The sequence below is a fragment of the Rhineura floridana genome, chromosome 6 (genome assembly GCF_030035675.1).
Source record: "Rhineura floridana isolate rRhiFlo1 chromosome 6, rRhiFlo1.hap2, whole genome shotgun sequence".
Taxonomy (NCBI): Eukaryota; Metazoa; Chordata; class Lepidosauria; order Squamata; family Rhineuridae; genus Rhineura; species Rhineura floridana.
In genome coordinates, this window is record NC_084485.1 from 35,839,013 (window position 1) to 35,910,180 (window position 71,168).

Sequence of the window (71,168 nt, forward strand, 5' to 3'; positions counted from 1 at the left end):
TTTTACCCTGCCCTTCAGCCCCTCCCCAAAGGCTTACAATGATAGGACAGTCTGCTGTCCCTGAATAATTTTGAGTTCCATAGGAAAGGCTGTATTTTGTAATCTGGATGTCAAGGGCCAGCTTAAAGATCACCCCCACAGGGAGTGGCTCAGGGGTTATGTGCCCTGTCACCTGTGCAGCTGTGGGTAAGCTGCATAGTCCCAAGGAGCCCAGTTGCCCCCCAGTTGGCAGTTGCAGACAAGGAAGGAGCTGGCATGTGCAGCTGTGGCAAGCTGAGCAGGCCCTAGCCAGCTGGGGAGGACTAGCCTCGGAGGCAATGGTAAACCCCCTCTGAATGCCACTTATCATGAAAACCCTATTCATAGGGTAACCATAAGTTGGGATCAACTTGAAGGCAGTCCATTTCCATTTCATACTTACCTGGGAGTAAAACCTATTAAACTCAATGAGGCTTACTTCTGACTAGACATGTATAGGGTTCTGTATATCGGTTTTCTATCATCTCCAGTCTGTGAAGACCAGTTTCCTCTGTGTGTATAAGTGTAAAGGAGAGAACAGTGTTCATCTGCATTGACATTGCCACGTAGCAAATAAAGGGCAGATGGCTTTCTTTTCTTAATGAACCTGGTTTGATGTAAGCACTGGAGGGGTTGCTCCCAGAAAGTGTTTCTGCAACAGCTACTTTTACTGCAGTGACCATCAGCAAGCTCAAATGTTTCATTCATCACTGCTAAATTTTGTCCAGGATGATGGTGGAACTAGAAAGTGGTGGTAGCCTTGCCCAGCCAACTTAGTTAGCTATATTTATTTCTCACCTTTTCTCCAAGGAGCTCAAGGTGGCATATGTGGTTCTCCTCCCCCCACATTTTTATCCTCACAACAACCCTGTGAGGTAGTTAGGCTGAGAGACTGTGACTGGCCCAAGGTCACCCAGCAAGCTGCATGGCTGAGTGGGGATTTGAACCCTGGTCTCCCAGGTCCAAGTCCAACACTCTAACCGCTATGACACACTGGCTCTCAATTTGCAGTTTGATTTTAAAGAAAAAGGAGACATGGCATTTCACAGTGTAACTGATGGCACAAGGATTTTTAAGAGCAGCAGAAGATATGGTAGAAACAGAATGCTAAGCAGTGTTATACTCCAGAAGCTCCTCTGCTTCAAAATCTCTGATCTTGGAGGGTATGCCTGGATGGAATCAGGAGGTCTTCCTGTTTCTCTTCTCTTAAAGCCAAACTCAGTGGGTGAGCCATATTTGTTAATCCCCATGTCCCAACCCCACCATGGCTGCATATGCATCATACATTTAAAGCATGTTTAAAGCACATGACTTCCCTAAAGAATCCTCGGAACTATAGTTTGTTAAGAGTTCTGGGAATTGTAGCTCTGTGGGAGTAAACCACAGCCCTCAGGATTCTTTGGGGGAAGTATTATGCTTTAAATTTGTGGTTTGTACGCTGCCAGGTCAGGGGTGGCCAATCAGTTTTTATACAACAAAAGGTGTGCAAAGTTATGGGAGCAGAACTGGATTCCGCTACATGAAGCAAGTATAGTGATGGCCACCAACTTGGATGGCTTTAAAAGAGGGTTAGACAAATTAATGATGGCGGATAAAGCTACCAATGGCTACTAGCCATGATAGCTGCATGTACTACCACCAGTGTCAGAAACATTATACCTCTATGGTGTCCTTGGCCCCCCTCACCGGAATTCTAAATGCAGTCGTGTAGTGGCAAATTCAGAAGTGCAGGGCCCCTTCATGATAGTCACAGCAACACCCCTCCCCCCCTTTTCGTTGTTGCTAATTGAGAGTGATATCCTTGTTAATGCTTCCTCCCACAACAACAGTCATCCCTAGGAGCCAATACAGTAGGGCCCCACTCATACAGCGGGTTACATCCCGGACCCCCACTGTAAAGCGAAAACCACTGTAAAGCGGAACCCATTGACTAACATTGACCAAAATGGTGCCCGAAGGCAAAAAAAAGCCGTAAAAGCGGAACAAGCGCTGTAAGAGCGGGGCCTTTCTGCAATTGACAACCGCTGCATTAGTGGAACGCTGTAAAGCAAAGCGCTGTAAAGCGGGGCCCTACTGTAACCATGAAAGGGGAGAGTGTTAGCAACTGAAAAAAGTCTCCTCAGTGGCTAACTCACCTCCTTTCAATCTGATTGGCTCTAGTCAGCAGGAAAGGACAAGGAAGCATGTTAGCAGACTTCTCTGTAGCTAACATCATGCTGATTGGCTTGTAGGATGCTGGAGACATAAGGCCCTACTGGGACCCTGCTCCCAAAAATGTAAAGGGCCTAAGGCCCCCTGAGACCACCATTAAATGTAATGGTGGGTGGAGTGGGAACTTGCCAATGCTCTGTAGTAACAATTCATAGACTTTCTCCCCCTGCCCCTTAAAATTTCTGTGGACACTTTTGCCTCTGAATACAGCGGCTAGGGATCACAAGTGGGGAGAGTGCTGTTGCACTCGGGTCCTGCTTGTCGGCTTCCCAGGGGCATCTGCTTGGCCACTGTGAAAACAGGATGCTGGACTAGATGGGCATTTGGTCTGATCCAGCAGGACTCTCCTTATGTTTGCAAGCCTTTTGTCTCATAGCCGCTCTGACACCGGGGATGAGCCAGGCTGGGGAGAAAAGCAATGGAAGCCACAACGGGCAAGGAAGAAAAGGAGGGAAGGGTTCTGTTCCCCTGACTTCTTGTGCCTTTTGTGATTTAAAGTCGGCCTCCTGGTCCTGTTTTTAGACTTGGATGGGGCAGACACATGAATAAACAAACATGGCTGCTCTCTCCACATCTCACCGGCCTGCAGCAGGCAGTGGCCATAGGGACTTTGTAGCTGTGCAGGATACTCTATGTGAGACTGTCACCAATCTGCCCCCCCATGCCAATTTAGCAGACAGAAATGAGGGAGGAACTAGCAGAATAGATGCTTTATATGAGAAAGGTTCTAGTTTAACTGGTGTTGTCTCTAGTTAAAGGGATCAGGCAGCAGGTGATGAGAAGACCTCTTTTGAAGACCCTGGAGAACCGCTGCCAGTCAGAGTAGACAATACTGGACTGGATGGGCAAACAGTTTGACTGGGTATAAAGCAGCCTCATCTGTTTGTTGCAAATTAAGCAGATGGGAGTTGGAGAGCGGCAAGGGCTACAAGCTATTGAGATGGAGGCTAGTTGTAGCATGTGGCCTAGCTAGCACGGACACCAGGGATAGGAAATTGGTTCTGGCCATGGATCTGGACTCCCCCAACCCCTGTGGGCCACTTTGACAGCGGGGCATGGGCCGCCCCCCTGTCAATCACCAGGTGATGGCAGGTTCCTCAACTTCAAGGGAGAAACTAGGAGCACCTTTGCAGTCACAGTGTGAAGTCAACATTTCAAAGGCTTGAAAGTCAGCCGCCTTCTTTTATATCTTTTCATTCACGCTGTACCTGCAAAGGAAGATGGGAAGGCTTGGTGGGTCTGATTAGGCCCATGTGCTGAAGGTTCCTCACCACTGATTTGCACTATGCTAGAGTTTTGGGGAAACTAACGTGGATCTTAGAACAACAGTGGTCCATTAATGGAGCTGGAACATTTCACTGCCAAATTGCAAGGGATCATTCCCAACGCATTCAAACATTTCCCTCAGTTTTAGAAGCAGTGACAGCACTTACTTTATTCTTGCATCACTCCTAAGGAAATGAGGGGAAATGATTGGTTTTCAGGAAAAAAAGAATGGACAGTACACATAGATTCCTTATAAATATATGTAGAAAACAGTGCATGAGTTCCTTCTTACAGGTGCTCAGATCCTGCTTGAAGGCTTCCCATAGACATCTGGCTGGCAGCTGTGAGAAAAAGATGCTGGTCTAGATGGGCCTGAGGCCTGATCCAACAGGGTTCTTCTGCTCTTATTTAGCCCTGAGTTTCCATCCACCAGCTTTGGGTCAGAGCTGAAGCCACAATCCAACATAGCACAGTTGACCTTACCTTTCTTGTGTGATCATTTGTCCAAATACACCTTTACATACCAGTCAAAACAGTGTGTAGCCTGATTAGCATAGTACCACAGCAACGCCAATAAATGTTTAAGGGGGATTATTTCAGAGATGAAATGTATCCATATGAATTTGGTTCTCTGGGAAAACCCATCGCTGATGGCTTCTAAGAGTTCAGGCTGCTCTTTTTAGAACAGAAGATATTAAGAAACTAAGTTGTCATCTAGTGACTACATAAAATGAAAGGATGCTTTCTTAAGGGATGACTGTGTAGATGTCAGAGGAGGTCAGCACAACAGTTTGACTTACCAAAGCACATCCAAATCAGCAGGCCAAGAAGGGGAAAGCAGGGCTGCCATTTTGCTTGGGCTACCAACTATCCCCACTGAAATGAACAGTTTAGCAGTTAAAGCTGAGATTCATGTGCAACCTCACGTGGGCAAGATCAAATTGGAATACTTGCCAAACTTGCTACAGACAATCCAGATTACTGGAAAAGCTAGAGGCTAGGAAATGCTGTGAATTTTTTTCCATATTGATAACATAACCAATCATTCACTAAACAAACAAAAACACCATTTATCAAAGGTCTGGAAAGAATAGATGTACATTTGGACAGAATTTGCAGAGCTGCTCCCTTTATAAATTAAGCCAAGTGACCATCAGAGTGATGCTTAACAGAGAAATTATTGGAATCTGTGTGGAGCTGAAATTCTGGGAATCATTGGAGGTGCAGAGGTCAAAAAGGTTGCCTTGGAATTTGATTTTCCTAGATTCCTTTTTCAACATCTCCCAAACAGACACTGCCTCCTTCCGGCACTCCCAAAGGGCAGCCATGGCACAAATGTGAAACTCCTCCCAATATCTGCAGCAGGAGAAAAAAATGAGATTTAGTTCCTTTCCATGAAACAAAGCAAAGAAGTCAGTTAAGACATCACCTAGCTATAAAGAGGAACATACACCATGGAACGTCAGCACGGTACCTGTGTCTGCCAGTGGGTCCGCCAGCACATACTGTAAATATCCCCTCAAAAATCCACAATGCTCAAGAGACTGACTGCTCTTTTTGGTCAGTTCCTGTTTGCTTTGGTTTAGCCTCTGATACACACCACAGCCATTTTGTGTTATATCACACACCCCATGGTAGCTGTCTTGTGACTGGCAGTCATGGCATGTTCTAAAAATTCCAAATGTGCCCACTGGTTCAAAACGTTTGGCAACCCCTGACATACACCCTGGCCCTGATTTGTTTCTTTGTGTGATAATGACCAGAGCAGGGCTGGGTACAACCTTTTCAGGGTGATTCTGTCCACCTCAAAGAAGAAGAGAATCCAAGTCTAGAATACTTTAATTCTAGAAAGAAGAAAAACATCTGTGATATTCTCACATAACTACAAGAAATATGAATTCATTATTACTGGGCTGGATTTATTCCTACAGGAATAGGTCCTTCCGACAGGCAGTCCTTCCTGAATAACCCCTATGGAGTACCTAACACTTTGCTTTTGTGTGTATGAATGCAGCCTAAAAAAGCATAAATGTAGGGGGCCATCTACACTATACATTTACACCACTTTAAACAATCATGTCCCCCCCCAAGGAATCCTGGGAACTCTAGTTAGTTGAAGGTACTGAGAGTTGTTAGGAGACCCCTATTCCCCTCACAGAGCTACAGTTACCAGAGTTCCTTGGGAAGAGGGATTGATTGTTAAGCCACTCTAGGAATTGTATCTCTGAGATGTGAATAGGTGTCTCCACTCTCCTCATACCTCTCAGTACGATTCTTTAGGGGAAGCCATGGTTGTTTGAAGTGGTATAATACTGCTTTAAATGAATAGTGCAGATGGGGCTTAGGATGGATGCCCAAAGCAACCCAATGCCCAGGACACCTAAGCAGTTTTCATGCAAGGCAGGATCCTCCAAGGAGGCTGATCAATCTCAGGAGTGAGGAACCTTGCACCTGGAGCCAATAGTGGCCCTCCAAGCCTCTTTATCTGGCTCTTGGGACGCGCCCCATGCCACACCTTCTTCCGAGCCACAGTTCCTACTGGCCTTGATTCACATCCCCCTTGAGTGTTTTTGCCTGGCAGGAACGTCTCCGTGAGCTCTGATAATGCCTCTTGTTTACCTGGATGGAGGATCAAGAGGAGTGTTTGAGAGAGAGAGAGTGCGTGTGCGTGCGCAACCAACTCCCTCTACAAAGGTAAAGTTACATTCATTGTTCCTCCCGCTGATGCCCACCCAAATAGGGTGCAAGCTATGTTGCTAGGTAATCAATTCCAGTTCTTCAAGTGAATGAACTGATCCCAAACAAAACAGCATGAGCTATAGGGTGTTTTGGGGGGTGGGGGGGAATAGAATATGGACAGAGTCCCAATAATATTCCCTGGCTTGGTGATTTATAGCTGCAGTGTGAAAGTGAATTGTATCCTTTTGCTGGCATTTTTCTTTCTAGAAATGTTTGATTATAATGTTACAGTGGGCCACTCCAGACATCGTTTTTATTGTGCATTCATTCTGATTTGTGTTCATGAGCAGCTATACATGATCATGCTTTCAATACTATTTGTGCCTGCAAAAGTTTTGGGGTGGACATACTGTTTCACTTCCAATTGGCACATATCCTGCAGCTTGTGGCTGAAATCCTGTAACTTTTTTAACACAAATGTTCCCGTTTATTTTTTGTCCGGCTTCTTTTGTGCTAGACAGCAATAATGCAGTAAGACTGGGGAAGCTTCACAGAATAACCAATAAGATCATATTGAGAGAGGTTACTGCCAAACAAGGTAAACACATTCTGGCTTATAGCAAGCCTTGCTCCTGAAACCTGCAACAACATAACTGGGCAGTGGGGGGGGGAGCAATTTAGGCAGGGAGCAGTTACAAATTATCTGACTTCAAACAAAGGAAAGAAGAATGAGGCCTGAAGGCTGAAGTGTCTGCTTTGACTGGCATTTTTGATTTTTTTTTATTTCTCTTCTGTCTCTCAGCTGGGTAATCACAATTCCCAGCATGCCTCAGTTTTTGCAGCCTCCATCTGTTCAGAAAGACAGGCCACAGTCACGTGACCTGTCAGTGTTAAGCTCTGGGGGAATGTTGCACAAGTAAAAACCAAACCACAACAAATGCAAGCAATTTCATAGTAGGCTGCTTTCTGAGACATCAGTTATTCTGATCTTCATATCTGTCACAGACTGGCTTTTTCTCACTAGCTGACAGAACCATGTAACAGAAACATCCCGGGGAAACCTGTCTTGTTTCAGTTACACGATGGCGGAAAAAACCCCCAGTGAATATCCAGACTGATCATAGCCCAACAGAATAATAGTGCCTGCCTGTATATATTCTGCATTTTAAAAAAAATAAACCTATCTGTGCATCAGCAAAAGGTAAATTTAGTGGTTCATATAAAGGATGCCATTTAGGTAGACTTGCACATGCTCACATCGTTTGCTTCATTTATTCTGCTTCTCTGATTCATGAGAAAGGGGCAAAGATCTGGGTGGTCAGGTTACTGGAGCTTTGCCTACTGGGGAAACTAGAAAACTTGTCTCCCCAGCAGCTTCTGATATTTCAACCTCTGTGGTGAACACATTTTCAGACCCATTTACATAATCTTAAGGGCTAGAAACTTTAATGAAAGCTGAGCTTGTAGGTGCTGAATTGGTTGTTCAGTACTAAATTCCACATGTGCATAGAGCGAGCACACAAAATCTCTAAATATACGTATACAGTCCTTATCAGATCCATCCCCTAATTCTTAAAATATGATTGACACAGTGTAGGCTGGATGTGCTTAATGTACTGATTTGCTGTACAAAAAAATTGATAGCTTTTTGATACAATTGTGTATGTTTTTAAACTTGATTGTAAGTCATCTAGAGACTGCCCTTTGTGAGGTTACTAAGGCTGCAGTCCTAACTATTTCGACTCATTCAGTGGGGCTTGTAAGTGGGATTAGGATAACAGTTCAACAAATTACAATCATCATCATGAGAGCCCCAACCTGCAGTCTGAAGTGGTAAAGCCCAGACAAAGGTTTACATTGCTACACGGCTGAGAACTAATCCCAAGAGACTGAGCAAAAGGGAGGGGAACAGAGTTCTTGGGGATCACTCCCAGGGACAATGAAAGCTGCCCTTTGAGTACACCAGGGAGAGTTGGCAAGTGAAGTTTAAAAACAGCAGCAAGAACTTGGTACGTGGCTGAGCTTGACTGCAGTGATTGAGAAAGTAACTGCAAAGAGAAAGTCCCCAGTTTGACTCTCACCTTTGCCATGGCTCTAGGTGGCTCTAGGTGGCTCTAGGAGGCAAACCACACCATCACAGCCTCTGTCGCCTCCACTTGGAATATGAGGGGCTTGCTTTTCAGAGTTGTTCTAAGAAGGGGAAGGGCCATAGCTCAGTGGTAGGGCATCTGAGGTCCCATCCAACATCTCTACGTAGGGCTGGGAAAGACTCCTGCCTAAAACCTTGGAGAGCTGCTTCCAGTCAGTGTAGACAATATTGAGCTAGACGAATCAATGGTCCAACTTGATATAAGGCAGGGCACTTCCTATGTTCCTAATTACAGCTAAACAGTATGCATGAAGCACTTTGAACTCTTGAAACTGCTATATAAATGGTGATTATTATTAATTATTCTACCTAAGGCTCAAATTCCAGTTCAAAAGATGCCCTTAGAAGTCATCTTCCCTTCATTTTCCCTCCTTCAAGAGTTCCTTGCCTCCTCCTTTGTTAACCCTTCCCCCCCCAATCCTGCAATATGTCTTTGCTCCCTCTCTGATCTGGCATGTCCTTTGCTAGGTCCTTGTTCTTATTTATAGTTGTTTCTGCCTTTCTAATCTCTTAGGGGCCCGGCTGGTTTATGCTTCACCAGAGCTTCTGGCTTTTCTTTGATTGCTTCCACATTTCCTAATTTCTCCCTTGGCCTTTTCAATCCAACATATGCACACCTGGAACTTTCAACGGCATCCATTTATCTCCACAAACTCTTTATCTCATCTGTCTGCCTTCCTCACTTTTAATCAGGCCCTCTACCCAGTCATGATCCAGGCTGAGCTGCAGCGATAGCCCAACGCTTTGCTGCTTGATTGCCTTCCCCTCCATCCTGATTTGATTACGAGTAAACAAATGGCTGTGTATCCACCTCAACCTTGAGCCTCTCACTGTGAAGCTGCCCCAAATCAGTGCATGTTACTGATTCTGATTGCTATCCGTAGTTATTACATCAGTGCAAAGCACTTGATACCCTCTGGTTGCATCCTCCCAGCAATGCAAAGTGAGCAGCTCCGAGCTCCCATTTTACAGATAAGGAACTGAGGACCAAGCTATACTCTCCTCATTGCCCCCATGCCATTATCCCAAGTTAAATTTTCCCTCGTCATTGAAGCTGCTCTGATCTGCAGAGGGAAAATAGATAGATATCATATGGGTATCCGTCTTTCCTCCCCTCTGCAGCTAATAGCATCTTCAGGGGGAAATTAAGGTGGGAAAATGGTGCAAAGGAAAGTGTTGCCTCCCTCATCCTCTTTCCAGTGTGTGGCTTTGGTCGGTGGTGGCTGGTGGCTCCATGTCAGTAGGGCAGTGGAATCCATTCCAGTGGGCAGTGGAATCTGCTGGAACACCTTGGACAGCTCCTCAAAAGTTTGGACTAAACCCTGGAGTGGATTCCACTGCCCCACTGACAGAGAGCCACCAGCCACAACTGGCTCTGATCCTAATCTCCCCTCTGCCCACAGCTGCTTTTAAGCAAAGAACAAGACACTGGAAGATCCAATCATGCCATGTCAAGTTTGGACCCAGCATTTAAAGATGGTGATACAGGCCCAACACCACCAAGACTGAGTAGGTAAGTCAAGCCAGATCTCCCAGGCCCAAGGCTGCATTCACACAAACAATGGCCTGCATGTTACCTACTCCTATAGGAGGTATGTAGGAGGATGAAGGATGTCCATCCTGCCATCACTCCCTATTTTTTCCTCACAAAAGGCACTGTATTCAGTGACACCCTCTCCTACCTAGGGATGCCTCTAGACTGTCACTATTTTGCAGATATCATAAATGTAGCAATTAAAGTGCTCTGTTGCCCTAGCACAACAAATCCACTTTAAAAAAGAAACAGACATTGGGGTTAGGAAAGTGACTGGGAAATGCACTGAAAAATGTGGAAGAAATGAACAATTAATATATCAACACCAAGAAAGCAAATCAGGAGGAATGCAGGATCAATGCTCATTGTCATATAACACCCCACACCATCCCGGGCAAGCAACTCAGAACAAATGCTCAGCAAGACCCGATATAATCTAATCTCCATGTCAGCAAATCGGGATGAATGCTGAACAAACAGGTCCTCTGGAGCAGCCCTAGACAAAATAGTATTTCCACCTGTGATGGACAGACGTACCCTGAGAAGAAGCGGGCCTTAGTTTCATGATGCTCATCTGAATAAACAATTCAGAGAATACAAGTAAATACTCCTCATTAAAAAGGAATCTGGAGTTCTGCATTCCTGCTTTGCATTGCAGCTCTTCTGTCAGGCTCAGTTCATATATTGCCTTCATTTGGCACCACAAGGCTGCACTCCCCAAGATAATTATATCTATTTTTTTTAAAAAAATGTAAGCCACCTTGAGGAACAGAACTTTCTCTCTGGGCAACCTATTTAATTTGTAGCCCCATACTTTCCTGCCCTTGTTGTGTAGAGAACAATGGGTTCAATCAATAGAGTGGTTGAGGGGGAAGAATATCAGGGCCCCCAAATATTGTGCATGCCACCAGCCCCACTTTTCCTGAAAAGAGGCAGCGGGAAACACAATGAGAAACTTCTTAGAATGGAGGGGGGCAGGGGAGAAAGAACCAGAATTTATTGGACAGGGATGGGGAAAGAAGGGAAGAAACAAGATGAGTGCACATTTTTAAAGACAGGTTTTAAGTAGCACAATAAGAGGGATGAAGTCCAGTAACTGAGTTAGGCAGAGGGGAGAATTCAGGGTGCTTCCAGCCAAACTGTCTATTGAGCATTCATTCTGATTTGTTTGTAAGAAGATATACTGAGGTTGTGTCAAGCAGGTGTTACCTGGGAGACCAGGGTTCGAATCCCCACACAGCCATGAAGCTCACTGGGTGACCTTGGGCCAGTCACTGCCTCTCAGCCTCAGAGGAAGGCAATGGTAAACCACCTCTGAATACCGCTTACCATGAAAACCCTATTCATAGGGTCGCCGTAAGTTGGAATCGACTTGAAGGCAGTCCATTTCCATTTTTTTAGGAACATACAAAGCTGCCTTATACCGAGTCAAACCATTGGCCTATCTAGTTCAGTATTGTCTACACTGATTGGCCGTGGCTTTCCAGGGTTTCAGGCAGTCTCTCCTAGTCCTACCTGGAAATGCCAGGGATTGAACCTGGAACCTTCTGCAAGCAAGGCACAGGGCCAGCCCCATACCACTGCAGGCCTTTGGGCGCCAGACCGCCATACTCCCACACCTACATGCCTGCACACACTTTAATATACCCAGTCGTGCTACCTCTTGCATCACTGCGTCAGTGTGCATGCCTGCCATCACCCAAGATGGCAGCAGGGACGTCAACACACACACCCTGCCATCTTGAGTGATGGCAGACATGTGCACTGATGTGTTGCCGCCTCCACCGCCATCTTGGGTGATGGAAGACAAGCGACAATGCAAAAGGTGGCATGACAGGGTGTATTTAATTGTGTGCCAGCTGCATGCACTTGCAGGGGTAATGTTGCCATCCCTATTCCATGATCCATGTCACCATCTGGTTGCGCCCTGTGACCCAATGCTGACAGGGATTGCTGAGCAGGAGCTCTACCCTTCCAGCTGCAAGGGCCCTTGACCAGTGCCCAACCTGGCTGCCTACTGGTGCCAGTCCTGGCAAGGCAGGTGCTGTACCACCGAGCTATGACCTTTCGTTATCTTAAAAAGTCAGAACCTTTTGGGAAGCATTTTTTTGTGCAAATGCTCCAAATCACCTTTAATTGTGCAACTTGAGTTTTCCAGTACACATGATTAAATCCCATCCAAAAATAGCCAGAGCTTGGAAGATTACTTTTAAAAAGTACTAAATTACAGTTACAGTTACATGGCCCAAAAAAGTAGTACAGTAAGGCCCCGCTTATACGGCGGGTTAGGGACCAGGCCCCCGCCGTAAAGCGGAAATTGCCGTAAAGTGGGACCCATAGACTATAATGGGGCCGTCGCACGAAAATGATGCAAAAATGTCGTAAAATGTCATAAAATCGCTAAATCGGCTTTAAAAGGGGGAATTTCCCACTGCCGCATTAGTGGAACGCCAGAATGCGAATCACCAGTAAACAGGGCCCTACTGTAATTACCGTTACAATTACAATTGCTCTGAAAGTAACTGATTACTTTACTTTCCCTCCAAAGTAATCACTACAATTACATTTCAGTTGTTTTTAAAAAAAGACACCTACAAGGTGCTGGCCTTGGCTGCTGCACATCTAAGTAGCCTAAAACAACATTAAAAATAAACAAGCACATACAGAGGTAGTAGAATAATTGTTTTTATTCATAAGATAGCAATGGTGGTCTCTCTGCTGGTAAGGGTGGTGGGGAGGGAGGCTGAGGCCACTACTCAGATGTTTGCACGTCAAACCAAGTGCAACCCCCCCCCAGCCAGCAAGCATAATCTCTCCCACTTAATCATCTCCAGGACCCTGCCCTGCCACCAGCTAAGGGACACTCACTCAAGCAAACATTTTCCCAAGATGCAAAAAAGTTAAAATACTGCAAATGCAGCACAGTAGCCAGGGAGGGTGGTGGAGGCCACTTTGTGTGCCAACACATGTCATCTTTCACCTCCACAGTTCTTTATCCCCATTCTGCTGTTGCCTCCTTCTCCTCCTTTATCCATGTTCTTGACCTCCGGATCCTTTCCCCCTCCATTCTTCACCACCACTATCCATTTTTTTAAATAATTGTTTTCTCCACTCCACCCCATCTCACTCTTTGCCTCCTCCCTCATTGCCTCCTACCCACCCACAGAGCATGAGGGAAGAGCAATGCTGTACAGAAGCCCAGTTTGAGGCACATGATTTTCATCCACAAATCAGAGGAGCAGAAGACTTCCCCTGCTCCCCCCCCCAAGTAATACCCAAAAGTAATTCTGGGAACGTTACAATTACTCCACCAAAGTAGTAAAATTACTCCTAGTTCTATTACAATCAAAATGTAAAGGAATTACCCACTCGTTACTCAAAAAAGTAATGAATTGCAAGTAATTTGTTACTTGTAACTAGTTACTTCCAAGCTCTGAAAATAGCAACCCTCTGGAAGTGCTCTCAAAGCCAGAGTTTTAGACAGGATTCTCTCTAGCCCTAGTTGGAGATGCCAGGGACATTCCACATGCAAAACAGTTGCTGTATCACTGAGCTACGGTGATTCCCCCTCAATGTGCAGAAAAATACACTCCCTGTCTGTGGGCAGTCTCACTTTGCTGCCCTACTGTTTGACATGGGGTCACCCACTTTTATTGGGAGAGATCTCTGTTTGGTGTATTTAGAAAATATGACACCTGAGCATTTGAACCAAAATTCACCGAGGAGACCTGGGTGGGGGAATTAGCATTGGATCTAGATGCAAGATATATCAGTGACAGATGCATATATTGTTGGAATATATGGGGTTCAACTCCAACTTGGGTTGAGGCTGCATGGGGTTAAAAAAAGGGTAGCTAGAGAGGAGACCTCTTGGTTGCTAGGCTATACATGTCCTTTGATCTCCTGCTGTCTCTTTCTTCCTGCTAGACTGATATGCAGAGGATGTTGATCCCAGTTCCTTCCCTCCTTCCCAGTCTTCTTCTTTCTCTTGAGAGGGGAGCAGACATATTCCTTTGTCTCTTCCTCTCCTTCAAAGCATGAAGGGCAAGCACTGGGCTCAGTGTTTGCTTCTCCAACTTAGCTACTTAGCTAGATATAGGACTCTTTTCTTATCAAGCATGTACTTCCAGAATAAAGTAGTTATTTCTTATTTTAAAGCTTAAAGTCTCTGTCTGACTAATTTGCAGGGAATGTATAATCTTTAGCAAGGATTCAAACACACACACATAAGCTTGCTCAGAACTCTCCATTCCCAGCATCGCGACTCTCCGACATATATACAGGTGTCCCATGCATGCTATTCAGAAGCCACAGAGTGTACTGCTCACCCACAGACAGTACGCAGTCCTTGCACTTGGCTCTTTTCCTCTTCCTCCTCCTCCACTTCGTAACTGGCCATGTTTTCTCCTAGCTTTAAGATGCAGTCAGAGAAATTTTGGTAAATATTTTCACACTGAATTTCTGCAGTCAGTGACCTGAGCAGATACCCTGTAAATGGAATGGGGAGTCATGTCACTTTCTGATGCAAAGGCATCCTCATCAGAGAGCCAGGCTCTGTTAAACAAGGATCCTGCACCCCTAAAGGCTTGTAGCTATTTAATTGGCATCATACAGTGATGCATACACACCATCCATTTAAAGCATGTTTCCCCATAGAATCCTGGAAGCTGTACTTTGTTAAGGGTGCTGGGAACTATAGTTCTGTATGAGGTAACCTACAGTTCCCAGGATTCTTTGGTGTGGTGTGTAGCAAGGACCCGGGTTCAAGCTGAGGATGTGGACCATCTCTCAGAGCTTAACCTACCTCACAGGGGTGTAGTGATGATAACATGGGAGAGAGGGAACCATGCAAATTGCCCCCTGGGGAAAAAAGACAATGCAAACATGTGTTTAAGAAGTATTTACAGTGAAAGGTGAAATTGGCTCGTCCTAAATTTCGTTCCCTGCATTTGCAGAGCCTTACCAATTGCGTTTAATACGTGAAGCATACGTTGTGACGTTTCCTCTGGAGTTGCTGCAAGGAATTTAAACATGCATATAGCTGCAGGCTGTCCGTTTCCCCAACCCCCCACCCCCAGCTCCTGTACCTTTAACACTCGCCTGAGCTGCAAACACTTAGCCGGGGAAAATTTTCCCCGTCATTTCTTCTCTATGCGGGGGGGGTAGGGTGGGGGGACGCCTTTATGTAATTTCTGCCTGTTAGGCTGCTGTTCAGGACACAGGAGCCCCGCCTGGAAAAAGAGCTGGCATCCCTATTAGGGCAGACGGGTTTCTCGTCCCCTCCACCGCTGGTCAAACCAGATCGAGCGGGGGTCGTGTTAAACATCAGCAAACTTTTTTATTATTTATTTAAGGAGGTTAAAATACATAAGGAGGTAACTAACTAGTAGAAGATCGTGAGCCTCCGTCGCCTTGCGAGGGGGCACATCTCCGGGACAAAGAGAGAAGACTTTCGACCCGGGAACATATATCTCCAGTCCGGGTTGCTCCGGAGGGCGCTCCCTAGGCGGGGAAGACGTCTCCGAGGCTTGGACTTACCCAGCGTGACCAACAACAGCGCCGTACCCAGTCGCTGTCCCATAGCCGCCGCCTTCTGCCCTGCTCAGGGGCTCCGGCTGCGGTACATCCCCGGCATCAACAGCACGCCTTCTTCAGCCGGCCCATTGCTTCCTCCACCAACCCGCTTAGGACACAAGATGCCTGTTTTGGCTTCCTCCCCCAGTGGCTTCTTCTCGGTGCTCCCGATGAGTAGGTCAAGGCAGGCGACCCGCGGGGTAATTTCGAGGGAGAAGCTCCGCCGGCTCAGCCGCCCGGCAGCGCAACTTGGAACCGTTCAGTTCTCTCCTCCAATCCCCTCCCGGCGGGAAGAGTTTGCTCAGCCCATCTGGAGAGGTCACTTGCTTCCCGGAGCCCAGACACACACAGACACAGACACAGACACAGACACAAGAGAAAGGTGGTTTATTCCAAGAAGGATCAACCAGGGCTACTGGGTAGAGCATCCCCCTCCCCATGCTTTTGTGCAGCAGATATGTGAGGGACCACAGAAGGAGAGTTTGAAAAGCTTCGGATGGGGAAGGAGCTCTCTTGGTCTGGATGTGAACAAAGCAAATCCGGTGAAGGTTTGCTCTAGTGCGTTGAGTCCAGCGGGGTTTACACAGTAGGGTAGTGGCAAATTCAGATGGTCACAGCCATGCCTCCTTTCCACTTTCCCTTGTGTGTCATGCTCTCCCTGTCCTGTTCCAAGCCCACACTCCACTACAACAGATGCCCCATGAGTCAATCAGCATGAAAGGGGAAGCTGTGTGTTAGCCACTGAGAAGAGTCTTCTTGGTGGCTGTCTCAGCTCCTTTCACTCTCATCAGCTGCAATCAGCAGGAAAGACAAGAACACTTACCAATGGCTGGCATGCTCCCTTTCATGCTGATTGGCTCATTCATAGAGATCTGGCTGGGACCCTGCTCCCAAAACAGTAATGAGTCTACGACCCCCTGCAACCCTGGACAACTACACCCCTGAGTTTACATCCAAATAACTGTGTGCATAGCAGTGCAGCCTGAAGCATTTAAAGTGGGAATCTGGAGGAGAGTCTAATCCAGACTATTACACCTTCATACACTTTGGCCAATAACATCTGAAGGGGTGCAGATTCCCCAACCCAGAAATGTACCCTAGCTGGTTGAATAAACTGACACTTTCTTTTTCACATGCTAGAAGACCTATTCTGAGAGAAGTCAAAGCAAAAGGTCTCTGTTTATCTTTGAGACAGAGGGTGCAAGGCTAACTAGTTTTAGGAACTTGAAACTGAATCATTAGCTCAGTCTTGCCTAACCTGTGCCCTCCAGATGTTTTGTACTACAAGTTCCATCAGCTCCAGCCAGCATCTGGAGGGCCCCTGGTTGTCTACTTATGGAAACTTGCCTGTGAAACTGATGCAATGGCAAGCCCTACTTCAGAATATTGAGAAGTCCTTTGGATGGCACTGATGACCAGATATAACTTTGGGGTCTGGGTGTAACAAAAGCTCAAGCTTACAAATATATGTCCATTTTCTATTATTTAACCCCTAACTTTCAAACTCTTTGTGACTGGATCCTTATCATGCATCCAAACTTGAAAAGCAGTCACTTTCAAGATTGTAAGTAAGAACGTTGGCCTCTGCTCCTATGCCTTTAACAGTACCTTGATCTGTGAAATTAGAAAGTGATCATGCTGAACTCTATGCATCAAAAAGAACCAGCTGCTGTTAAAGGTGCAAGAGCATGCTAGGCTACTGTGATGTTTGTTCTTTTTTTCCTTGCTAGCTGGCAGCCCTATTCTGAGAGTGTTTTTGCAGGAGGTGCTTAAAATCACACTTAGCTTCTCCGGTGCTATTTTTATCACATGCAAGTGATGCTGATGTAGGAGAGATATCAATTGTACATTCCAGCGAAAGCATACTTTACAATCACATTGCACAAGGCAGTTGTGCAAAAAGCACTTTAGCTTCTGATGGGTAAATATCCTAAAATGCTAGACAATTTTGGAAGTCCAATGTTGTTGGAGACTTTGGACATTTTTATCATAGCCATTTATTGATGAATAATATACACATTGAGCTTGGTATAAAGTAATATCAGTTTCACAATACCACAGCTGCAAAACTCAGACTTGAGCCTATTTTACTGGCTATTTTGCAACAATCAAGTGCTTCTCCAGCCCATACTTGAGCACCTAGGGTGAGTTTTCTAACTCAGTAGCCACCAGCTATCAATGCTAATGGAAGAAAATATATTCTAGCCCTCAAAAGCCATTTAGATTATCATGAGCTAAGTGACCACCAACTGACAATAAACTTGGGACTAGGTTATCTGAAGGATCACCTTTCATATAAACCTGCCCAACTTTTAAGACCTCCGGGAGAGGCTTTTTTCCTCTGTTCTGCCAACATCTGGAAGAGTGTTTGCAAAGGACTTGAGAGAGGGCCTTTTTGGCGGCTGCAACCAGTCTCTGGAATTCCTAAGGAATTTATTTCCTCTCTAGTGACCTAGTTCTGACAAGTAAATACCCTTTTATTTAGACAGACGTTTGACCTGTCAGACTGATCTGTTTTATCTGTTCCTGCTCTTGCTGTTTTTAACTGGCTATTTTGAGTGATCTGTGTTTTTTACCTGTTTTTTTATTTTATATTATTATTATTATTATTTTAAGCTCAGAAACAGCCTTCATTATTCTGTATGTAACCAGTTTCAGATGGCTTCAGTTGTTTCATCACTGCATTTTTTTTATTTCTTTGATAGGAATAGTGATTAATTATTTAAAGTAAAAAAGTTTCTAGAACTCTTTGCCAAGTAGCTTATCTTGAAAATACGAAAAAGTTTGTCTTTAGATAAATGAGGAAAAGGAAAGAAAGTCTGGATATATTGCATAAAAACAGCATAAACAAAAAAGTGTATAAAACAAACAATATATCCCATACCTGTTTGTTTTATACAGTAGGGCCCCACTTTACGGCACTTCACTTTACAGCGATTCGCTAAAACAGCAGTCTCAATTAGACACAATTAGACTAAAGCCCTACTCATACGGCGCTTGTTCTGCTTTTACAGCGGTTTTTGGGCATTGTGCGCCATTCTATTCAATGGGTTCTGCTTTACAGCGGTTTTCGCTTTACAGCAGGGGTCCGGAACGTAACCCGCCGTATGAGTGGGGCCCTACTGTACACCATTTCATTTAATTGTGCATATATACAGTTACAGCTAACAACAGATGCATCCTGTATTTTATGGGAGTGTTTTACACTGTATTTTTTCTTATTTGTTGATGCACCTTGGCCTCTGTCATATGGAAAGGTGAAATTTAAATAATAGATAAGCATTATCAAGCAGTCAAGAATTCAAAGTAAATAAAAAGTAGCGATCTCTTTACTTGGCATAGCACTATATAACATTTGTATGGTGTAAAAGTTTTGTGCCACCTGCTGGCTTTTTCTTCGTAGTCCAGCAAGTAACCCAGTCACTGTTTGGATAGAGTGATGGTTACTGGTGGTAGTATAGTATTCTCTGAATTAGTCCTATGATCAGTATACCTTTTGTAGGTGGCATGGGTACTAAAAATGCAATATTCACAAGGACATAGGGGTTTAGAATTCCATCAGGGCCGGTCCTTCTAAAGCTAAGCAGATAATATGAGTGTCATGAATAGCCAATTGTTTGCTATTTATTATTATTAATTTTTTACTCCCAGGGAAAGTCACGTGTAGGATTTCCTGCCTCAGGTGTCAATAACTTGGCCATCCATGGATACTTTACACCTTGAGTCAGCAGCAGAGGGAGGCATTATTTGCCATCCTGCCTCAGTCAGCGATACTAAAAATATATATCCCATAATCTATACCCTGAAAAAATGTGTCCTACAGGCCAAGATCTAAAGGGTAGTTTAAGTTCATGTGAGGGGTCTGCAGTTGTCTGGTGAGATTTTTGACTTTGAACAGTTGACCCCACGGTATGTCACAAGTTGCTTTTGAAATGCCCTTTAATTTCAAAAGCATGCCAACTATGCAACCTGTTGTGGGTGTGTTGTTTGAGAAAACCAAATATAAAGAACCCTTAGGCTCACACAATTTTTTTAAAAAATTGCATTAGCTAAAAATGTCCTCCATGTTTACAGAACAATTCATATCACTGAATCTGTTGTGGATAGCAACCATAGCATCTAACACAAAATAAATTAGAAAGGTGAACTTTAGCCATGATGTAGGCATTTTACTTTAAACAGCCTACATAATTTGATATGATCGAATAATAAAGAGGTACATTTTAGAGAGAATAGTCTTTCAATCCCAAACCAGCCGTATGTGATTATTTTGAGGAACATTAAATATTAACCTGCAAAAAATTGACTCATCATATATCCAGCCATCACAATAGGTGTTTGCAATCCCATGTATGTCTACTCAGATGTTAGTGCTATTGAGTTTAATAGGTTTAATAGGTTTCACACCAGGTAAAATGTGCACACAATTGCAGCCTAACTCCCTCTATCCACTTACCTGGGAGTAAGTACTATTGAATTCAATGGGACTTCATTCAGAGCAGACATGTAAGGTGTATTTTGGAATGGCTGGCAACCCATTGACAGTGATCATTGGAATGCCCTCAGAGAAAAGGGGCTTGATTTTCCCCAGGACAATTTCCATGTTCAGAGTACACTACAGCACTCCAGAAAAAGTTAAGGTACAGACATGAAAACAATGTTATAAAAAATATCAAAGATTTAATGTATACAAACAAACAGTATGAAATCCTTGTAGGTGTTCTCATGTAATAACGCAAAATAGGCCAGAAACATTTTGAAAATAACTCAATGCCCATGCACAGTGAGAAACAAAATATATGATGTGGTCAAAGGAATATCAATATCAACATGAAGGGCAACTTATAAACAAAGGTCAATATGCATAACCTAATGCCCATGAAAATACAAAACGTGTAACAAAGCCAAACGCGTTTCGACAAGAAAGTCTTCTTCAGTGGCCTTGAGAATGGATATACACTACAAAGGGCAAGAAATAAAAGAAAACATTAGCTGCTCATGGTGAATTTCTCCAAGTAAAAAATATTGTATAACTAATATAACAAATGTCATGAAACCACTTACTTTTATATTTTGTATGCTGAGATATGGACTGATATGTGGATTGTATGTTAAATCAATGATTCTGTATAAAAATAATAATTTGAATTAAATAACAAATTCATCCAATAAAAAATCCCAAATTTAATAAAATAATTTTGTAAATAAATATAAAACATGATACATACCCTTTCTGTCTGTCTCTCAATTCTAAAGACATATTTAAAAAATTTTCCACATGACTTATCCCGGAGGTGGTGTTGTATTTAAATACCTAATCGGCTGAGTCATTGTGTGAAAACAATTTCTGTAAATGTAACTCAGCTGTGGAGACTACTCCTACAGCCACTCAGTGCATAACATATCTCAGCAGAATTTGCTTGATTATTTTACATTAACCCTTAGGGGGTTATTAGAGGCACTTCACCATGGGGAAACTATAAACCACCTGTATGCCAAGAGAAAGTTTGCAAAGGTATGAATTATGAATTAATATACACAAATTCCAGAATGCAGATCACAAAGATACTTAACAGAAAGTTATTGACACAGAGACCCAAAGGACTTTTTGTTTCAAGGGAGCCCAAAGTACTTTTTGTTATAACAAGGGGGTCCAATTTAAATCTTCATTTAGTCCATTTGGCATAGTCTTTACAGAATGTATCCAGAAGAGTTCAGAACATAAGAAAAAAACTACAAAAGTATCAAGAAATAATACCACAAAATATCACAAAACAGGCTGAAATCTCAAATCAATCTAGTCTGCAATATTACTGATTTATTCATTACATTTATATACCACTATTCCTCCAAAGAGCTCCAAGTGGCATACATGGTTCTCCTCCTCCCCATTTTATCTGTGCAACAACCCTGTGTGGTAAGTTGGGCTGAGAGAAAGAGAGTGATTGGCCCAAGATCACAACTTTTAAAGGTGCAGAAGACCTCTTGGAGGCTGGGCCTGGCAACCAAGAGGTCTTCTGTATCTTTAAAAGTTGTGCAGTGGGAAGGGAGAATTCCAGCTTGTGGTTTTTCTCATTACAGAGTTGCAAGAACACCTGCACTTGGCTGACTTTCTCTTCTCCTAAAGATACAGGATCAGTCTCAGGCCATGAACCTGGCAACCCTACTGTGAATCAAGAAGTGTTGTAAGGTGAACTAGCCTCTAGTCTCTTGCAAGATAAATGTGACTTAACAAATGTCCTAAATCTTTCCACTTACACATCTCCTATTAATGCTGGCATGGGTGGACAGACACACATAGGTGGAAAAGAAATGTCCTACTTATCCTGGTCTTCAGATACTGAGTCAAATTCTACTTTTTCACCAGTTGTGCAATGAGATCCTTTCACATATGTCATTGATCCGCAGAACTCCCATTAGCTGAATCACTCTGAAGTATCTCACATCACTTAATGCCAGTGTGACTAACATATGAAAAGATGGCCCCAGGTCTGTGATAGGTACCTTGCCCCTTTAATAGGCCTTCTTGGGCACTGATGGATAGCTTCTGCAAAACAGCACCAGACAGCTGGGTCTAGCCACCATGTTAATTTCCCAACAATGCCTTGATATAGTGTTGCTCTGGGGCATTGTGGTAAATTTAAGTGGCAACTAGTTTGGTGCTCTCAGAACACTGGGCAGAATCTTTTTGTAGAGAAGACTACAGTAATGGCCTTATTTATTATTATTAATAATATTAATATTAACTGCTTTGCTATATTGCTGTGCAAACTGGGGGAAAGCTGTAATGTTCATGTTTGCAAATTAAATTCATCTGCTTCCTTTCCACATCCCTTCCCTGCCCCACACACACGCTTTATTTCAAGCCAAAGACAAGTTTTGTGTCTGAAGGATGCTCAATATCCGCTTTATTGTAGGAATATGAGTCAACATGCAATAGATCTATGTCTTCAAGGCTCCTCTCACTATCTTCAGGACATCTGAAATTAGCGTCATTCCAGTCATTCCAGGTTCTTAAAAGACAAGATGCAGCAAGCATTTTTAAATGTAAGAACTTCCAACTTAGTATTCCAAAATACTACTATTACTGCTGCTATATTATTGTTATCTTCTACTATTACTAATAGTATTTAATAGGTTTAGGCCTCTTGAAGTCTTCCTTTTCACTTTGGAAATTAAAACTGATCCCTCCCCCATCCAGGGCCCCGGAAGATGCTCTTTCCACCCTGCTTGAGCCTACAGAACATCCCAATTTTCAGTCCAACTATCACCTTGCAGCAGGGTTATCCACCCAAATCTTTCCATTTATCCCATGCAAAAGAACCTGCAGGAATACTGTGCTAAAATACCAGAGCTTGCAAGTAATTACTTGTAATTCATTACTTTTTTGCAGAATGAGTGGGTAATTCCTTTACATTTTGATTGTAATAGAAAGAGGAGTAATTTTATTACTTTTGAGGAGTATTTGTAATGTTTCCAGCATTACTTTTGGGCATTACTTGGGATGGGGAGCAGGGGAAGTCTTCTGCTCCTCTGATTTGTGCATGAAAGTAATGTGCCTCAAACTAGGCTTCTGTGCAGCATCACTCTTCCCTCGTGCTCTGTGGATGGCTAGGAGGCAACGAGGGAGGAGGTGGAGAGCGAGATGGGGTGCAGTGGAGAAAACAATCGTTTAAAAAAATAGATGGTGGTGGTGGAGAATAGAGTGGAGGGAAAAAGGAGCCGGAGGGCAAGAATATGGATAAAGACAGAGAAGGAGGCAGCAGCAAAATGGAGATAAAGAACTGTGGAAGTGAAAGATGACTCTGTGTGTGTGTGTGTGAATACTGTATCTGCACTTGGCACACAAAGTGACCTCCGCCGCCCTCCCCAGCTGCTTTGCTGCATTTGCAGTGTTTTAACGTTTTTGCATCTCATGTTTGCTTGCTTGGGTGGGTATCCCTTAGTTGGTGGCAGGGCAGGGTCCGGGAGATGGTTGAGTGAGAGAGATTATGCTTGCTGGCTGAGTGGGGGGGGTGGCACTTGGTTTGATGTGCAGAGATCTGAGCAGTGGCCTATGCCTCCCGCCCCGCTGCCCTTACCAGTGGAGAGACCACCTATTTTATGTCAAAAAGATTTCTTCTACTACCTCTGTGTCTGTGTGTTTATTTTTAATGTTGCTTTAGGTGACTTAGGTGTGCAGCAGTCAAGGCCAGCACCTTGTATGCACTCTAGTTTTTTTAAAAGTAATGTAAGTATAATTGTAGTGATTACTTTTGAGTAATGATAATCAATTACTTTCAGAACAATTGTAATGGTAAATTTATTCCTTTTGGGGGCCGTGTAACAGTAATTGTAATTTATTCCTTTTTAAAAGTAATCTTCCAAGCTCTGTAAAATACTGTCTAAAATGCAGTTGGGATGCCCTTATGCTATATGTGTAAGAGAACTCTCATTTCCTATTGCCAATATGGTTCAGGAACACTGTTTACTAGAAATGAGAACAACACGCGGTTCAAGGAGACAGCCAATGGATTTCCTGCTTGGCCTTGTTGCCTAAACTTGCCTACCCTTGATTGACCTAGTGGAACAGTATAGCAGTGGGGGAATACAAGGGAGGACAGCTGTGGGATTTTTTTTCAGAGTAGGAGTGATGATGCCATCTGCCAGAGCACTGGGGTAATTGATAGACCCTCCTTTCTCTGGCAAGTGAAAGAGATGATAATAGGACTTCCAATTTTGTGACAGATTAGCATAGAAAAATCAGAGAATGAGGGAAATTATCAAGCAGAAGCTGGATACTTCTTTTCTTTGATGGGATTTCTACCTCAGGCTAGCAGTTTAAATGGTAACAATTATTTGCAAAACAGTTTCAGTTTCTAATTAAAAGCTAAAGACTGCATTTCATCTGGCTGAAGATCCTTTCTTAAAGCTCAGTGTATTTTACAAGTTGAGCCTATGCTTTCAGAAATACTCAATAATGAGTTCAATGGCCCTTAATCCCAGGAAAATATGCATGGGATTGCGCTCTTGCTCAATAGTGTAGTGGCAAATTTAGAAGTGCAGGATCCCTTCATGATAGCCATGCCCCTCCCTCTTTTTTTGCTGCTGGGTTGAGAATGAGATTGTTAATGCCTTCTCCCACAACAACAGATGTCCCTAGGAACCAATAAGCACAGAAGAGGAGAGTGTTAGCTACTGAAACGAGTCTTCTCAGTGGCTGACTCACCTCCTTTCACTCTGATTGGCTCCAATCAGCAGGAAAGGACAAGGAAGCATGTTAGAAGACCCTTCTCAGTGGCTAACACACTCCCCTTTTGTGTAGATTTGCTCATAGGATGCAGGAGACATAGGGCCCTGCTTGGACCCTGTTCCCCCAAAAAAGATGTCTAAGACCCCCTGAGACCCTGGATGACTACATCACTGCTCATGCTGATTCTAACAAATGCATAAATATATTTTTGGACTCTCCTTGGCTTTTGGAGGCTTTCATTATGAACTCCTGCATTTCAAAATTCATCACTACACCACTGGCTGTTGATTAACCTAAATCCTCTACTGGATTAAACCTAGTCTGCCAGCCAAGGAGGCTTGAGTTGCTGCCTACAGTTTCTGGAATCAGTTCAGGGTGAAGCAGGACTGGAACTGCTGCAGAACCATTGCAGTAAGTGTCTGGGAAACATTCCCAGAGTACTTTGCGAATATGTATTTTGGCTACTGACAAAACTCCATAAAAAGTCTTACGCCTGGTATTTAAGGGAGACCCAGCTGCATAGAATTGATCCACCCAGAAGCAAACTTCCAGATTTTTTTTCTCTGCCCACCTCCCTGGCAAGCACAATCAAAGTTTGGTAGCTTACTGGATACCGCTTCTGACACTCTGAATAATGTTTTGTGATGGCATGCTCCAGAGTCTCATTACATGATCGGGTGCAGCAAGGCTTGATCCATCTTAGAGATGATGGTCTACAGAGCATCTTGGGTGCAGGCATATGAATACGCAGAGGCAGGCCTTTCAAGCAGAGAGCCTCGCACATTTCTGAAGACGGAGCCTCAAGGGATGTCTCAGCTGAAGGATTAGACTCAGCTTCCTTGTCTATAGTAACCTCCTCAACATCCATAACAGGCTCATCAGTCACATCTGCGTTAGGCCTTGGAGGTTCCTCAGAGGTGGTACACATCCTATCACATGAGTAGAATGGAAGCATTGTTATGGATCTGAATTGTTTTCTCCCATCTTTCTACCATGTAACTTGGGAAAATAAGGGCCACTCATTTGCTGCTTTCCTGGAAACGGCCCAGGGAAACGATTCTTAGCTTTGACATTAATTCAATTCAGTGCTATCAACCAAGAGCATTCCAAAATCTGTACAAGGGCAACGCCTTTATTAGGCCAACCAAAATGCCACAGAACAGTGTGGAAGCTTCTGAGCTTGTATGGAACAGAAAGAAAATCAAAGGCAACTATGATGGGGAACCATTCAGTAAAAGGTATGTGGAAGAACAGCTGGGAAGGGTGTCAGGTTTGCAGGGAAAAAGGTTCTCAGAGGAATATAGCTGTGTTTCTGCTAGAGAACAATATAGTACAGACATATGTGAGTGACTTGGGCTGTGTACACACCATACATTTAAAGCACATCCCTCCCCAAAGAATCCTGGGAACTGTAATTTACCTCTCCCAGAGCTACAATGCTCAGCACCCTTAGTGAACTATGGTTCTCAGGATTCTTTTTTGGGTGTGTGTGAAATGTGGTTTAAATGTATGGTGTGTACTAGGGATGGAAAGATGGGTCAGCTTTGGTTCTCTCCATGTCTCATTTCTCCAATCTTAAACTCAATTCCCCATATTTCTGTGAAATTTTTAAAAATCCTCATGAAAATTCTTCAGCATTTTAGTGTGAATTTCTCCTAATAAACACATTTTGTCCCTTTGACTTACACATTTTGTCCCTTTGACTTACACATTTTTGCAAGTAGTTTCTCCAAATACAATGCTGTGTGCTGTTTTCACTAATGCATTCCTTTTTATCCACACTCTCACCTGATAGTATTGTTTGGTGAAGGAACTACACAGCAAAATTCAAAAAAATTCAAATGCTGAAGGATGGCCGTGTTTCAGTACTCATTTTGTTTTGGAAAGTGCACATTTGATAGATTCAGCTTTAAATGCAAACTGAATCAAATTTCTCCCCCATCCCTAATGTGTACGTGGCCTTGGAGCAGTCTGTTCCTTCCAGGCTATTAGACAGATTGGCAGAATAACATTATCCTCGGTAGGGGAAGGACCACATCTCAATAATAGAGCATCTGCTTTTCATGAAGAAAGTCCCAGGTTCAATCCCAAGTGTCTCCAGGTAAGGTTGGGGCAGGCCCCTGCCTGAAACCCTGGAGAGCTGCTGCCCATCAGTGTAGACAATACTGAGGTAGATGGGGAAATGATCTGACTCAGTATAAGGCAGGTTCCTATGTTCCAAGTGCCTCACCAAATGATAGAAATGTTTGAAATCTGCCTGGCTAAGCTTGCCGTTACAAGTTCTGAATTTTCAAACATGCCAGCAGGGAAGAAGGCAGATAGAAATTATTGGCTTAACAGGAGCTCAACTCTGAGTAGAGTGGATCTTTTTCATGATTTCTTTTCCTCAGAAGAATCAGCTGGTATAGCACAGTGGGGAGGAGAGCCTGGCTGGAAGTCCAGAGTCTGTGAGTTCAAATCCCTGCTCGTGTCTCCTGGGTGTAAAGGGCCAGCTCAAGATCATCCCCACAGTGAGTGGCTCAGGGGTTACATGCCCTGCCACCTGTGCAGCCATGGGCAAGCTGCATAGTCCCAAGGAGCCCAGTTGCCCCCCAGCTGGCAGTTGCGGACAAGGAAGGGGCTGGCTTGTGCAGCTGTGTCGAGCTGAGCAGGCCCTAGCCAGCTGGGGAGGACTAGCCTCAGAGGGAGGCAATGGTAAACCCCCTCAGAATACCGCTTACCATGAAATCCCTATTCATAGGTTGCCATAAGTCGGGATCGACTTGAAGGCAGTCCATTTCCATTTTTCCTCAGAAGAAGGGACATTTGGGGTTCGTTTCCCCCAGTGAAAGTGAAGTGACTATTACTACTTCTATCAGTACACAGCTTATAAATAGTCACTAGCCTGGTTGCCTGTGGCAAGGAAGATCCCCTCCTGGAAACCAGGAAGAGGAAGTTTGTAAAAGCGGAAGAGTTTTGGTTCTTCTTTTCTTCTGGGCCATCGATATGGGTCAGTCGGTATGTGTTTTGGGGTAAGGTATAGGTTGGCTGTATGTATTCTCACAAAAACAAAATCAGGGTCAGTCTTCATAGTCACACACACACATATCTTGAGAGATCCCTATTTGTTGCATTCTAGCAAAATACACAGATCCCTCTCTATGTTCACTCACCCAGAGGGGGAAGCAACTGTGTCCAGAGGGCCCCCAAGTGCTAACATCTTCCGGTACTTGTGGGCTAACTCACAGAGCCACTTGATTCTGGGATTTGGGCTCTTGAGCATTTTGAGCAGAACCAGTTTCTTGATTATCTGTCCAAGTACAGAAAATGAGAGTTGGAAGAAGTTCACAAAAGCTGGGATAGAATTGGGGGGGGGATAAGGGGGAGAGACAGCCTACCTAGTTATCCAGTCATGCTGGCTAGGGCTGATGGGAGTTGTAGTTCAAAACAACTGGAGGACACCAGATTGGTGAAGGCTGCTTTAAAGAGTGGGCCACAGTATTTAACTGTTTATTTATATTGGATTCTCAGTATTTAACCTCTTCCTTGTGTTAGGTTAACAGGAAAACAATGGAAAACATAGAAAATTAACTCTGTGTTTTTGTTTAACTTCAGTCAAAATCTGACACACAGACAAACAATTATTACAGCAAGCTCTATAATTTTTTGTTGTTGTGTGTTTGTGTTGCCTCTTGGCCTGGGTCCTTAATGCTAAAAGATGGTCAATATGGAGCCATAATTTATCATATTGTGTTGTGGGAGCCTACATTCTTCTAGGATTAGAATTATAATCCTGTGAAAAAACATTCTATCTGTTTCTAAATTGGTAGTCATGGTGGGGCTCAGGCCTCCTACTGGAATCTCCCTTTTGGATCTAATCTTTCTCAGCTGTTGACATCTCCCCAAATCATCCTAGGTAATTGAGGTTTTAAGCCTTGAGATAACAGAATGGCATCTTACCCTTCTTAAGTGGTTCCTTATGAGTACCAAATTGCTGGTCTGAGATACTCTGCTCTCCACATTGTTGATCTGGGAAAGACAGAGCAAAGTTATGGGGGCAACAAAAGACCTCTTATACTCAGTGTAGTTCATTTACGGCAGCTGTCTTGGCCCACATTCACACAATACATTTATTCCACTATTATTCCACTTTAAACAGTCATGGCTTCCCCCGAAGAATCCTGGGAAAGGTAGTTTCCTATTAAGAGGCGTCTATTCCCCTATTAAGAGGCCTCTATTCCCCTCAGAGAGCTACAATTCCTTGTGTGGTTTAACGATCAATCCCTCTTCCCAGAGAAGTCTGGGAACCGCAGGTCTGTGAGGGGAACAGAGGTCTCCTCTCAGCACCCTTCACAAACTACACTTCCCAGGATTCTTTGGGGAAATCCATGATTGTTTAAAGTGGAATAACAGTGGAGTAAATGTACAGTGTGAATGCACACTCAGTGTTGCAGCCTCTCATTCTTCAGATTAGACTCCCCTGGTGCCTATGCTGAAGGATGACCTTCCATCTGCTACATTAGAGGATTGAATGTAAGTGGTCATTGCACTGCATCCTTAGACTAAAGTCCAACCAATCTAAAATTGGGCTGGGCAACAGGTTAAAAAAATCACTAATGTGTCTGGGTGAATAGGCTAGATGGGGTTTAATGGGCCTTTTCTTACTGATGTTTGTGCACTGTTCACGTGTTCCTTATTGGAGGAGAGGGGTACCACACTTTCTCAACCCGTGCCCTCTGTGGTGTCCCCACTGCCATCCGCATTGCTCTTCAGGCATTGGAGAGTGGAACATTTGCTAGGGGAAGCCAACTCTACTTTCTGAGGCTCCCCACATGAACACATGAACTGGGCTATTGAGTCATAGCCACGAACAGAACCTGGACTTTGAACAGTGTTGTTTTATTACTTTGTTATAAAGAGCCTCCCCAAAGACAAGTATTATTCACTAATAGGCAAAAAAAAAACCCTTGCAGTTTAAGAACGTACCTATAGCTAACAGATAATTCTATCAAACTTTAAAAAGCAAGTAAATTCGGCAGCTATAGTGAATGCACCAGGGGAGCAGGAGACTCGATCTCCTCTCAGAGATATTATACTGCCCTACAAATCTGTAAAAATGCAAACACAATTTGGGTTGGTCTTTCACAATCCAACATGTGCCTCTGAGCATATGGTGAGTGGTGGCAACACCTGCAATCAGGGTGGCTGGGCACTGGGCAGAGGCAAAGCCCCTTTCTTTTCCAGAAGAGAAACATTGTGAACAGTATAACTGTTTTTTTAGAGTTTCCCCCACTTTTTTATTCTACAGCAGACACATGCAGCCTCCCACCCAAATTTAAACCAAAGCTGTCCCTGGCTACATCCACACCAGACCTTTATTCCACTTTAGACAGTCATGGCTTCCCCCAAAGAATCCTGGGAAGTGTAGTTTGTGATGGGTGCTGAGAGTTGCTAGGAGATGCCATATTTCCCTCACAGAGCTACAATCCCCAGAAGAGGGGCTGACTGTTAAACCCCCCAGGCCACTGCAGCTCTGTCAGGGAAACAGGAGTCTCCTAACAACCCTTCACAAACTACACTTCCCAGGATTTGTTGCGAGAAGCCATGACTGTCTTAAGTGAAATCAAAGTCTGGTGTGGTTGTGGCCCTCTGATTAGCCAAGCCAAACAGTTGTGAGTCTGGCTTTTAGAACACTGGCAGTTGGTTCTTACTGAGCATGCCTGTGCTATCATAGAGTCCAATGTTAAATTTCTTAAATTAATTAAAAACAGCGAGGCATTATTTTTAACTTTTAAACTGTAGAAGATGAAGGTCAGAGTATGGGGCAAGATCAGTAATAGGATTCCAGGTACTCTATGAGCATGGCTGATTTTTAATTAATTTCAACAAATTATGAGACCACTGACAGAAAAAAATCCAACAGGGGTCTGGATATTTTTTTCCTCTTGTTTTACACTTTGAAGTCTGGATCTGTCTGAGTGTTTTGTGTGAACACATAGAGGGTTGAAACTTAGAGGATTGTTAAGCAAGCATTTCTGAGTTGAGGACTAAAAGTTTTGTAAAGTTTGGATTTGAAATGAGCTTATGGGAAGCAGCAGAATGGTATTTTCAATCTAACATTGCAGAATGCGAAAAATCCGTGCTGGCTATAGTATACAGCTACTCTTGTGGCTGTATAATTTAGAGTACTTATGTCATTCAAGAATAGCAGCCTATTTATATAACTGTTAAATCATGTCTAGAACCAGTTCTGGGGGTAGGATCTATAAATAAAAATGCATCTGACAAATAAGGATGGGTTGCTCAGCTTTGTGACCGAATGGCAAGATAATCTACTTTGATCTGCTGAGTGCCCTAAGGCTGCAGTCTCATGGTCACCCTATGCAGGCATCTGTCTCCATGTGGTTCACATTATGCAGAGAGCAGGATAGCAGGGCCATGTGTGCTGGCCCCGCTCCCACCATGTCAGCCTCACTCCAACAGGGAGGGCCTGAAGGAGGAAAACCTTTGGAATGCATGTCAGGCCTAATTAGGCCTGCAGGCTGGTGGTTCTGATATCAATGGGACAGTGAATCCACTCTGAATTTTAGTCTGAACTTTCAAGGAGCTGTCCAAGGTTCTGAAGTCTCCACTGGCATTGGTTGTTCCTGTGAACTAGAACCCAGTGGGTGGATGGTAGGGCAGCGGGACCAGTGTGGGACACAAGAGCAGGGGTGAGGCTAGTGTGCATGTCCCACTGTTTCTCTCCATGCAATCTGAATTGCATAAAGATTACCATCTGAAGAGAGCTTTACTTGGGAGTTAAAACTGATGGAATTCACATTGGAGTGGACTGTACATTTATTTTAATGTATCTTTTAATTACAATATTTTTAATGTGCCTTCCAATCCAAGGTTCTCAAACAGGCCTACATCATAATTTGAAATACAATAAAAATATCAGAATGTAACAAAATCACAAATTGCAAAAAAGCTAATAATAATAATAATAATAATTTAAGCAGCACCAAGTGTGTGTTAGCATCTAAATCGTATAAAATATAATCAAATAAGTGGACATGGGGAAGGAGTTTGATCAACAAGGCACTACTAAGAAGGCCATCAGCCCAACATCAATAGGTGGGAGCACCCAGAGATGGACCTTCAACAAAGGTCTCAAAAGTTGAACAAGATCAGATGTGAGCAAGTGGGTGAAAGGAGAAATAAAAACCCCACTAAAATTAAAGAGCATACAAACACACTTGTTCTTATGATTGATGTGGTGTGCATCAGTAATGTTGTATCTCATTGTCCACTCAAGGCATGCACAACTCTAGTCTTGGAGGGTCAGAAGAGAGTGCATAGCACTTCCTATAACTTACTAGACCCTCTTTAGGCAGCCCATCTCCCACAATGATAAACCTATCGATGTCTACTAGCCATGGTGATGGTTATATGCTACCCACCAGGATCAGAGGCAGCATGCCTCTGAATACCAGTAACTGGGGAATAGCAGCAGCAGAGGACCATTGCCCTCATGTCCTGCTTGTGGGCTACCCCATTATAAGAGCTATTCTTTAAGAAATGCTGTGTGAGTTGGCTCCCTTCCCTTCCCTCCCTCCCTCTCATTTGTTATGTGTCATGTATTTCAGTCTGTAATCCTGCAGGCAGGAACTGTTTTCTTTCAAATGACTGTATGTAAGCAACTCTGGGAGCCTTTTTGGCTGAAGAGGGGATATGAATGCTCTAAATAAATGAATATAGAGGCATCTGATTAGCTGTTGTAGGACTCAAGGTGCTGGACTCAGTGGGGCTTTGGTCTGATCCAGCAGGGCTGTTCTTATGTTCTTAATAAAAGCCATGGCTTTAGAGGCATTTGAACTCACAGTATTGCTGCTATGTCCTCCGCTGGGTCTACAACTACTTACATAACACTGCAATCAGGGCTTTTTCTTTGATGGTATGAAGTATCGGCACCCCTTTTTTGGCTATCCGTGGAAACCATTTTGTGCCGTTGCCACCCACAGCATTTTTATCAAGGTATGAGTATTGGCACTTCGATTTATACCCCCAAAAAGAGCACAGTATGTAATCAATATGAAAAACTAATTGTTGGGGGGGGGAAGGATCCTCATAACAATTTGTGGTATTATACAACTTAGAGCAGTGATTCACAAACTCTTTTCCCCATGGACCACTTGAAAATTGCTGAGAAGCTTGGTGGATCACTTAATGTTTCTTTTTGCCTGTTGTAGCAATTGTAATGTGCTGTGCTAGATGCTGTATGATTTTTAAATTGCCTTTTAAATACTTCTTTTATTTATGTTGTTTTTTATTGTATTACATTCCATAGAATTCAAATTGTAAGTGTTCTTCACAGATATGCTGTGGACAGCCTGAATGGAGCCTGCAGGCCACTTGTGGTCTGTGGACCACAGTTTGGGAACCCCTGACTTAGAGAGTTAGATGTTTGTCCTTTAAAATCAGCTTTCTGATTGTTTTAGTCAGCAGTGCAGTGGCAAATTCCGAAGTGAAGTGCCCCTTCATGTTAGTGACAGCCAAGTCCCTTTTTGTGCTGTGGGGTTGAGCATGAGATCCTTGTTAATGTCTTCTCCCACAACATATATCCCTAGGAGCCAATAAGCATGAAAGAGGAGAATGTTAGCTACTGAAAAGAGTCTTCTCAGTGGCTGACTCGCCTCTTTTCATTCTGATTAGCTCCAATCAGCAGGAAAGGACAAGGAAGCATGTTAGAAAATTCTTCTCAGTGGCTAACACATTCCCCTTTCATGCTGATTGGCTCATAGGATGCAGGAGACATGAGGACCCTACTCCCCAAAAAGTAAGCAGTCTAAGAGCCCCCTTCCCTGAAACCTCAGACAACTACCCACTGGTTTTAGTCTGCCAGGTCAATATTCAGCATTCATCCCACCCCACCCCACCCACCCACCCACCCACCCACCCCTCGCTTTCAGCCTTGGGTAAATGCCAACTCTTGGTTTCATAAAAGATGAGATACCTTGGGACATTCTTTCTTCTTCTCTAAGGCCTTCATATTCACTCAGGTGGTTTTATAAGAGCTTCAGCAGTTGGGTCTGTAGCACCCAGGCAAGTTATCTGAGAGAAAGGTGGCTGCTCCCTCTGGCTCTGAGATGCTACTGCCCCTCTCAGGGTTTGGGGAGCCATGAGTAATGTGAAGCTAAGGTGCTGTGACATCATTTCTTTGTGAAGTCAGAAGCCAGGTGCCGGTAAAGACAGGGGAGAGTCACAATCTTGGGAGCTGGGAGGGAAGAGGGTTAGAGGAGGGAGATTATAGAAATCATGTCTGAAAAATGATTTTTCTGAGAGGCAGTGGCAGATGAAAGGGCAGTGGCAGGAGCCTGCATAGGCAGCAGAAATAAACCTGGTTATTTCGCATTACATTATGGACTAGGGTTGCCAGGTTCTTGGCCTGAGACTGATCCTGTATCTTTAGAAGAGAAAGCCAGCCAAGTGCAGGTGTTCTTGCAACTCTGTAATGAGAAAAACCACAAGCTGGAATTCTCCCTTCCCACTGCACAACTTTTAAAGATACAGAAGACCTCTTGGTTGCCAGGGCCGGCCTCCAAGAGGTCTTCTGTATCTTTAAAAGTTGGAGAGGGGGGTAGAATACCACCTTGTGGTTTTTCCCATTAGAGTTGCAAGAACACCTGCACTTGGCTGACCTTCTCTTCTCCTAAAGATACAGGATCAGGATCAGGCCATGGACCTAGCAACCCTATTATGGACTGTGGCATATGTCAGCAACTACTAACCAAAATGGCTATGTTCTACTTCCACTGTCAGAGGCAGTATGTTCCTAAATACCAGTTGCTGGGAATCACAAGCAGGCAGAGTGCTGTTGTGCTCAGGTCTTGCTTTGGGGCTTCCCATGGGCATTGTGTTGGACAGTGTGAGGACAGGATGCTGGTCTAGATGGGCCATTGGCCTGATCCAGCAGGCTCTTCTTATGTTCTCTGCCTTGTGTGTTCACAAATCCTTATAAAAAATCAGTCAGGGTGAAACTGTGATTGTCAGAACATACTACTTCTCCCTGATATAAGAACACAAGAGCCTGCTGGATCAGACCAAAGGCCCACCTACTCCAGCAATATTTTTCCATCAGTGATCAACCAGGTACCTCTAGGAAGCCCACAAGCAGAATATGAAGGCTACAGCTCTTCCACCTTGAATGTCTCTAATAACTGGTATTCAAGGGTATACTCCCTTTGAACATAGAGGTTCTGTTTAGCCATAATGGCTAATAGCCAAAGACACACCAGTCCTCCTTTAATTTATCAAGTCTCCTTTTAAAGCAATCTTTGACACCTGAAATATGTGTTTTCAGAACCCACCCTTTTCCAGTGGACTAGAGTAAGACCAGCATTGAATACCATCTAGCAGTTTTAAGGTTCCAGTAGTTGTCCAAGTCTTATTTGCATTTCACTCTGTGACTCCCTGCTTTTAAGTTTTTCCTCAGGGCTCTTCCTGGTTCAGTCACCTTCTGCTTTGAATGTTCAGAAGAGGGGAAAACAAGCTAGCAAAAGGAAGAGAAAACCCCAAAGAAACAAGTCAGGGCACATTTTATTCTCAGGATCAGAGGAGGACATAGCCAGCCATTCTAGGGCTATCTGTAGTTCAGGCTTGCACTGTGTTGATAAACAATATTTTCTACCAATGTGAAGGAAATCATTAGCTATATTCCTTGTTAAGCATTATACCCCAGTTAGAAGGACAATCTGGAGAGAAGGAAAGAATAACTCTTACATATATATGTATGGAGAAAGTGGAAAGGGATGAGGTCAAATAGGCAGCGCTTTGTTACATAAATTGGTATGATTGAAAGCAACATTAAGGAAACCACTGAGGCCCTCCACTAAAACCGCAGGATGCTTCTCGGTTTCATCAGCAGGGGGCAGTGTTGCTCAGTTCTATGTCTAGACCAAAATCACCATGGAAACTACAAGGCATGATAAGGTAAAGGAGAACTACATGCGTGTTGTTTTTAATAGAGCTGTCAACTAATTAAAATAAATGTTTAGCCCATCAACTGTCTGGCTTTGAACTGATTAATAAATTCAAATGAACTTTCACTACAGGTGATGCTTTAAGCGACATTTAAAGACCACAAGAAAAACCCTGCTAGATCAGGCCAGGGGTCCTTCTAGTCCAGCATCTTGCCAGAAAGATGTTGCCAAGAAGCTCACAAGCAGGGCACGAAGGTAACATTTCCTGCCCGTCATTTGCCCCTCAGTAAGCAGCATTCAGAAGTACACTGCCTCCAAAACTGGGGGTTCCATAGTGTCATCATACTAAGAACCATTGATAACTTTTTTCCTCCATACATTTTTCTTAGGTAGACAGGAAGCTATCTTGTACCGAGTCAAAATATTGATCTATCTAGCTCAGTATTTTCTACACTGATTGGCAGCAGCTGTTCAGAGTTTTAGGCAAGGGACATTCCCAGACCTACCTGGAGATGCCAGAGATTGAACCTGGGACCTGAACAAGAGCATCTACTAGAGTGCTCTACCACTGAGCTGCAGCCTACATTCCTGGTCCAGCAATGTGTCATGTGGTGCAGACCTATAGATCACAGGTGAGGGACCTATTGACTTCCAAAGGTGGTTGGACTGCATCAGTCCCTGCTAGCATAGCCAGTAATTAGGGAAGACAGGGACAATGGAAGCTGTGGTTCAACAGCATCTGAAAGACCTTTAATGCCCCTGTAAAGCCATCAAATCCAGGGACCATTGTGGCAGCAAATCATAAAATATGCACTGCATGAAGAAATGATGTCTTTTGCCTGCTCCAAATCTACTGCCAATAATTTCCATTAGGTGACCCTCACAGGACTAGAATCCAGGGAGAAAAAAAACTGGATAATTTTGCAAACGATCATGCCCTTTCTTAGCTATCTTTTTCTACAAAGCTTTAGCTTCCCCTTCCCTGCAGGGAATGTGCTTCTTGTTGGGGAAGGGCCATCGCTCAATGGTAGAGCATCTGCCTTGCATGCAGAAGGTCCCAAGTTCAATCCCCAGCATCTCTAGGTAGGGCTGGAACTGGGAGAGACCCCTGCTTGAAGCCCTGGAGAGCTGCTGCCAATCATTGTAGAGAATACTGAGTTAGGTGAACCAATGGCCTAACTTGATATAAGGCAACTTCCTATGTTCAGCTCCTTGATAATTTCATCTGCCTTTCTCTGGCACCTTTTCCAACTCTTGTATCTTTTTTTAGACAGGACTTCCAGAACTATATACAGTATTCCAAATGTGGTTACACTATAGGCTTATATTATAAAGGCAATGCTGGTTGCTTTATTTTCAGTCCCTTTCCTAATACTGTCTAACTTGGTGTTTGCATTTTGCACTGTTGCTACACACTGAGCTTGATATTTTCATTGTCTTATCCATGACAACCATACGGATTATTTGGACACACTCTTCCAGTTCAGATCCCGTAAGAGTGCAGTGTATGTGGCTGAGGTGGAATGAGGATAATGTTGTGATGCCACAGGCAGACTTAAGACAACTCTGCATGTGTGTGCACCCTTCTTTCGTTAGGAGCTGCTTTATACCGAGTCAGACCATTTGGTTCATCTATCTCAGTACTGTCTACACTGACTGGCAGTAGCTCTCCAGGGTTTCAGGCCACGGATATTTCCCAGTTCTACCTGGAGATGCCAGGTATTGAACTTGAGACCTTCTGCATGCAAAGCAGATGTCACTGAGCTATAGCCCTTCCCCAGGCTTCACATGAGCACCCTCTCTATGTTATTTTCCATTGCCCACAGGAAAGATCAGCCACGTTCTGAGTCTATGGGAAGACAGGGAAGTGTACCGACATCAGGGCTCCGAGCCTATCTCAGGCCATGTTCCCTCACTGTTTCCAATGCTACCAATGACTGAATGGCATCCTTGAAGCATCACTGCTCCTGACGATTTGCAGCAACCATCTGACATTCCATTGCACAGACTCAAACTATCTTATCTCATCAGCAGTGATCCTGTGGGTCTCTCTAACGTCAAAGCTGATAATGATTAGGGGGCCCTATCTAGTTTGCACCACATCTTGAATCTTTGTGTGTATTTGCCTGGCACCATCTTCGCCATCTTTTAGGTTGCCAAGTAAAAACCATCCTCTTTCCCTTAGACTTTTAATGTTATTTCAGATCCTTTTTATAATTTCACCTGATGTTTTTTTTATTTTGTTTGTTGGCTGATTCTGCTGTCTTATTGTTGTTGCTCTTGTTTTGGTTGCCTGTGCTTTATTGCTTTTATTGATTGCTGTAAATCATCTTGAAGGCAGTGGAAACTGATGGTTCCGATGTCAGTATGGCAGTAAATCTGCACCTTGGACAGCTCCTTTTGGACTAAACCCAGAGCGGATTCACTGCCCCACTGACATTGGAGCCACCAGCCTTCATTGCTTGAAAATACTTGCATTGGATTCAGTGTATAAATCCTATAAATGTACAGAAAAATAGTGTGTTGCCTAGGGTCTAACAGTTGTCATGAAGACCCAAAGGCTGTCTGGGTGTCTGTTTTTTTCATGAAAAGCAATTGCGGGAAAGAGTGATTTCGAGCAGAGAAGAGAAGTGCTATGGCTCAGTGGTCGAGCACATGCTTTGCATGCAGAGGTTCCAGGTTCGATCCCTGAAATCTCCAGGTTTTGCTGGGAGAGACTGAAACTCTGGAGAGCCACTGCCAGCCCATGTAGGCAATACAGTAGATTGACCAATGGCCTTAGTACGAGGCAGCTTCCTAAAGCAAGAGGCAGAGTTCATGAATTAGCCAGAAGTTGGGACCAAATGACAAAAAAGAATATAGGCACATACCAGAGCTCAGGAAATCCTTCTTATACAAGCAAGGCTCTCAACTTCTTATGTTCCTTCCTGTCCAGGAGGATCTAATGGCTGGACTCAGTGGACAGAGTCAACCCAGAGTACTTCATTAAGAAATTGCCACCTGCAATTCAGTGGTTCACCATATGGAGCAGCTGTGCACCAATCTCAGCAGTTCCTGACATGGAGCTTCATCTGAATGCAACGTGTAGTTCCACAGTCAAAGTAATCAGTGATGCCTTCTTGCTTGCTATCTCCTCTTCTGCCTTTTCACATCTTTCCACAGATACACACACGGCCTGAGGCAGCCAGGGCTGCTCTATGAGTCACATTTCTCCCTTCCTCCAAATCTGCAAAAGTTATTTAGTGCATCGTTTGAATAAAAAGATGCAAATAAATGACTTACCAAAATGTTTGCGTCAGCACTGAACTTTCTGTTACAAAGGACAGCTCCGGTTAAAGCCCAGTTTTAATTGAACCTTTTAAACACATAGTGAATCAATTCATTGCTGGTGATTAGTGCTTTTATGCCTTAAAACATTTTTTGTGTGTGTTTTGTTAAGAGGCAGATTCTTGGCATGCCCCTCTCTGTATGCAAGCAAGATTTCCAAAGCAGTCATTGGCTGCTCAGCTGTGATTGCTGTGCCCGCAGATGTAGGCTGTAAAAACACTAGTTGCCAGATCAAAGTGTTTCCATTAGTCACATCTGGAGGGGGAACAGGTGATCTGCTGATCAGTTGTGAAATCTCTTTGAAGCTGAATTTTTTTAAAAAGAACACACACACTCAAATTGCTCCCACCAAGTTTTACAGTAAAAAGGGGCAGGGTTTAACTAGCATCGTGTGCCCCATTTTCAGAAGAGGTGGAGATGCACCGGAACTGGCAGAACAGTGAGTGTGTTTCTACCCTCAGTGAGACTTGAATAGACTACAACTGGCCCAATCTGGAGATGTTCCTCCCACCCTTGACCAACCCCTACTCATCCCTTTCATTATTTGATACGGCCTGGGTAAACTCATACGTTCTTGCTGTCTTCACTTTGATCTCTACACTGCAGTCATCGGTTTTTTAACACCCTCCTTTATATGGCTAAGAAGAGGATCCAAAACCAAGATGCTAAAAAAGTTGAAATTTATTGTATGTTTAAACCCAACACGTTTCAGCCTGCTGATTTTCAGGCCTTCATCAGGGGCTATAAATAAAACAGCAAGGACAAATTTACTTACATGAACATATAAAATCATACATATAAGTTTCTTGCTCCATATATGGTAACAGCCTTTGTTGTACAATCTTGAGCATTACTTTACTTGCACGGGATATTAAGGCAATAGTTTGATAATTACTGCATTCTCTGGGATCACCTTTCTTTGGAATTGGGATATATATTGAACGCTTCCAATCTGTGAGCCATTGTTTAGTTTTCCATATTTGTTGACAAATTTTTGTCAAAATCTGGACAGATTCAGTCTCAGTAGCTTGTAGCAATTCTATTGGTATGCCATCTGTTCCTGGTGCTTTGTTTCTTCCAAGTATTTTAAGAGCAGCTTTCATCTCATATTCTAAAATTTCTGGATCTTCATCATACGGTTCCTCCATGAATGAATCTGTCATCATTGCATCTCTTTTATAGAGTTCTTCAGTGTATTGTTTCCATCTTCCTTTTATTTCATCTCGGTCAGTCAGTGTGTTCCCCTGTTGATTATTCAACATCCCTACTCTTGGTTTAAATTTCCCTTTCATTTCTCTAATCTTTTGGAATAGGGCTCTTGTTCTTCCCTTTTTGTTGTCCTCTTCTATTTCTATACAATAACTATTGTAATAGTTCTCTTTTCCCCTATAGTTATATTTAGGGTTCTAACAGTGTTTCTATCTCCTTTTGCTTTTGCTTTTCTTCTCTCTTTAACCATAGCTTGTTATTGTTAAACCATGTTTAACAATAGCTACAACAAAAAGGTACCCCACCCCAGCTAGGCTACTGAAATTGAGAAAGCTTAACATAAAACCAGGGATGGATTTACTAGCAAGCCTTAAGTCTATCTGCACTATACCACACTGGCTCTCATTGACTTTGAGGTGATGGTGGGGTTCAGGAGGGGAGAGTATTCTTGCACTCTGGACCTGCTTGCGGGCTTCCCCCAGGCACCTGGTTGGCCACTGTGAGAACAGGATGCTGGACTAGATGGGCCACTTATGTTCTTAGGATTGGGCCCATGGTGTAACTCCTAAACAGGGATAAGAACATAAGGAGAGACCTGCCAGATCAGACCAAGGGTCCATCTAGTCCAGTATCCTGTTTCTCCAGTGGCCAATCAAATGCCTCTGAGTAGCCTGGGAGCAAGGCATCAAGACAATATCCCTCTCAAGCTGCTGTTCCCAGCAACTGCTGTTCAATGGCTCCAGTGGCTCAATGCTCTGAACAAAGAGATTCCATATAATCATCATGAATAATAGCCATTGATAGGCTTATCCTCCATTAATTTATCTAATCCCCTTTGAAAGCTATGGAAGCTTGTGGCCATAGCCATCTCTTGTGCCAGAGAATCCCATAACTTAATTATGCACAGTGTGAAGATGTCCTTCAAACCAGTCAATAATAGATCAAAGTAGACCAAACACTTCATAATAGATGCACTTCAGGAATAGGATATCTAGAATGGGTAAGAGAGATATTATGTAAAAATGGGCTTCTAGGGCTATTTACTGCTTAGAATCTTGCTGATATAGTATATTGATCATCACATGTCCCATGTGTTTTGAGAAGTGTTAAGCAGTCTTCACTGATATCATCAGGCAAGTGGAGAGACTTTGATTTTCCACTTATACTGTGATGTCTGCCCTACATGCTTGAATTCCCTCTGCAATAAAGTGTGAAGGTAAAAAGTGAACATCTCCCCTCTTCCTTCCCCCCCCCCTCATAAATGCAAGATGGCTTAAATCATGGATCAAGGGCATGGCATGGCTAGGTCCTTAAGAGATGTGCAAAACAGGCCCATGGTGCAAATTTGCATTGCATTGTATTTGCCTGTGGTAATTTATATGTCTAGATGCAAATTTTGGATGAATTCCAGAGGGAAAGCTGCCCTGTAAGAGGATTTAAATAAATAAATAATGTGATTGCAACAAGGGGTATTCCAGGGTACTATGGCAGAGGTCCAGTGGCCAGGGATGTTGGGAGTTGTAGCTAGCGTCATCTGGAAGGCCACAGGTTCCCCACACATGTACTGTGTTATACTTTGGAAGCGATAGTATACTCATAGGCCCACAGCAAAGCCTCACCTTGTGGGCCAACAGAGTTGGATCCATTAGGGCAAATAGGACACTGCCCCACCAACCTCAGTTTTGACTGTTGACGTGTGTGCGTTGTTGCGTGAAACAGCATACGTTACATTGGAGTTAAGTTCAGCAAGAAACATCACAGAGGCATTAGATCAGGTTAAGAGTCTTTACTACAAGACATTATGGCTTAAGGCTTTAAGATTACATGTAGAGCTGCTCCCCTCCCCAGGAGAGAAGTTCTCAGTTCAAAGACATGACACAGAAGACAACCTCTCAGTTCAGAGGCAAAATACAGAAGACACAACTTACAGACTCTGTTAGAACTTTCCCAGTTGCTATCTCACGTTACCATGACAACGGCTGGCCTTGGAGTATCTGCTCTCAAGCCAGCAAAGACATAACAGTGTTACTTCTCCAAACTTGCAGACTTGATGGAAAATAAAATCAGTGACAGTACAGTTCAATGGTCAACAATCCCCCCTTTTTCCCATCATGTCTGTAATTCATGACAACAATAACAATAATACATTTCCACAATACATCTTGCAATACAGTCTATATTTCAGTACAGTTCAGAACATCTCTGTACATTTAGCTAACACTTTATTCAATCAAACTTTGGTTGAACACAAGTAAAATATAACGTTTCAGGATCCATTTCAACCTGTTTATGCATTCCAGGACTGGTTACCACCCCCACTGTGAATCTTTCAGGCAGTTTCAGGCACTAGGGCTTTTGCTCTCTCTGCCCCCCCATTTGTGCTTGTGCTTGGCACAGCGTGCCCAGGATCCTCCATTTCCTCAGCCTTGCGTTTCTTCGATCTTCGTTTCCCACAAATGAGCTCATTTAACGCATCTCTGAGTGGAATATGTGTGCCCTCCACCTTTATGTCTAGATTTGGCTTAAATGTTTGTGCTTGTGTGTCATCTGACCCTGTAAGAATGACTGTTTCCCTTTGATCCCAAGGCTTTTCTGAGACTTTAATGCTTCTGCTCAGGATTAATTGCTGTGTTTCTGGACACCAAACTCTGAAATATGCATTCTGAAATCCCAAAACAAAACCTTGCTGTGCTCTGGGCGCCAGCTTGCCTCTTCTTTTTCCCTGTGAAATGTGGACCCAGCAATGTGCCCCAAATTTTTGAATGTGTTCTATTTTAGGCTTTCTACCAGTGATTTTCTCATAAGGAGACATGCCAAGAGCACTATGAAACACCCTGTTGTGAATATAATTCGCATACAAAATCGCCTCTGCCCAGAAAGAATTCCCTAAACTGCAATCCATCAGCATGGCTCTCATTGCTTCCTGAAGCACCCTATTTTTTCTCTCAGCAGATCCGTTGGAAAACAGGCTGTAAGGAGCAGTGAAATTCTGGTTTATTCCCTTACTCTCGAGGAAGTCACCCAATGCTTTGCTCGTGAATTCCCCCCCCCCAGTCTGAGTGTATCGCTTTCACAGTGACGCCATGTTGAGTTTCGATTCTCTTAATGAACAGCTTCAGCTTCTGCTCTGCTTCACTTTTCTGCTTAAGCAAATAAACATGAGTGTATTTCGTAAAATCATTGACCACTACCATAAAAAATCTCGCACCTCCTCGTGAAGCATTTATTGGCCCTGATAAATCAACATGAACTAGCTGGTAGGGAGCTGTTGTGGTTCTTTCAGCCTCCCGGTTAATTGGTGCAATAGTCATTTTAGCTTTATGACAAGAATCACAATCCATTAACTGTTCACAATCCTTCAAACGCATGTCTTCACTATGCATCGGGGTTTTCTTAATCGTGTCAAAATTTGCATGCCCCAGCCTTTGATGCCATTCATGGACGCAGCCTTGATGTGTGTGTACCTCAGCGTTTAACACAGCACACCCTGCTTGACTGCTCTTTATTACAAACTGTGAATCATTACGGCTTCCCTGCATGCACACTTCATCCCCCCTCAATACATAACATTTGTCTCTGTCAAACAAGACTGACATCCCACAATTCACCAGTTTTCTGACTGACAATATGTTATGAGCCAATTCTGGTACAAATAAACAATCTGACATTATTCCTAGTTTATCAAATCTCACCAGTCCTCGGGCTTCCACATTCTTCCGCGATCCATCCGCAAGTTGCACAAAATCCTGCACGTCTTCTGAAGTGTAAAACGAACTCCTGTCTTTGATTAATATATGGCTCGCACCGCTGTCAAGAAGCCAGTCAATAGGTCCTAAATCTTGAGACTTCTGTTTACAAACAAAGTTCACACTTCCCTGCTTCAAGCCTCCTTCCCTGGAGTTGCGCTTGTCTGCACAGTCTCTTTGAAGATGCCCACGAGCCCCACAGGCATAACAAGACTTCAGCCGCTGCTGTTCCCGCTTGTTTTCCTGTCTGCAGCTGCTTTCTTCTTTCAGCTTGGCTCTTTGCTTTTCCTCAGCACTTTTTGCCTCTTGTCTCCGCTGCCATTCCTGGGACAGTTTTTCCTCAATAAACGCAACGTTCAGACCTCCGTCAGGCATGGCTTCAATTCCCATAACAAAATTATTCCAGGACCCATCGAGTGAAGCCAGGATCAGATAGGTGTTCTGAAGCTCAGAGTGTTCGACGCCTCGGTCCGTCAGCTCTGCAAACAAGCGCCTGAATTCCGTGAGATGCTCACTCATTTCGCACTCACTCGTGAAGCGCATCTGGTACAGCTTCCTTGCCAAACACAATTTAGATCCCGCAGTCTGTTGCACATGTAGGGCCTCCAACACGTCCCACATCTGTTTGGCATTTGTAACATCTCTCACGTGTAACAGTTGAGAGTCTGATAGAGCCAGAAGTATAAAAGCTTGCGCCTTCTGATCTCTACGCGTCCAGGCCGCGGTCAGTACCGCCAGAGGGGGTCCATCTATAATGTCCCATAAACCCTCTTTTATCAGCAAAGCCCGCATCCTCGGCTTCCAGCTGCCATAATTCTTTTCATTAAGTCGTTCCATCGGCAAGCCTCCCCCAGACAGGTTTACAGCCATGTTGCTCACCTCTGTCTGGTACAATCGATCAAGCTGCCCTCTGGAACTCCATCTGATGTTCAGACCAGCAACTTACTCTTGAGTAACGCGCTGTGGATCTGGGCCCATAACCCTGTTGACGTGTGTGCGTTGTTGCGTGAAACAGCATACGTTACATTGGAGTTAAGTTGAGCAAGAAACATCACAGAGGCATTAGATCAGGTTAAGAGTCTTTACTACAAGACATTATGGCTTAAGGCTTTAAGATTACATGTAGAGCTGCTCCCCCCCCCCCCAGGAGAGAAGTTCTCAGTTCAAAGACATGACACAGAAGACAACCTCTCAGTTCAGAGGCAAAATACAGAAGACACAACTTACAGACTCTGTTAGAACTTTCCCAGTTGCTATCTCACGTTACCATGACAACGGCTGGCCTTGGAGTATCTGCTCTCAAGCCAGCAAAGACATAACAGTGTTACTTCTCCAAACTTGCAGACTTGATGGAAAATAAAATCAGTGACAGTACAGTTCAATGGTCAACATTGACTCCTCCAATCCTGCCTGCCTGCCTTCTTACCTACACCCAGACCAAAGGGGGGCCCTGGCTGCCAGAGTCTTCCTCCTTAGTCTCAGGCCCTGAACACACCAGTCGCTAGAGCAAAGCATTTCCATTAGCCGCACCTGGATGGGGAATGGGTTGATCTGCCCATCAGTTGCAAAATCTCTTTGAAGCTGAATTAAGAAGAAAAAACACTCAAGCTGCTCCCACCAGGTTTTACTGTAAGGGATGGGATTTGACTAGCATCATGTGCCCCCACTTTCAAAGAGAGAGTTGGAGATGCACTGTAACTGGCAGACCATTGTGTTTCTACCCCTGCTGTTGCCATTGTAGAATTAAGCAGGAAGGAGGGGAGGGGGGCAAAGCTAGAATTACTTGGCCCCACCTGTCATTGGCTGTGGCTCTGTGCACACTGTTGGTCTCCCTCTTTTTCTGTGGAACATAGGAAGCCGTATTATACTGAGCCTGACCACTGGCCATCTAGCTCAGTTTGTCTACACTGACTGGCAGCAGCTCCTCTGGATTTCAGGCAGGAGTCTCTTTCTCCAAGAGATGCCAGAGATTGAACCTGGGACCTTCTGCATAAAAAGCAGATGCTCTACCACTGAGGGAGGGCTCTTGCTCTGGCAGAACCACAGCTACAGTTGGTGGGGGGGGGAGAAAGGGGAGCTGTGAGATTTTTTTAAAAGTCGCGGACTGGTAGTTAATAGAAGCCTTCACTAAGATTAAAAGTCTTTTATGGCCTTAAGGCCCTTGTTCTTCCCCATCTATTCCTGATATTTCTCCTTTCCCCCCAATTCGTGGTTTGCCTATCTTTCATTCCTGTCTTGCTGCTGGGGAACCGAGCCATTTTAAACAACTGTGAGTGGGTGCTCTCTGGTATATTTGGGGATTTCTGAGGCGGACGCGGCCGTCAGCAGTGCAACAGAAAAAAACCCCTCAGAGTTCCCCTCCTCCCCGCCTCTTTCTCCGCTTCCGATCTTGCCAATGGTACAATCAGTGCGAGAGGAGAAAAAAAGCCCCTATGCGAATTTTCACCTCCCACCCCCTTCGCTGATAAGCCACTTGGTACGTTCTGCCTGAAGTCCCAGCCAGCCCTTCCCAAGCCAGAGCTGAAAGGGAGACAGACAGCCTGAGTTCCACTCTCGGCCAGAGGAGTCCCTTAGCCGGACCGCTCCCTGGGAAGATGAGAAGATTGCTGGGAGCTGCGGAAGCACCTCGCCTCTGATCTGCTGTGAGGGTGGCTCGGGGTGGTCCTTGGCCAAAGAGACAGACCCGTTTTGGCTGTCATCATCTGGAGGAGATGTCAGGACCTGAAGCTCACAGCCACAACAGAAAGCTGCCCTGTAAGTCTATTCTTTGCTGAGGGGAAGCAAGAGCTGGTTGGTGCATAGGGAAAGTCGCCGGGAGGGTAAGGCAGGGACACTCATCTTCTATCCCAAACTTTTCTTATGCATTTCAATGCAACGGGCTACACCTTTTTGCATTGCCCTTTCTTGAGCTGAGAGAGAAGGGCTGTTAGGCGCTGCAAATGAGATATAGGGTATAATTCTATCCTGTCTCTGGCTGCAAATATACCATGCATTTAAAGCATATCTTCCCGCCCCCCCAAGAATCCTGGGAGCTGTTGTTTATCCCCCGCAGAGCTACAATTCCCAGCTCCCTTAAACTACAGTTCCCAGGATTCTTTGGGGAAATATGTGCTTTAAATGTATGATGTGTAGGCAGCCTCTGACTGTTCTAATCTATGGACGTGCAGGATTGAACAGCAGCCCAGAGCTCAGTGCCCATTAATCACAATTAACTTTTGAACCCAGTTAGAGGCACTTCTCTCCATATGCACAAACAGCAAAAGAAAGGGTTGTATCCCAAACGAGCAGCCTGCAGTACCAGAACCATCATCCTATCCTGTTTTGTTGTGGGAAGCCCAGGCATACTAGTTTGGAAATAGATGTCAATTCAGGCACTACTCTGGGCACAGCTCAGAGGATTCACACCTCTTTGTAATGATCAACAGCTGGGAATCATTGTCTTGTAATTGTAGTCACCCATTAGTATTGCATATCATGCAAACAGCAGCCCACAGCATTCCTTTCTCAAGCTGAGCTGACTGGCACGCCTGCATTACTGTCTCTCTTATTTCACACATACACACACAATCCGTTTTGCATGGCTTTAACCTTACAAACAAACACTTCTCATCCTTAGACTTTGCACCTCCGTCTTGTCCCTTCCTTGTTAGCTTTCTGTAAATATACACTGGCAGAGCTTCACTTGCACCTGTCTGTGAAGCCTTAAAGCAGCCTCTGTTTGGGTCTATACTGTATTTATGCATGAACTGGGTGGATATGGTCACTTCTTGGCATCCATGCACACCATCTCTCCCTCTCCCTCCCTCTCTGCTGTCACTGTGCAGGGACTATATGAACAGGTTTTGTTCCAGCCAGGGAGAAACTATAGCTGTAATAGGCAGGTGGGGTAGAGGATTATATTTGGGTCCACAAACATCAAGCTGTAGATTCCTGTCACCACTAGGTCAGTGCTAGAGGAGGAAAGGTAGGAACCCACACAATCCCCACTCCCCTCAGTTTTAACCAAAGCATGCTCCTCCTGTAGCCTTCCAAAATCACCAGCTAAGGAGGCCAAAGGTAGCTAGCCTGTTCTCCCCCCCACCCTGTAATTTGAACACTGTTCTAGAGGTCATAATCTCTCAGAGCCACATAAATCAATCAGCACTTTTCTTTAGTGAATACTAGGACATAAGAAGAGCCCTGCTGGATCTGACCAAGGGCCTATCTAGTCAGTATCCTGGTTCCCACAGTGGCTGACCAGATGTCTCTGGGAAATCCACAAGCAGGATATGAGGACATCAGCACTTCTGCATTGTTGTTAGTCAGCACTGGTGTTTGGACTCAGTGGGAACATGAATACCAGTGGGTAGCATATCCTCCTGACATAATGACTATTGATAGTCTTATCCTCCAGGAATCTTCAGCTGTAAAGTGTGTGCTACAGTCTTCCCCAACATGGTGCCCTCCAGATGGTTTGGACTATAACTCCCATCAGCCTAACACAGCACAAGTTGGGGGTGATGGAAGTTGTAGTCTGAAGCATCTGGAGGGCATTAGGTTGGGGAAGGCTGTTTGAGGAGCTACTGCCAGGGTTTGATTTGGAGTGGTACAGATTCCATAACTATCACAATGACATATATTCCACTCCTGTGAAAAGATGCCAGGCATAATGTGCCCTTCCTAAGTCACCTTGTGGACACATTTTCTTGTGAAATATGTCACCTACCATCACCGCTCCTCCAAGTGCAGCCCACTCACTAGCTCTGATATACTCATATGACTCCCACTCTGACTACAAACTGCATGTTGCTCACCCCCAGCTTTCTTTGCCACAGTGAACCCACACAACGCCCATCTTCACATCACTTCACACACAGGCATGCTGAACACTCCGTCCCCTTCCCCTTAATGCATTCCTCCTGCACATACATTCATTCTCTGTTGCCCCATAAATGCAAAGATGCATTTAACATCCTACCAACTGATGCTATTGATAGAATTATTCTTTGGAGGTGAACAGACATCATTTGTCAGCAGGGTGGATGCTTTATTGAGATGGGTCCCTTCATGGTAGTCATAGTCATGTCCCCTTCTCCTTTTTTTGCTGCGGGACTGAGAATGAGTCCTTGTTAATGCCTTCTCCCACAACAACAGACATCCCTAAGAGCCAATCAGCATGAAAGAGGAGAGTGAAAGCTACTGAAAAGAGTCTTCTCAGTGGCTGACTCACCTCCTTTCACTCTGATTGGCTCCAATCAGCAGGAAAGGATAAGTAAGCATGTCAGAAGACTGTTCTCCATGGCTAACAGACTCCCCTTTCATGCTGATTGGGTCATAGGATGCTGGAGACATAGGGACCCTGCTCCCCCAAAAATAAGGGGTCTAAGACCCCTTGAGTCCTCAGGCGACTGCATCCCTGGTTATCTGGCATGTCTTCTGCTCCAGGCTTCAGGCCTGATCCTTGTAGAATGGGTTATAAAGAATGGTTCCTTAACATTGGCTCTGAGGAATCAGCTGCTTATGTCATTCCTGGAGGAACAAGGCTTAGCAAGAGATTGCAGACTTCCGAAAGGCTCTTCTGCTCCATGGGGATGAGGAGAAGCAGAGCTTGGGGACAACATTCTCCAAGGATGAATTGCCTTGAAGACAGAGGCCCAGCCAGAATCCATCAGAGATTCCCATGCAAATGATCTACCCAGCCTTCCTTTGGGATATGATACTGCAGCAAAAGCATGAAATAATCCAAACCACTGTGAAGAAGAATTTCAGGAGGAGGAAGGGAAGGCAATTGAGGCAGCGGCTTTTGGCAGAGACAGAGGGTTGAGGGAAAGAGAATGGGGGCGAGGAGGTGGTACCCCATGACTCCTCTCTCTGTCACAAATTCATAATAAAAGCTAGACCAGCCAATCCCCAAATCCCTCGAGTCTCAGAGCTAAAAATATCCCCACAGCTCCCTCCCCAGCAGAGACTACATCATAAGACCCTGCTATTTACAGGGCCAGGAGTTGCTTTATATAGACTGCGAGTAGGATAAAACCATGAGCACATTAGAGAGGATGACGAGAGGACAAGAGGGTCTCGAAACCAAGGACAACAAACTGTGACAGTTTCTGCATAATGTTGTATCCATGCTGAACAAAGTAAACATCATAATCTCTGCCTTGTTCAGCCTAATGGCTGTTTTTCCGCCTCTAAACAGTTTGTAAAAGATACTCTGGGGCTTGGCTCTGAAGCAAAGATGGTTTCAAATGAGTTCCTCTGTGAAAGAGATTTCCTGAATCTTGCTGATCTTAAAGGTCTCACACAGGCCATGGGAACAGCCTTAATGTGGATTACACCAATAGCCCAAATGCAATGCTTAAAGAAAAAAACATTGTTTGAACTCAAACTTGGATGGAAGCCACACCCTTGGATGAGAAAAACCCTGCCATTTAATCCCAGGCATATGTGGCTGTGTGCATTCAAGGAAAAGCATTCTGCACATGCTCAGAAGAACTGTCCATTTCAGCTACCCTGCACATGCAGAACCAACAGACCCCAGTAATATTTTTGTGGAAGATACAGAATCCCATGAGCCGTTGGTGACGTTAACTACTGGAGTTGAACAGTTTAAATATGAGATGTTCCTCTAGGTGACAAATGATCTCTGGACTACATAGATCCTGAAATAACTTCTAGTGTATTTCTAAAGAATAGGAAATGGAATAGCAGTATCTGGAAAAGCTAATAGCAGAAATTGGGAGATTGGTGTTTTCTTTTCAACGTGACATATCCATGGCTGTGTGTGTTCTGCCACAAAAATATTACTGTCAGTTATTCCATAATTATAATGCATAAGTGTCAGATTTGGTATTGAATGCAGAATCTACAAGATTCCAAGAAGCTGAGTTTCCTTTTTGTTTTTAAAGCAAGTTTTCTAGCACCTAAGGTTTCCAAGATAAACTTGAAAGTGCTTGTGCAATGCCATGGGTGATCTCAGAAGCCTAAGGTGGATGTGAACAAGATTTCCAGCAGTTGGATGGTGAATCTTCAGCATCCCACATAGCTCTTTGCACCTGTACGTGATCAGCAAAAACAGAAAAAAAATATGCAAAACAAAAATATGTAAATAGGCTAAATTTATATATTAAATGCATTTCTTAGTCCAACTGGTAACTGTTGTGCAGAGTACAGAAAACATCCCTTCCAGATTCCTGGAAGATGGAGATCCAAATTCTGAATGTTAGTGTAGGGGCTTAGAATATGAGCTGAAAATCCTAGATCTCACTTCAGCCATGAATTCATAAGGTGGGTTCTTTAAGTCACCATTGCTGAACTTCAGTTTCTATTTGCGCTATGGGAATAATGATAATCTCCTTGTAGGGTTGTTCTTACTATTAATTTGTGTGAAGTTCTTGAATACTTGAAATACAGTACTATATTAGTATTAGAGCCACTGCTGCAATCTCATCAGGTGCCACCTAGCATTGGTGCCAATGGGTCTCCCTGATCCCACAAAGCAAATTCCAGCTTCAGATGAACATTTTTCCTTAGAACTACAGCAAAGGGTTATGTTCCTTACACACCTGCTGTGATCCCCACAATCAGCCCTCAGCTGATGCTGTTTGTATTTTCAAAAACCCGCAAGAATATATGTGTCATCTTCTGTCAGGAGCAGAGATTCTTTGGCAATGTTGTGTTGTAAATAGTTTACCTGGGTATGTGAAAACGAGATCAAATGTGAGTGTACAGAGGAAGCAGGAACAAAAGGTTGCTTAGGTAGTGCTTATTTGTAAAATGAGAGGGGTAGGGCTCCAATATAACTAGACGCTATAGCCTTTAAGCTGTAAATATTGTCATCTTTGTGTGTAGTGGCTAGAGTGTTGGACTATGACCTGTGGGACCAGGGTTTGAATCCCCACACAGGCATGAAGCTCACTGGGTGACCTTGGGCCAGTCACTGCCTCTCAGCCTCAGAGGAAGGCAATGGTAAACCTCCTCTGAATACCGCTTACCATGAAAACCCTATTCATAGGGTTTCCATAAGTTGGGATCAACTTGAAGGCAGTCCATTTCATTTTTTTCAATCCCTAGATATGCAGGAACTGTCTGGTAGACATTCTGAACATGCTCAGAGTGCCAGTGGTGCTATACAGAAAGTATCCCAGCAAATTATATGGTAGATATGAATGCTGTTTTTGAACCAGAGTCCAGGCTTTGAACCCTTCTTCAGGGTTAACCCTGTGTGAATGGCAAAGATGTGCTACATTAGCCCCTTTTGGTTTTTGAACCTTCCCATCTGAACATTTTCCATTTTTCTTCCATGCTTCAATATGAGAACTAGAAACTTGATGAGAGCCCAAGAAAGCTAAATTCTGCACCATGCACCTTGACTATAAGCAGTTAATAGCATAAAAAAATAAAGTTTTATGATAGTTGAGAGGGTTGTGATAGCAACAGTAATGGAGTCTAGGAAAACAGTCGCTTTCTAACACATGCAAACATTTTGTTTTGTATTGTGGCTGGGTGGGCGGCCCATAAACCGTGGGTTAGAAATCCAAATGTGGTTTCAATTTCCCATCCTAACTGGAGAATCTGCAGCGTTTGTTGGACCCAAACTTACACTAGTGCTCTTCCAATCTTGCAAAAAATAGTTGTGACTGTTCCTTAGGCCCCACCTCTGTTAGAATTTATTTATCCTTTAAGCAGTTGGGAGCTGTCAGGGACTTGAAAGAGCCTTGAAATGAAGAAGAAAAGCCTTTCCCCATCTTCTCTTGGACTTATGCCTACATTAACAAGCTTTCCCCCCCTCCCATCTCATTCTTTCATTCTCGCTGCCTGGTGCATACAGGCCATTTTGTATTCAGGATGCAGCAGGACAAAGAATAATGACAAATGCCATCACTCCTAGTGGCAATGCAGCCAGACAATCCTGTCAACTATTGGCCAGAATAGGGCATTGCTTGCATTCTTCACAACCCTTGGGTCCCATCTTCTGTTCCCAATACAGATTCTCTCCACTATGGTCCTATCTGCACTATGCATTTAAAGCAGTATCAAACCACTTTAAACAGTTATGGCTTCCCCCAAAGAATCCTGGGAACTGTAGTTTGTTGAGGGTGCTGAGAGTTGTTAGGAGGCCCCTATTCCCCTCACAGAGGTACAGTTCCAGAGTTCCCTTGGAAAAGGAATTGATTGATAACTACTGAGAACTGTAGCTCTGTGAGGGGAATAGGGGTTTCCTAGCAACTCTCAGCACCCTTAACAAATTATAGTTCCCAGGATTCTTTGAGGAAAGCTATACCTGTTTAAAGTGGTATGATACTGCTTTAAATGTGCAGTGCAGATGGGGCCTATGTCTGGCAGAATCTCCTGCAAGCATTTCTTTCCGGAAGAAGACAGAGATGGCTTTGCTGTAAGCTTTGTGCCTTTCATTGGCTACAATGACCGATCAGAGCCTCCTTGTTCAGAAGCAGCATGCCACTAAATATGAGTTGCTGGGGAGGGGGACTAGCCTAGGAGGGCTGTTTGTCTTCATGTCTGCCACTAGTAAGCTTCATGCCCTTAACATCCAAAGCTATACCAGTTTCCTTTGCAATCTTTCATGTTGCAGTTCCTTATGACATTCCTGGTAAGTCATTGTTATTTCCACTTTACAAACAAGAAACCAAGAGATCAGTGCCTTAGAGAAAAGGTGCACTAAAAATGTAGTTAAGTAAATAGTAACATGGTCTATGTAGCAGTGAGGAAGAAGAAATGGCAGGAGGGTCTATAGATGCTGGACTTTATTTTATTAATTAAAACAGTTATAGTTTTATAGCCCACCGTTCTATTACTTGGCCATCCGACATGGACTTTCTGTCCTTGTTCCCTTGAGAACATGCAAAGCCACCATTGATGTGGCCAACCCACCTGCTTCCAGCTTCTTCCTGTTTGTACAATCTTTCATGCACACACAATGAATAAAGGAATTAAGAGAAAACCCCCAGGTCTCTTTTCCTTCACTACAGTCCCCACACTTGCATTCAGGCCCGTCTCCAGCATGTAATGAAAGAGCTGTGAGAGCCGGAAGGATTAGCAGGCAGCAGGAGTCCTGTTGCCCATTTGATGGTCTCGGTGGCAGCCGTGTTGGGAGCTCAGCATTTCAGGGGAAAGCGGTACTACATTCTCCCAGCTGTGAATACGGGCAGGCCCCCATTGGTTGGATGCCATGGGAAAGAAACCCCAGCAGCAGGAGCAGGTATTTCTCTCTCCCCCCTACCCCTGCCCCACTCCTTAAAGACAGATTGTAGCACACAGGGGCAGCATTGTGCATGAGTGCCTAACAGTCATGGAGAACATGCCATCCCTATGAGGCAATCTTAGCAGTGTGTGTGAGACGGTGAGAGCATCAGTCATACGGAGAAGGGAAATGGTACATTCTCGTTTTCTGCTCCCATCTTAGCAAAGACGGCAATGAAGAAAGTGTGCATATAGACCTCTTTGCCTCCCATCCTGTCCGTGATAAATGGAAAGGATAGTAAACAAACCAAAATAAAAGGAGGAAGGGAGATGATGAAGAAGACACTGTCTCTGACCCTCACTGTAGTCATGGAGCGGTCAGGAGGATAAATTGCCAGCTGCTCATCTCACCCGCTGGCTATCTGTGTGACACTGACATTTCAGTGCTTGGGGCTGGCTGCCCAGATGGCTAATGAAATCTCATCAGGGAATTTATCAGCAGGTTTGTTAATTTACCCCGGGGAATAAATCCTGACACATCTTTCTGATGCTAACATAAGACATTTTGTTGAGCTCTGGCATGTACTGACACAGTACCACTTGGTCCCATCTCTCTTTGTCTGGATGCCTGACCCTTTCTACGGCCTAGCTTCCTGGTGCATTTCCGGGGGGGGGGTTTGCCAGGAACAAGGAAAAGCAGGCTTAAAGTAATGGCCCTGAAGACAATGTGAGCTGATATAGCATAGCACAATCATGGAATAAGACCAGATTCATTTCAGATATCAGGATCTAGGTGTGCCTGGAAGCTCTCACTTTTGAGATGAAACTCAGCCTTGTAATTCCAAAATGCTGTGGGTGTTTGTTTTTAGAAGCGGGGGTGGTAAGGGTTTTAATTAAATAAATAACAAAAATTATATACCGCTTGAATGTAAAAGCCTCTAAGCGGTTTACCAAAACTTTAAAAATTATCAATAAAACAGTTAAAAATAAGTAATTAAAAACAATTAAAACAGCTACTGACCAAAGAGATTAAAACAGATAAATATATATATGCTACTGAATACCACTAGCTAGGAGGCAACAGCAGTTAGGTTTGGCTGTGGTTATTCAGCAGTGATGGAGAGTATGCTTCAAACGCTGTGATTAAGGGGGAGACATGATAATTATCTTCAAATATCTGACAGGCACATGTGCAGAAGATGAGGTGGACTTGTTCTTTGTCACTCCAGAGGGCACGATTAGAATCCTCTAATGGGTGGAAATTGCAGGGAAGCAGCAACCATCATCCCTGACTATGGGCCATGCTGTCTGGGACAGACAGGAGTTTTAAGCCCAACAACATCTGAAGGGCATCACGTTGGCTAGCACTGTTCTAAGCCCTACACTGGCTATATATACACATTTTTGTTGCCCCATGGAAATGGAACATTGCCTGAATGAGTGTTTCCAAGAACTCTGTTGTTGCTATTATTCTCGGCCAGAATTCAAGCTGGTTGAATATTCTTCTTTATCTGGAGTGCGGTATAGTTTTGGTGCCTTACACAGAGGACACACAACAGGTGTCCTGAGATGATGGTTTGGTGTGAAATCCAACTGCCCCACCTCCAGTGTAGAGCCTTGGGAGAGGCTGTTAACAGAGCAATCTAAATCTCCCTGCACAAGCCCTTTCCATCACTCATTTGTTCTTCTTTTAATTGCTGGCTGCTTTCTGTGGGAAAACTAAGCTAAGTAGCTAACTGGTCTAGCCTGTTAGTAATGGATTCCACTTGTGATACAGCTGGAGCTTGGCTGGAATAAAATGGGCTGGAAATGGTCCACCCCAACGGAGGAGGCATGCAGAAGCACCTCCTATGCATGCTTACATGGAAATGAGGACACAGGAAGCTGCTTTATTCTAGGTCAGACGATATGCCCACAATTCCCAGTATTGTCTATTCTGACTGGCAGCAGAACTTCCAGGGTCTCAAAGGTCTTTCCTATCGCTTGCTGCCTGGTTTTAATTGAAGCAGTGGAGGCTGGTGGCTCCATGTCATTGTGGCAGTAGAATCTGCTCCAGGTTTCAGTCTGAACTTTCAAGGACCTATCCAAGGTGCTTCAGCTTCTTGAAAGTTTGGACTTAAGCCTGGAGCAGATTCTACTGCCCCAGGGACATGGAGTCACCAGCCACCACCGAATTGAAGATGCCAGGGATTGAAACCTCCTGCCTGAAAAGCATGTGCTCTTCCATTGAGATATAGCTATTCCACATTAGTAAGTCCCATGACTACTTCTTTGTCTGGAATATACTGGATTCACAATACACTTGTGCATTCTTACTGCTAGTAGCCTCTGAGAAAGCTGCCAGGGGGTGGGGGTGGGCTGCCAGAATCGTCTCTATTTAGGAATTTTTTCCCTCTTACTCCATTCTTGCTTTATTCAGTATTTGGAATCTAATTATACTGATACTCCCCCACATCAGCAAGTTAGGAAAATAAGAACATATGAAGCTGCCTTATACTGAATCAGATCGGTATCTCCTGGGCTCCTGCTGGGAGGAAGGGTGGGATATAAATCAAATAATTAATAAATAAATTATTGGTCCATCTAGCTCAGCATCATCTGCGCTGGCTGGCAGCTTCTCTCCAAGGTTTCAGAGGGGACTCCCAGCCCTACCTAGAGATGCAAGGGATTAAATCTGGGACTTCTGCACACACAGCAGATGCTCTGCATACTGAGCTATGGTCTCTGCCCCCTGTGCATCTCTGTCTCCTGTGCTTGTTGGCTGAGCTAGGGAAGCCATGTTTGTTAGGTGATGGACATCTGTTTAAAACAGCATGAGCCTTGTCTGAACCCAGTTGCTTGATTCATTTATTTGGTAGCTGCTGCCGGATCTCCTGAGTTTCCTCTTGAAATTTGGCATCGAATACCTTAACCCCAGTCAAGAGACACTGCCTTGTCTGGTTCCTCCTAACCTTTTTTTTTTCCCATCGCCAACACAAAACTTCAACGGTTGTTGCTGTTTGGCTGAAATTTCCCCTGAAGCAACAGACAAGGCTGCTCAGCCTGAGACAACTGGAATTTTCACTGTTTGTTTGGTATCCTTGGTTATGGCACTGCCCAGCTCAGTAATCACATTTTCCTTATACCAGTCTGGCTGGTCCCTGCATCAGTGACTATTGATTTGCAGGGCTGAGATGCCTTCCATGCCTGGAGGCATCTGAGATTTGCTATGGAAAATCTTATAGACAAAGTCTGGTCTTGTTCCTCCTCTGTTGCTTTGATCATTGATTCTCTGAGTTCTCCCCAAAAGATGGGGAAGAGATTACCCCAACTCTTGTCTTGTTCATGACAGACTGTGATTGATTGTTATGCTTCTTGACAGAATTTGGTCCTTTCCCCTCTTCTGCCTCCCCTGTGGTTTCCATCACAGAAAGAATTAAAAGAATGGAATTGGGGGGGGGGTTCAAAAGTGAATCTTGGTATGGGTTTGGGAAAGTGTGCTGATGGATTATAGGACTGAAGAAAGCATGAGCAGACCTCTTTTGCATGTAAAACAAATTAAGAATACACAGACTTGGCAATCTTTTCACTTCAAGCAGGTGTCCAAGGGCTGACCTCCTTCCTCTCTTCCCTTTAAAATCATAGGGATGGGGGAGAAATTCGTTAGGGCCCTGCATAAGTCACACTTCCCAAATCGATCTGTGAACCAAAATACAACCTTTCAGAATTCTCTGAATTTTCTAATATGGCAAAATATGTCTGCCAGGTGGACCTCACTAGGGAGTGCATTCCACAGATGGTGAAACACAACTGAAAAGGCCTCTCCCTTGTTACCACCCTTCAAGCCTCCCTCAGAGGGGGAACCTGGAGAAGGGCCTGAAAAGAAAATCTAATGCATTGCATTAGAGAAAATTGCTTGCAAAAATACATTGTTGGGCAAAATTGTTTGCAAATACACATATATCAAAATAAGCACATATGGAAATATACATGAATTTTTGTGTGGGCTTTCTTTTTAAGTGAACTGATGCAGAAATGGGGTGAATTGAACTTAAGATGGGAAAAACAAGAAACCAAACCTGACAGACTCATCCTTCCCTAATCAAAATGCCAACGTTCGTTTTTATTCTGGACAGATTCCAAACTCATATCGTTGTCAATTAACTTGTCCAGTACTAGATCAGAGTGAAGCACTTTGCAACACAGCTCTGCTTTCTTGTGTAAATCCAATTAGATTATAAGGGAGTTTACTTCTTGCTTTCATCTAGCAATTTCTTGGAACTTCAAAAACCAGTTAGAACCTCAGATACTAGTTCCAAACAGAAGAGAGTTCTGTTGCACTCAGGTCTTGCTTGTGGGCTTCCCATAAGCATCTGGTTGGCCACTGTGAGAACAGGATGCTGGACTAGATGGACCACTGGCCTAATCCTGATCCAATAGGCTCTTCCTATGTTTATTTATTGTATTTATTTATTATTTTATTTATATCCTGCCCTTCCTCCCAGCAGGAGCCCAGGGCGGCAACAGAACCCTTTATAAGTTTAATAAAGGTTCTCAAGGGTATAAGGATTCTCAACAGAACCCTTTATAAAAACTCAGCAAATTTAGAGAAACTTTGTTAAATCTGGGGTGAGATGAAAGGACTTGCCAACATATCTCATCAGAGGTGTTGCAGTATTTAAATCTTCTGTTCAGTTCTGAAACTTGGCAATATGAAGTATTTTAATAGTTTTTGCTTTTAGCACACATCTAAAACTAGTGTCTGAATGAATGCAAATATTAAATATTAAAATGTCTATCTTAGTTTATTTTCTGTTCTCATCATAGCGGAAACAGGAGGTGAGTTTTTTTCATACTATGAGGAAAGAACTTAAATCTGTATTTTCAAAAATGGTTACATATGAAACAGGGCTACTAAATAATGAGCTGTGAAGAGGGCATAGAGAAGAGGGAGAACCTCTGTGTGCCATCAGTCCACTGATTCACAAGATAGCTCTGTCTAGAACAGTCTTCCCCAACCTGGGGCCCTCTATATGTTGTTGGACTGCAACTCCTATTATCCCTGACCATTGGCCATTCTGGCTAGAGCTGATGGGAATTGTAGTACAAAATATCTGGAGGGCACCAGGTTTGGTCTAGAGCACAGGTTCTCAAACTGTGGTCTGTGGTCCACTGGTGGTCTGTGAGCTCCATTTGTGGCAAGCTTGTAGAAAGCTCAAGAATATCTGTATTTGGCTCTGCACTTAATTTTTTTCTGATGAGGGAGATTGCGGCTCTTTTTGCCAGGGCTGGATTACCGAACAAACTAAAAAGGCCCGTGTTTTTCATAATATACAGCTCGGGACCAGGATACCTGAAAGACCGTCTTATCCCTTATGTACCCAGTAGATCACTGCGCTTTGCAGGTGAGGGCCTCCTGCAGATACCATCTTATCAGGAGGTTCGTTCTGCACAATATAGAAAACGGACCTTTAGTGTGGCAGCACCTACCCTGTGGAATTCCTTCCATTTGAATATTAGGCAGGCGCCATCTCTGCTATCTTTTCGGCACCTTTTGAAGACTTTCCTCTTTCAACAAGCCTTTTAGGTTGAGATCTATCCCAGTCTGTGTCTGTGTTAGAATTGCTTAGTAAGTTTTTAAATAATGCTTTTAACCCTTTTTTAAAGTTGTTTTTTAAATGTTTTTAACGCTGTTTTGTTTTAATGTATTTTAAGACCTGTTTTTATGATGTTTTAAAGTGTTTTTAGCGCTTTGTTTGCTGCCCTGGACTCCTGCTGGGAGGAAGGGCGGGATACAAATTAAATAATAAATAAATAATAAATAATATGGCCCTCCTATTTTTTCCATAACAATTTACCAGTTAAAGCATCCCTTTTTAGTGGCTTGGTCTAGGGCACTAAAACTTCCCAAACTTTCTTTCCCTGCTGGATCACTTGAAAATTGCTGATGATCTTAGAAGGCCACTTAATGATTTTTCTGCCTGTTATAGCAGTTGGAATGCACTGTGCTATTTGCTGCATGATTTTAATTGTGTTTTTATTACTACTTTTATTTCTTATATCAAGTTTTATTATATTACAATTTGCATTCCATAGAATTCAGATTGTAATACAGTAAAATACAATATAAGAAATAAAAGAAGCAATAAAATTACAATTAAAAATCAATATGAATATTTAATACAGAAATGACGTGGAACACCTGAATGAAGCTTGTGGACCACAAGTGGTCCACGGATCACAGTTTGGGAACTCCTGGTCTAGGACCCTATTTTTTGCAGTACTATGCTGGTTTTGCCAATGATGCCAGTGCTAAAGAAAAATTGTTATTAAAGTATGAGATATTCATGTGCTTTGATTGGTAAAACAAATTTTAAAAGTATGTGGTCTGTCAAGATCCCCAACAATTTTCAAGTGGTCCATGAAAAAAAATCAGAACCACTAATCTAGAGTATGCTTAATACTTGTTGACTACTCTCCATGTTGCTTAATGTCAGGCTTGTTTAGAGTGGAGATTAACATCCTGGAGCAGAGGTAGTGTACTAGGTGTCCTTTTGGTGTTTTGGATTACAAATCCCATCATCTCTGAACCTTGACCATGCTGGTTGAGGCTGATAGGAGTTATAGTCCACAACATTTGGAGGGGACCATGTTGACATCCGCCCATTCCAAGTATGGAATTCCAAGTAGAAAGTCTACAGAAAGCTGCTGTCCAGACAAGATCTGGGTACACATTTGAAGAAACAAGAATAAAAATTATTTGATAGCTTGGAAGGCTCAGAAGGGTAGATAACAGCCTGATGCCTTTCCGGTTTGGATCAACTCCCCCCCCCCGCTATCATATTAGAGCTCTGCATCCAGTAGTGGGGGTAGTTTGGTTAGACAGAAACAGTAAGTTTTTATCCCATAGAGTTCAAGGTAGTTTGAAAGATGGAATGCTGCCTTTGGTGTGCATGCTCATTCCATTTTCACCTTTGGTAAGCAGGCTTTGCAGGTTTTGCTTCAAAGACAAACCGACCCAGAGACCCTTAGATCTCCAACTCAGGGCCTGCTTTGGGTCCGCCTTCTGAGGAAGGCTTGGAGGGTGATGACAAGGGAAATTGCCTTTTCAGTTGGAGTTCCGTTTCTGAAATGTTCTCACCAGTGAGGTCCATCCAGTAGCGTCATTGCTACCCTCTTCTTGGCTACTGATGACTTTTTGCTGCTGTATACCTTTGCTGCTGTTTTATTGGGGGTTGTCTGTAGACTTTTTATTAACTGTTCCATGTTCTTATTATAATTTGTTTAAAAGTTATGCTTTATGCTCTTGAAAGATTTTGTATAGCAAGTGACTAACAAGTCCAATCATCATTATCATAAACTTCCTTGAAAAGAACTGACGCTATGGCCAAAGAAATATGTGTGTAAATGGAAGCTTCTCTCAAACCATGTTAAGCTTAAAATATTGCCTACCTCTAAGCCTGTATGTGGTTCCTGGTTATCACTCTTATCCCAAGTACAGCAATGTCTCTCATTCTGTTAGCACAAAAATTTATGCTTACACAATGGAACTTCCCTCCTGTCTTCCTCTGTACACTCCCTAAATCTGTTCTAAGGCTCCCCTAACCCTCTGGAGCAGATTTTTGGGGAGGACATGGAATGTGCAGGGGGAGGAGAGGGGGTGAGTTCCATTGTGCAAGTGTAAATCCTTGTGCAAACAGAATGAGAGCATTGAATACCCCCCTCCAACTTTTCCCTTTACATAGGGAATGGGGAGGAACCTGCTTGTGATTTCATCTGTTCAGTGCCTCAACTTCTCTCTGGTTCCTTTGCAGCCGACATGGACAATGGGCAGCGGGGCCTGGATGCAGAGCAGATGCAGCAACAGCAGCTCAAACTACACGAGAGGCAGAGATTCTTTGAGGAGGTTTTCCAGCATGACGTAGATTTCTTCTTCCCGGTATCACATCTTCAGATAGAGCACAGGAGACGTAAGTACCATTTTTTGGGTGGGTGGCATCATAGGCAGTGCCTTAGACAGTGGGACAGGGTTGTCTCACTTACATATGAAAAAAATGCACAGCCATGCATTGTTTGCTTATGGCTGGTTTGGTTAGGAAACGGACACAAGGATCCAGTTGTCCAGTGGTCGGTGTGAGCATGTTAATCCAGTGGGCGGATTTATCGAGCTGGCTTTTGGCGTTGTCTTTTCTGTTGGGTCAGGGATGTGAAACCTCAGGCTCAAAGGCTGAAGGCAGCCCTCCAAGACTCTCTGTCTGCCTCACACCATCCTTTAGTGTTTTTGCCTGACTGGGATATGTCCTTGAACTCTAATGCCTCTCGCTTGCCTGGACAGAGGACAGAGAGGTGTGTGTTCATGTGTGCGGAAACTAGCCTCCTGGTCCCAGGCTATGGTCTGAAGGCACATGAGGCCAGCACCCTGCTGAAGCTAAGGAGGCTCAGGTCTGGTCAGTGCCTGGATGGGAGACCGCCTGGGAACCATATGTAAGCAGTCGTGGATTTCTATCATGAAAAGAAAGGCAGGGTATAAATGTAATAAATAAATAAACCCTAGCATGTGGCTTCCGAAAGACTGGAAGAAAAGGACAGAGGCGTGATGGGGGATTATAACACTGACCTCTCTGACAGGGTTGTTGTAATGGATACTCCCTCCAGAACTCAGTAGCATAGCATGCCATTTCTGTTGCATTTTGTAAAAAAATGTTCTCGGTGCCTTCACATATATAGGGCCATATTCAATTAACTCACTGTGCCAGCGGAACCCAGCACAAGGATTCCTGCTAGTGCCATGTGGCTTCCCTCCACTCCTCCCCCCATGCCCTCCCCAAATCTGCTCTGGAGGGTCAGGAGAAATGCCAGAACAGCAAATGAGGAGAGATTGTCTGTCAGGCTCTCCTTAGTGCTACGTTGAATACAACCCATAATCTCAAAATCCATAGGGAGCCAAGGGCTGTTAATCTGTTTCCAGCAATGATAACAAGAGTCATGCGGCACCTGGACAGGTTCATTGTGGCACAAGGTCCTATGAGCCATAGCTCACTTTCTCAGACACATGAAGTAATCACCCAATATAAATAAATAAGAGGTAGTTCTAGATCCTGAAGATAGAGATGTTAAAAAAAGGGGGGGGGAATCATTTTGGGGGTTTTGGCTTTATAAAAAGTGATTCTACACTTCATACAAGGTTTAGTTATTTTTAACCATTTTAGATGTTTTAAATATATTTTAGCTTAGTTTGAATTGTATTGTTTTATCACAGATGTGTTTGCTGCCCTTGGCTCCTTTGGAAGGAAGGGTGGGATATAAAATAAATAAATAAAATGGGAATGCAGCTCTTGGGCTGAAAAATGTTTCCCGCCCCTGCGTTGGGTAATGAATATTCACCATGTGGCATGGCATCTCATGTCTTCCATGTCTTTCCAAGCTCCCTTGGGTAGCATTTCCTCCATGGAGGTGAACGTGGACATGCTCGAACAGATGGATATGATGGACCTCTCTGACCAAGACGCTGTGGATGTGTTTCTCAGCTGCGGGACAGAGGACAACAACAATGTAGCTGCTCTTTTGCCAGGTATGTTCAATTTTCATTAACAAATCCCCACCAGCTTCTACCTGCATCCAACTTTTATTGTAACTTGTTGAGGTATAGCTCGTTATTAATGGGGAATTGCTGAAAATCCAGCCAAGGGCTTCGAGGTGTGAAGTGAACCAAAATAGTTCCATTGCTGATATCAATGGGGGAAGCTACAATGAAGGAAGATCAAAGTGTGTGACTGCGAGTGCGTGTGTGTGTGAGTGTGAGAGAGAGAGAAAGAGAGAGACCCCAACCATGTGGGGTGTGCAAGTGGCAGCCTTCAGTGTTGTTGTTAAGTAATGACATGAACAAAGGGTGTTATGGGTAAAGATGGATACTGTTCAGGCATTGTGGAGCTACTTCCAGGGACCTTGTGTGTGTGTTATGTGCCTTCAAGTCGATTACGACTTATGGCGACCCTATGAATCTGCGACCTCCAATAGCATTAAGAGCTAAGAATAGGGCTACAGACATACTTGCAGTTATATTGGCTTCATTGCTTCTCCACTTCTGTTTTTTTTGAATCTGTGCACACATGATGTTTGTTATGCTGTGCCCCTTTTTACTCCAAAATCTGGGGTTTTTGAGATCAGATGCATTTTCTCTTCGAGCCTCTTCACACTGACTTGAAAACTGTTTGGTTTGTCAACCCATTGTCACTTGGAGGTGTGTCCAATGGAAACATTTTGCTGTGGGCAGTCCTAAAAGGTCAACATTAGCAGTCTGACTGGGTGTATTCCATTAAACAATAAAGATGTGTACAGCCAGGTGTGGATTAGTTTCAAACTACACCCAGACAAAATGGTCTTGCTGCTGTTTAAGCAACTAGTGTGCATGTAACCTAGGAAAGTGTCTGCTGAGCCATTAGACAATGATCAGGACTCAGAATCCTTTTCAGGTCAAGTGGGGCAAGGTTACTGTCAATATCAGCATCACTGGTTGCATTTCTTTCCAAGACAAAGTAGAGCAAACTATCCTTCTGTAGCCTACTGATTTCATGCAAAGAGGGATAAAGGAAGTACTTAAGAATAAGGACCCCCACCTACTTTCCTGACATGGGGAGAGTGGGATGCTCAGTTGATCAGCTGCAGGTACTTGTGAGTAGATCTCCCCTTTGGATGGTGTGCCTGCTTGAAAAAGCATGCTGGGAAGGAGAAGCATCAGCATGGAAGAGAGGTAGGAGAAATGGGAGAGACACTGAGCTAAACAGAAACCTGTTTCACTATTTACTAAAAGTACTGTCTAATGCCACCTTTAATTTCTACGCCTTTGGCAGACCCTGCCTACATTCAGATTTTTCTTTGCAACCAGGAGGGCAAGAAACTTTTTTAAAAATGAGATTCAGAAATAGCCAAAATCTGCATGATTTTAGAATATGGCTGGTGTATTACAGGGACCATACTCACAAATACCCTGCTTTTAAGATTTTTGGAAGTAATTCAGGTAACAGGAATATTCTATTATATTGGTCCACATCCACACATAAAGTAGTGAAAAATAAAAATGAAATCTATGCAATCTTTCTGCTTAACCATTTGGTATCTAATGCTTGTACCTGTATATTTTTATCTGCCTAACATACACATTATATGTGGCAGTAAACTGTGGAAAAACTTATTTTACTATGTCTTTTAAACTGGAAAACAAGGTCAAACCAAAGGTAGTACATTCCATTTTTAAGCAGGTACCTTTGAGGTGAAATTGTGCTGCATAATTTAGGAGGTGAATGAATGAATAAATTTATTTCGGTCCATGACCAGCAGAAATGCCACAATACAAAAGAATACAACGAGGATGACAAAATGTTAAAAGGGGAACAATAAAATAAGGGTTAAAATATAAATCAGGCTCACTAAGGTTAATACAATTAGCAACTAAAAATTGATTACGAAGAGCTCATTAATTCCTTCCTGTGGGCCATGGCCGCAACACAGAATGAAGCAACCTTCACGGTAATCCGGGAATCCAGGTCTGCCAGTAGGCGCTGCAAGAAAACCGCCTCTGAGCCCGGGTGAAAATCACCCAAAACTGGGTAAATAAATTTACAGCGAAAATCCGAGTATAAGGGGCAGTACAACAATACGTGCTGTATAGACTCCACCTTCTCAGCTACGCAAGGGCAAGTCCGTTCGGGCAGGGGAACACCCTTGTACCTACCCTCCAGGAGTGCTGAGGGAAGGACATCAAATCTTGCTAAAGCAAATGCTCTCCTATGTTTAAAATTGGGCAAGTCTGAAATATAATTGACGGGAACAAAGGGTTTCACATTGATGTAACAGGAGGAATATGCAGCGACCAGGCTCCAATTATTCTGAAGTTCAATGTCTTTGAGGCGTTGGATGATAGTTGTTTTAGCCTTTGTATAACCTAAGGCCCCGATCGCCGGGAGCGAGAAACCAAGGGCTTCCAATTTTTTTGTCAGTGCCTGCTTCCGTTGGGTCTGGAAAGTATCTGCCAAAGTTAAAGGGGCCAGTCCCGTGGGCACAAATAGAAGCTTCAGCCAGTAGCTGAATCTATACATCCAGGCTCGGGTCTCGATTGAAAGGGCTCCCAATTCTAAACGTAAGGCCACATCGGGGACACAACTCAGGACGCCCAATATAGACCTCAGAAATTTTGATTGAACAACTTCCACCGGTGTGTAATTACCCCCGCCGCAAATCTGCGTCCCATAGAGTAATTGGGATTTAGGGGGTGAAATCATTGCCACTTCCAAGACTGAATGCTCAAAGGAGAAGACTGAAGCTTTTGAGTTGTGTGCCAAAATATCGATTTTGACTCATATGGCCCCACCCTGCAGCAGAGAAATCTGGATGCCTGCAATCAATTAGTTTAAACCCAAAAGACATTGTGTGTTAATTCAAAAGCCAGCAGACGATCAACTCACACTCTGCTACTAGTGCACATCTGATTTTTTCTAGCTTTATTTGGCCTGAACCCCTCCCTGCACCCTATTACAGTATTAAACTTACATTTTTCTTTTTTCAACCACTTCATACCCTAAGTCAGCAAAAACTAAGTTTTCTCAATTTCTGGCTCCATACATGCTGCTTTGAATTTATTCAAATTAAGATAGATGAGATAATGTGATGGATCTACTGTTGGCTGATAAATCTGACATTTTATTCAAGTGTCACAGATGTTCCCATGGATTGGAAACAAATGGCTTGGTCCCTGTCAGGGATGCCCCTGGTGCCTCAGCTGGACTTCACATAAAAACAGGCTTCCTTAACTCTTCCCTGCCACCAATTCACACAGAATACTTTTAAACCCTCCTAGTAGCGCTTTAGGTGTGAGATGACACCACCACTGACAGCCATATAAATCTTAAACTATGTTTGTAGATTTATTCAGGGGATGCTGTTTACAAAGAGAAATACCGATACTTATTTTAGATCTTTAGAACCTGTCAGCAAACACCTTTAAAGACTCCAGAGACACTGTTGCTGTCAGCAGCCTTTAAGTGGCTCTTCCTTCAGGCCCCTTTCCCTCAACCTCCACCCCAGTAATTACTCCCATATCCCAGTCCAGCTACTGGGGCCAATCTGCCTCTGTACCCCAAAGCCCCTCTGGTACTGTTCCAGTATTGTGCCGCTTCCCTTTGGTGAGACTTTTTTTTCCAGGGCAGCCTCTCAGACCACCTCACTCACTGGCTCCCTTTTGATCTTCACAAGATTACTATTAATGACACCTTGGGTAATAATATATAGGCCTCAGTCCTTCCCTCAGCTGTTCTTGTCCACCAGCCCTTCACTCCAACTATCACCAACGCCAACTGCTCTCCCTGACAGATAGGTAACTCCCTACTGCCTGGAACCCCTCAGCCAATCAGAAAGAATTTATCTTTTTTTCAGACCCCATTTAATACAGTCTTAAAGATTGTGACTCTCACTACTCAGAACCTGTCACCAAGCTATCACTGCCAAGCAAGCACATAACAATGTAACAAAACAAGGCCTCATGGCAGTCACAGAGGTCATATAACACAAACACACACACATGCTGCATTTCTCCACAGTCCCGCTTATAGTGATTTGGAAGTCTGTCCTGAGCCTGAACAACGGGAGCCTTGATGTAATGATTTCTAACACTGAAGAGGAGCAGTACAGGTGAAATGCTGTCAGGTTAAAGGCGCTGAGGGACTGAAGCCACTTCTATCCTCAGTCCAGTAGGAGAAGTCCTAGAAGGTCTTATTTAGTAAGGTGGCCATTTACGTGTCACCCCCAAAAAGAAGAAATGCATCACCAAGAAAGAGGACACAGATTTGCATAAAATTTGCATGAGCTAATTTTTATGTATGATTGCAAATTTAGAAATGAATAATATCATTTAAATCAAAATATAATCCATCTTGCCCTACCGGTGATCACTATGCCCAGGTGACCAGCTGTTTTCTGAACAGTAAGAAAGGATTTTTTAAAAACCATTGACCCGTTCTTCTGTGTATTGAAAGAAGTGCCTTTCGGCCCCACTCTTCCTTTGAGCCTCTTCTCTTTTCTTGCATCATTTTTTTAAAGTCTAGTTTTCTCTGTTTTTTGCACCTGCAAAGGAAGAATCAAGAGTGCACTTGCACTCCTAATTCTTCCTCTTCAGTTTGGCCCCACATATTTACCTGTCCAGTGGCTGATATACGAGTCAGGTAATGGACAAGTGGGTGTGGTTTGGACCAAACCACACCAGAGACCAAATGGGGAGGTGCAGTGGGCCTCATTAGGCCTGAGGGCTGGAGGTTTCTCACCACTGATCTTTCCCATCACTCTATGACCTCAGCTAATCTTACTGCATGAAGTAATAGTAGGAATATGGCAGCATAACTTTGGGCTAAATGCGTTGGGCTGGGTAGGTGGGAGAGGATGCAGAAAAACTGGTGATGCCCCCTGACTTATGGAAACCTCACCCTCTGAAATGAAAGACCAACACATTTTCTAGAAAAGCACTACCATCAGTAGGTGGACACTTGATCGCCCAGAATGAACACGTTTATTTGAAAAATGGACTGCAAACAAACAAGACAAAACCAAACCCTGTACATCATCTAATGACTGGGCAGTTTTCAACTAAGGCATCCTGTCAGCGCAAGGATTTCCGCTTGCATGACGAGACTTTCCCCCTTCTCTTCCCCACCCCACATGCATTCTGCACCCTTTCCAAATCTGCTGCAGAGGGTTTCAGGAACCCCAGAACAGATCTGGGGAGCACAGGGGAAGGAGAGGGAGCAGAAATCCTTGTGCTGACCACACATCCACATATAGCACTACATTGGATACAACCCAATGTTTATTCTGAATGGATGGGTCAGTTATCCCAAATCCTTTGTATTTATGTTGCTCATAAGATTTTTTTATTTTAAAAAACCATATTCAGGGGCTTGACATTCTCCCCATCTCCCCCTCCCCCCATTCACTCTTAGGCTGGAAGAGCAGGCTCTGTGCTCTGTGCAGGAGACCAAAGAGAAGGCAACAAGACCAAGACATTTGACAGTGATTCATGCTGAGTGTGATTCAAGCACTTTACCGGCAAAGCCTCCTGCATTCCAGTTAAACAACCTCACTGATGAAGTCTCCAAGCTGTGTTATTCACAAGCCATGCACAAAAGCTCCCGTTGCCAAACATGGAGAAAGAATGCAAGGCGCGTGGCTCGTACAATGATAAGGCCAGGGATTTGGGGAGGAGATCTGGCCAGGCCCAGCTCTTGATCGGTTACAGGGTCAACCTGCCCCCACTCCCAGTGGGTCACTCACTATGTTGCATGTTCAGTGGTGTCTTTTGCTAATGATTCATTAGCAGGCTGGATCATATCATTCACGCAGAAACACGGGAAACTGTTGCTAAACAAGGTTTGGAGCTAATGAACCAGATGGCACCCTGAGGTGCCAAGTTCTGACGAGGCAGCACCAATTCAGCAACTAGGGAGGAATATATAAATTAAACAAAATCCCATATGTTATATTGCATAATTTATTCTGATATTGAAAAGCACGTTTTCAAATAATTGTCTTATCGTATTGGCAATGAGCGGAGGAATAAAAGGAAGGAGTGGGGCTGTAGATTTTATGAGCATCAGCAGGCATAGAATAGCCATGAGTGGTGCACAGGCCCAGTTTATGGCAGTCACCGTGGGCCGATTGCCCCAGCAAGGCTCCACCAGCATTGATACTTCTGCTGAGCTTCCCATGGCAGACAGCTGTGTCTGAGAAGTCCCATTTCAACATTCCTCATGCTTTGGAGTGACATAGGAACATAGGAAGCTGCCTTCTAGAGAGTCAGACCACTGGCCCATCTTGTTCAGTATTTTCTACACTGACTTGCAGGGTCTCTCTAGCATTTCTGACTGGGGTGTTTCCCAGTCTTACCTGGAGATGCCCGGGATCGAACCCGATATCTTCTGCACGCAACACAGATCCTCTGCCACTGAGGTATGGCTCTTCCCCTAGTGGGATTGACTACACACCATACATTTAAAGCACCCCCCTAGGATTGACTACACACCATACATTTAAAGCACCCCCCTCCAAGAATCCTGGGAAGTGTAGTTTATATCCCCAGAGCTACAGTTCCCAGGATTCTTTGGGGGGGAAATAAATGTGCTTTAAAGCTCCACAGTGCAAGTAGCACAGTCAAATTGGTGAGCAAGCCACTTATTTTAGTTCAATATGCTCCAGCAACTGGGAATATGGTTGCTCTTGGCACTGGAGAATTTTTAAGGAAAACCAAACTATAGAGGCTCTCTTGAGGCTGTTTCTCAGATTAAATTTTGCTGTTTACTGTCTTTAAAGGTGTGCAGTGTGCAACAGCCATAAAATGTCCAAAGATGTTAATTTTTGGAATACCTTATATTAGGTCAGGTGTGGTGAGATGCACAAAAAGACTTTTACTTGTGTCTGACTCCTCTGACACTACAAAGGCTTATCCAGACAACCAGAAGGCAGTGTGCACTCCACCCCAGGCCTTGCAGAGTGGCTGCAAGGATAATTATTCAAAACCCTGCGGTTGGGTAGCCTGTCTGCGGGTGGGGGGGGACTGACTTGTGTGCATATGAAAGCGTGTGTGTGTTATAATGTGTAATTGTATGTGAGGCATCATCTTAGAACACGGTAGCCAACATGGAGGTCTCCAGATGTTATTGACCACCAGCTCCCATATCCGTGACCAGTGGTCATGTTGGCAGGGGCTGATGGGAACTGTATTCCAAAACATCTGGAGGGCACCACATTGGCTATCCCATCCTAGAATGTAGCACAGAACTCTGCAGCCATCAAGGGTTTTGTGGCAGATCGATCAGTGTGTAAATGCTTTCATAACAGAATGATGTTTGAACTCCTTTGACCTAGAATAGGTGTGGATACGTTTCTGTTGTATTTACAATATCTTTGCAGCAACTTGCATGCAGCAAATTCAGGAATGGAACAAGTGTGTGGCATCAGACCTATGATAAAAACTTGGCACATTTGCATTTTCTACTAATAGTGTGGCATGAGTGTCTCTATTAGCTAGTTGCAATAACCAACAGTGTTTATGTACCTTGAGAAACAGCAGCAATGCCAACAT

The 71,168-nt window shown here is 43.9% G+C and overlaps 3 protein-coding genes across 6 annotated transcripts in view; 1 reads left to right on the forward strand and 2 right to left on the reverse strand.

Annotated features, from left to right (window-relative positions):
- Positions 1–4,564: 4,564 nt before the first annotated feature.
- LOC133387195 (neuritin-like) lies at positions 4,565–21,341 on the reverse strand. 3 transcript variants are annotated; one of them, XR_009763412.1, is made up of 6 exons: positions 21,261–21,275; positions 20,660–20,919; positions 20,496–20,556; positions 15,396–20,390; positions 14,662–14,717; positions 14,286–14,345 (listed from the first exon to the last, which is right to left on the reverse strand). XR_009763412.1 is itself a non-coding variant. In XM_061631454.1 (3 exons), exons 1-3 carry the CDS (start codon positions 15,436–15,438, stop codon positions 4,626–4,628), a joined length of 429 nt encoding a protein of 142 aa, XP_061487438.1. In that variant the 3' UTR covers positions 4,565–4,625. The 3 variants fall into 3 exon arrangements, 1 of the variants encoding a protein (XP_061487438.1); XR_009763411.1 differs by having other exon boundaries at positions 20,660–21,341; XM_061631454.1 differs by lacking the exons at positions 14,662–14,717; positions 20,496–20,556; positions 20,660–20,919; positions 21,261–21,275 and adding an exon at positions 4,565–4,851 and having other exon boundaries at positions 14,186–14,345; positions 15,396–15,438.
- An 884-nt stretch (positions 21,342–22,225) lies between these two features.
- Positions 22,226–33,949, reverse strand: TP53TG5 (TP53 target 5). Of its 2 annotated transcripts, none has more exons than XM_061630312.1 (5): positions 33,641–33,949; positions 28,603–28,671; positions 27,816–27,952; positions 25,333–25,592; positions 22,226–22,444 (listed from the first exon to the last, which is right to left on the reverse strand). In XM_061630312.1, coding segments are annotated over exons 1-5 (504 nt in total). In that variant the 5' UTR covers positions 33,677–33,949; the 3' UTR covers positions 22,226–22,442. The 2 variants fall into 2 exon arrangements, with proteins under 2 accessions (XP_061486296.1, XP_061486294.1); XM_061630310.1 differs by having other exon boundaries at positions 22,232–22,444; positions 25,271–25,592; positions 33,641–33,943.
- Positions 33,950–46,244: 12,295 nt separating this feature from the next.
- Positions 46,245–71,168, forward strand: part of DBNDD2 (dysbindin domain containing 2) — a 28,301-nt gene continuing 3,377 nt past the window's right edge. Inside the window, exons 1-3 of the mRNA XM_061631458.1 lie at positions 46,245–46,642; positions 61,861–62,016; positions 63,471–63,617. Coding sequence (XP_061487442.1) covers positions 46,600–46,642; positions 61,861–62,016; positions 63,471–63,617 — 346 coding nt within the window. The 5' untranslated portion in view covers positions 46,245–46,599. The remainder of the gene's footprint in view (positions 46,643–61,860; positions 62,017–63,470; positions 63,618–71,168) is intronic.

What these genes read in the sequence shown, in the direction of transcription:
- LOC133387195 (XM_061631454.1), bottom strand. Translation starts at nt 15,438, where the DNA reads ATGGGACAGCGACTGGGTACGGCGCTGTTGTTGGTCACGCTGG. An exon ending in GCTGTTGTTGGTCACGCTGG is followed by an intron (nt 14,346 to 15,395) that starts GTAAGTCCAAGC and finishes TTCCATTTACAG; the next exon opens with GGTATCTGCTCAGGTCACTG. An exon ending in GGACTGCGTACTGTCTGTGG is followed by an intron (nt 4,852 to 14,185) that starts GTGAGCAGTACA and finishes CTCCTGCTGCAG; the next exon opens with ATATTGGGAGGAGTTTCACA.
- TP53TG5 (XM_061630310.1), bottom strand. Translation starts at nt 33,676, where the DNA reads ATGAAGGCCTTAGAGAAGAAGAAAGAATGTCCCAAG. An exon ending in TAAGGAACCACTTAAGAAGG is followed by an intron (nt 27,953 to 28,602) that starts GTAAGATGCCAT and finishes GTACTTGGACAG; the next exon opens with ATAATCAAGAAACTGGTTCT. An exon ending in ACAGTTGCTTCCCCCTCTGG is followed by an intron (nt 25,593 to 27,815) that starts GTGAGTGAACAT and finishes CTCATGTGATAG; the next exon opens with GATGTGTACCACCTCTGAGG.